The sequence below is a fragment of the Nicotiana tomentosiformis genome, chromosome 6, assembly GCF_000390325.3.
Source record: "Nicotiana tomentosiformis chromosome 6, ASM39032v3, whole genome shotgun sequence".
NCBI lineage: Eukaryota > Viridiplantae > Streptophyta > Magnoliopsida > Solanales > Solanaceae > Nicotiana > Nicotiana tomentosiformis.
The window spans coordinates 17,424,032-17,496,120 of record NC_090817.1 but is presented as its reverse complement, the minus strand read 5'-3'; the positions used below and the strand labels follow the sequence as shown (position 1 = coordinate 17,496,120).

At 36.8% G+C, this 72,089-nt stretch overlaps 4 protein-coding genes and 4 long non-coding RNA genes across 8 annotated transcripts; 5 read left to right on the top strand and 3 right to left on the bottom strand.

Moving 5' to 3' along the window:
- Positions 1 to 4,832: 4,832 nt before the first annotated feature.
- LOC138893627 (uncharacterized) lies at positions 4,833 to 5,246 on the bottom strand. The gene has a single exon (XM_070178271.1). It carries the CDS (start codon positions 5,244 to 5,246, stop codon positions 4,833 to 4,835), a length of 414 nt encoding a protein of 137 aa, XP_070034372.1.
- Positions 5,247 to 6,513: 1,267 nt separating this feature from the next.
- Positions 6,514 to 7,723, top strand: LOC104086869 (uncharacterized). Its single transcript, XR_684190.4, has 2 exons — positions 6,514 to 6,913; positions 7,349 to 7,723. It is a non-coding gene; the product is annotated as an uncharacterized lncRNA (long non-coding RNA).
- A 2,561-nt stretch (positions 7,724 to 10,284) lies between these two features.
- Positions 10,285 to 11,448, top strand: LOC138893626 (uncharacterized). Its single transcript, XM_070178270.1, has one exon. The coding sequence runs from the start codon at positions 10,285 to 10,287 to the stop codon at positions 11,446 to 11,448; it is 1,164 nt and encodes a 387-aa protein (XP_070034371.1).
- Positions 11,449 to 17,435: 5,987 nt separating this feature from the next.
- On the top strand, positions 17,436 to 18,754 carry LOC138893787 (uncharacterized). Its single transcript, XR_011409057.1, has 2 exons — positions 17,436 to 17,944; positions 18,380 to 18,754. It is a non-coding gene; the product is annotated as an uncharacterized lncRNA (long non-coding RNA).
- Positions 18,755 to 36,190: 17,436 nt separating this feature from the next.
- On the top strand, positions 36,191 to 39,293 carry LOC104100467 (uncharacterized). Its single transcript, XM_009607696.4, has 3 exons — positions 36,191 to 37,236; positions 37,799 to 38,332; positions 38,719 to 39,293. Exons 1-3 carry the CDS (start codon positions 36,460 to 36,462, stop codon positions 38,830 to 38,832), a joined length of 1,425 nt encoding a protein of 474 aa, XP_009605991.1. The 5' UTR covers positions 36,191 to 36,459; the 3' UTR covers positions 38,833 to 39,293.
- A 3,217-nt stretch (positions 39,294 to 42,510) lies between these two features.
- LOC104100468 (antimicrobial ginkbilobin-2-like protein) lies at positions 42,511 to 43,413 on the top strand. Its single transcript, XM_009607697.4, has one exon. The coding sequence runs from the start codon at positions 42,543 to 42,545 to the stop codon at positions 43,281 to 43,283; it is 741 nt and encodes a 246-aa protein (XP_009605992.1). The 5' UTR covers positions 42,511 to 42,542; the 3' UTR covers positions 43,284 to 43,413.
- Positions 43,414 to 52,214: 8,801 nt separating this feature from the next.
- LOC138893279 (uncharacterized) lies at positions 52,215 to 54,520 on the bottom strand. Its single transcript, XR_011408370.1, has 2 exons — positions 54,168 to 54,520; positions 52,215 to 54,055 (listed from the first exon to the last, which is right to left on the bottom strand). It is a non-coding gene; the product is annotated as an uncharacterized lncRNA (long non-coding RNA).
- A 708-nt stretch (positions 54,521 to 55,228) lies between these two features.
- On the bottom strand, positions 55,229 to 56,670 carry LOC138893278 (uncharacterized). Its single transcript, XR_011408369.1, has 2 exons — positions 55,341 to 56,670; positions 55,229 to 55,309 (listed from the first exon to the last, which is right to left on the bottom strand). It is a non-coding gene; the product is annotated as an uncharacterized lncRNA (long non-coding RNA).
- Between the last annotated feature and the right edge of the window lie 15,419 nt (positions 56,671 to 72,089).

Genomic DNA, 72,089 nt, shown 5'->3' with positions numbered 1-72,089 from the left:
GGCCATATTCTCTGATTTTTCTTTGATCATAGGTAAATGTAATTTGTTTTAGTACAAATAAACCTCTATTTGTATTTTCCAGAATCCAAAATATTTGCCATTGAACTTGTCAATCTTAACCTTCCCTTATTCCGATGCCATTTTTCACAAAAGAAATTTATGTAAATAGTGCATGGACCAATACCGTACTTTTCTACCAGAATTACATTGTATGTGCTTTGATACTAGTTGTTGGGAAGCGTGATAGGCTAATAGAAGAGAAAAAATATTTAAAAGAGAAAAGCAATAAAGTGCACAAGACAAGACTAGACAAGATTTACGTGGTTCAGAAATTTTTGCCTACTCCACGGCCACACAAAGAATAACTCTTTATTAATTGAAGGGAAAGAAGAAATTGAGGGGATGATCTACAAATGAAAATGCAGACCCCCTTTATAGGCATTTGAATACTCCTGTCATCGTAAGCGCTTACGTCGTAAGAATGTTGATGTAAGCGCTTACATCATAAGAAAAGAATTCAAAGATGAATTCTTCCGCCTATCATTTTTCTTCTCTATTTGACTTTTCTTTCTTTTGTTTTGTCAATTTTTCTTTCTTTCACATAGAACAACAGGTTTGCTCCTATCACAAAGAAGAACCATGTGAAGTTTGTCCATCAGTGACATGCAAGGATCCGCTACTCAGAGCATTCTCCTACGACATCAAGGAAAAAACACTAGGTGCGCCCCTTTTGAAGAATTGCGGTTTCGTCAAGTTTCTATTTTTTTGAGTGCCCCCTTTCTTAGCTTGCCGCTTTGTTAAACAACCAGTTGACGCGTCCACTTATCGGGTCGAGGCTTCGGCAAACAAGCACTTACACTACTAGAAAACTGCCTAAAACCGTCTAGAAATACTGACCGAAATCGGTCGAAAATTTAAAAAAATCGATCGATTTTCGACCGACTTTAATCGGTCGAAAATATGTTGGTCGATAAAAAATAGCGACCAAAGTCGGTCGGAATTTCTGACCGATTTCGCTTGGTAAATTAATTTTCATAAACGACCCAAAAAAAATAATCTGCTGAAAAAATATTTTCCGACCGAATTCGGTCGGTATTTTGAATTATGCAATTAAAAATGTAACGTCTGGGACTCGAACCAGGGTCTGTACTGTGGCATGATACTATTCTGCCACTAGACTATTGGTACATTTTGGTTTAAGACATTTTTTAAATTTATTTGTACTCCTTAATTTCATTTTCGCGCGAAAATAACCGACCGATTTTGATCGGTTTTATGAAAAATATAAAATTACCGACCGAAGTCGGTCGGTTTCTTAAAATGACTAACTGAAATAACCGACCGATTTCGGCCAGTATTTTTAATATTATTTTTAATTTATTTTATATGAAAACCGTCCGATTTCGGTCGGTTTCTTAAAAAATAAATTTCACGGGATTCTAAAATAGTTTCCCGCATTTGTGCGTCAAAAAAATCGATCGAAGTTGGTCAGTTTCACAAAAAAAATTAAGAATTAAAATATTTTGGAAAACCGACCGACTTCGGTTGTCTGGAGTCGGTTTTGGCCGAATTTCTAGTAGTGTTACCGCATCCACCTTTCTGATCGGTGAACAACCACTTGGAATTTCTTTTCTTTCAGGTCACGACTCTGGCTAAAGAGACTATGAGCACCCCTTCCTTACGGCACCGAGCAAGTACGTGGAGCATCCCTCACCTTTGCAACTTTAGCGAGAGAGACTTGAAGCACTCCTTCATAACGACGACGAGCAAGTACACAAAGACCCTTTTATTACAACTTTGTGAAAGAATCACATGATGCACCTTATTCTTCCAGCTTGGAGAAGACGCTCATGACAATTATTTGTCTCAACTTTGGCAAAGAAGTACATGAAACATCCCCTCTTTGCAGCTTGGCGAGAAAAGCACATGAATTATCCCCTTTCTTCAAATCTTGGCATCTTAAAGGGCGTTCTCTCATCAAGTCTAGAAATACATGGCGTTTTGTTATCCTCATAGCATTTTGGTGGAGAAGCACATTGAGTGCCTTATATCTCAATCATTTTTGCCGTGGAGCAATTTCTTTTTTGGCAGCTTTAGCTAGAGGCAACTAGTGGAGTTCTCATCCTTGTGCGTTGATTGGAGAAAGAAGCGCATGGAGCATTATATCCTTGTAGTTTGGCGAAGACGTACACGACGAGTTCTCCATTCCAGATTTGGTGAAGAAGTAGATGAAGTATCCTAACCTTGTGCGTTGGCGAAAGAAGTACATGAAGCATCCCCTGCTTGCAGCTTGACGAACACTTTGAGACTCCTTACGCAACCTTGGTGAACAAGAATAAGGAGAATCTCTGTTATGAATCAGCCCCAATCTAATGTCATACAACTAGCTATTGGGCTGAGAAGAGCTATTAGGTTGAGAACAAATAATTGGGCCAGGTTAATTTGGGATCCATGTGGATTAGTGGGCGTAATGGTTCTATTAAAAGGGACGGTAGTCTGAGATTTTGGAGATAGGCCTATTGTTGAAGAAGAAAATGTTTGTTCCTCTCATCCCCTTCTCTGAGTCTAAGCTTCTCATCTCCCTTCTTCTCTCTGTGTATCTTCTCTTATATACACAACTATCTTATATTCAGTATTTTTATTGTTAGCCTGCAATTTGAGAGTTGGTTGTTCGGCTACTAGTAATTGTAATAGACCTTTAGTTCTTATCAATATACTTTGAGATAGTAGTATTCGTTACAATCTCTTTGGCAAGAATAAGGATCATCTCTTTTACCAAGCTTTGGCGTGAAACAACCCCTTATTGCAACTTGACCTGGAAGTTCATGGAGCATCACATCGTTCAAAATTTGGCTTGAAACAACCGTCACTTGTGACTTGGCAAAGAAGTTCATGGAGCATCTTAACCTTTAAATTTAGTTTATGTCGATGCTTTGCATATTTTTGGCCAAAATATTGATGTCCTGAACTAGAGGCGTTCAAACTTCAAGATGCTTATTCATACAGAATCACAACTCAAATCTTTAGAACATATAAAATTTTAGAGCGAAATTTCTTCGCGATTGGCCGAAATTATTTCTTTGAATCTGATAGAAAAGTTTGTTGTGTCGACCTCACAGCATTGCGCGCTCTCACTAAAAAATTCACACCTTGAGTTAGGAGTGTCTAGATCGCAAGCCGTCTATGCCACTCGAAAGCAGCTTGAATACCTGCAACATATGCAAATTTCAAGATGGAAATCCTTATAGATTTGCCGCAGTAATATTTTGAAGTTTGTCGAGATATCTATCATGCTTAATTTTCAGCTTTGCACAGTCTTGCCGAAAAAGTTATATCTTGAGATAGGAGCCTGTACATCACACACGGTTTATATTGTCGAAAACTAGACATCCATAGCTTAAATATATTCAAATTTCATAGTAGAATTCATTCTAGATAGACTGGTGCAATTTTTCAAAGTTGGTCCAGACGTCTGCCCAGCTAGCTTTCCAGCTTTGCGCACCTTCGCTGCAAATATCATATCTCGAGATAGGAGTGTCCAAATCACAAGCCGTTTGCGATGTTGGAAAGAAGCCTCTGAGATACAAAGCATACATAAAAATCAGAGCTCCACCATTTTCGATTCAGTCACAGATTTATTTTTTGAATCAAGCGCTGAAATCGGGAGAATTGTTCGGGTAACGTATTTTTATGTTTTTTTGCAGCTTTCGCGGAGATGGTCATGGTGAGTTCTCTATCACAAATTAGTTGAAGAAGAATATGATCACCATCCACATCTTGGAGGTGAAAAGGTATACGATCCCATCAATCGAGACTTGGCTTGGACGACCTTTTCTTGCAATTTGTTGAAGAAGTTCTTGGAGCATCCCAACCTTCAAGCTCTGGCGAGGCACAACCCCTTCTTGCAACTTGGTAAAGAAGTGCATGGAACGTCCTTCTCACGACTTGATGAAAGGATACGTATAGTGCTCCATTTTTTTGAGCTGTGGAGGAAAGCATCACCAGCTTCTCTTTGCCATCATGATAAAGAGACTTTCCTTTATGTGACTGAACTCAGAATGAAGCTTTAAGTTGCCTACATATCCGGCGGGGAGGATCAAGTCATTACGTAATTCAGGAAAAAAATATATTTTTATGCAGTTTATACTGGTGAAACAAGGAGTAATGTGCAGTTTAAACTCGTGTATCAAGAAGCTTTGCAAGAAGACTTTGCTCGAATTTAAGAAGCTTTACAACTTGAAGACTTGATCGAATTTGAAGAGCTTTGAAACTTGAAGATTTGGCTCAAGTTTGATTAGCTTTGTGACTTGAAGAAATGGGTCGGATTTGATGAACTTTATGACATGAATATTTGGCTCGAATTTGATGAGTTTTATCACTTGAAGATTCGGCTCGAATTTGATGAGCTTTGCAACTTGAAGATTTGGCTCACTTTGTGACTTGAAGATTTTGGCTCGAATTTTGTGAGCTTGTGATTTGAAGATTTGGGTCAAATTTGATGAGCTTTATGGCATGAATATTTGGTTCTAATTTGATGAGCTTTGTGACGTGTAGTTTAGGCTCATGTATCAAGGAGCCTTATAACTTGCAGTTTAAGCTCGTGCGTTGAGGAGCATTATAACTTGTAGTTTACGCTCGTGCGTTGAGGAGCACAGTGACATGCATAGACTCTTCAATTTCATTCTCGTATGATAACTTACCCACATCCTCGCCTTCTTGTTCTTCTTCTTCGTCGTAAGGCCCAAAGACAGGTAGCTCTTGGTCTCCACTTGGGGCCATACTTAGTTCTATGTCATGAGCACGAGTTGCTAGTTCTTCGAATATTTTAAGCTTTATGCCTTGTAAGATATAGCGAAGACTCCAATGCATGCCTTGAATACATATTCGCTAAGACGATATTTGCATTTGAGGCTTAAGTTCCTCCAGCGGTTGATAAAGTCAATAACTGGTTCATCATTTCGTTGAAGAGTGTTTGTAAGTTCGATCATACTTAAGATGCGTCTTGTTCTATAGAAACGATTGAGAAACTCATGTTCTAACTGCTCCCAATTATCGATGGGACCAGATTCAAGATCTATGTACCAATCGAATGCATTACCTTTAAGAGATTGAACAAACTGTTTGACAAGATAATCACCGTACGTTCTAGCATTATTGCAAGTTTCAACAAAGTGCGCTACATATTGCTTCGGATTTCCCTGTTCGTCGAATTGTTGCAACTTAGGAGGTTGATAACCAACATGCATATTATCAATTGTTTACGTATACGGCTTTGCATATGTGAGAGATATTTTGGATGTCGATTCAGGATTATCTTTGATAGCCTCCATGATGTAGTCCTTCAATTTCTCAACGGGAATCAAACCTTCAGCGGAGACTTGGATCTCCTTAGTTGTTGTTGCTTTCTTTTGAGATGAGTCTCCTTTCTCTTATGACCTTTGAAAATTTAAAGGTTCTTGTGTGGATTCTCCTTCTACTATACTATCTAACTTATTTGTTAACTTGAAAAGTTTAGCATCTTGATCTTGCATGCGCTTTGACAAGGCTTCAACGGCTTTAGTCAAATTTTTAAGTTGTTCGTCTATGGTAGAAGCTTCAATAACTATTGCTTGCATGATCGCCGTAAAGGATGAATAATGATATGGATCATTATTGGGATAGAGCTTAGATATCACATTAATGTTGACTAGAGTAGATCCAATGCTCAAGTCATCATCACCCGCTTGCATGAACGGTTTCTTGGACTTAGTTGAACTAAGTTGGGCAAGAACCTGTTCGATCTCTTTGGCGACGTCGTTCACTTTTTGGGTCGTGCTTGTAAAGGATCTTGCTCCTTTTGAGGATGAAGATCCAAAAAAAAAGGGATTGATGTGGACGGCACTTGAAATGCTTGTTATCCTAAGGACCTTGCTTTTCTCCTTATAATCAGGCCAAAGCTTCCAAAGGTAACATCGAGTATGCTTTCCACATCAGCATAGAACTTGGAATTAGCAGCCTTGGTGGAAGTTGATCTGGAGTTGATTTCTAGTGAAACCATTTCGATATTCTTGAACTTTGGTAATTGAAAAGTTGAGATGAGAGGTAAAGATTATCCCACTGGGCGTGCCATAATTTATGGACAATAAATTGCGTAAAGAAAATAATCGAGACCGAAAAATATTGCAACAATCATAATGTTTGATTATAAATAATATAAGTGTGAGCACCTAATTTTTGACTATATTTGAGTTTTTCATCACTTTTTAGTATGTAAATATATTTTAAGTTTAATCTACATATTTTAACTCTTATTTACCCTTTTATATATATATATATATTACTTAAGAAAATTGAAAACAATAATAAAATAAAAAAAGAGTCACATTTTTTACTATAGGTTTTATCTTCATTTGCAAAAACAAAAAGTGAGCAAATGAGATTATGCCAACTCAGCACAAATGACAAAGTTTCATAACAAAGTTTTATTCCTTTTTATCCAAAATGCTCATGGCATCACATGGGGCAGACTCACATTTTGGCCATTTCAGTTTTTGGAAGAATATTCTATCCACACTTCTTCATTTGATCCCCATATATTCACCCCACATGAAAAAAGACGGAGGACCTTCACTCTAAAAAAACAGAGAGCAAACCCCTTAGACCCGAAGAAACCCTAGCCGTCGTTTCCATCAGAGAAAACACACGTTAATTCACCCTAATTTCTGCTCAAAAAACACATTCCAGATTTTCTCTAAGATCTGATACAACTCTCACGGATTTTTGTGAAAGAAAATAAGTTTGCTGGGATTTCATTGGTACTTTAAGCTGTCGAAGGTGCAGATTTGCTGGTTCTGTCTGTTCCGGGATCTGTTTGAGCTTCTTCCTCCATTTCTATTGCCTTATTTTTTTTTTTCAAGTTTGTTTCCAGCTTTAGGTAAACATCTATAAAACTGCATTTCTTTTAATAGAGTAACTGAAGCTTGTTCATCCTATTCCCTACTTCTGCTATGCTTCTATTTGATTATGATGGATTAGAAGGTAAACTCATGATTTAACTTGTGTATGTTTGGTTTGCTTGTGATAGATAGGTTTAGAATCATGCCTATTACTGTTAAATGTGAATTTTTCTTTTTGTTGATTCACCTATTTGATAAGCCGTATGCATATCCATAGTTTGTTAGGGATGTTTCAGCTACATTCTGTGAACCTATCCGATTCTGCATTTCCACTTTAATTCATGATGTTAAGTCCTTACTCATGAACTTCTTGTCCAAAGTTAGTTCGTCTTAGTTATCTAGTTGAGTCATGCTTATTCGCCAATCAGATTTGAAGTATGCTTGTGTGGTATTTTGAGGTTTATTCATTGCAGGAGATTAATCATTTGGCAATTGTGACCACCAGTTGGCCACAATTATGAATTGAAGCACACAAACCACTGCTAAGTGATTCAAAATGTCGTATTGATTGTTTCCTTATTCCCTGCTTTCTTCTGGATGAATGTTTGATAGACATCTAATGGCTAGTTATGGTCTGATTTGTATTTAAGGACCTAAATGAATCTTTGTATAGCTATTAGGCAGTACATTGGAATATGGATCCTAGTAAAGGTCAATTGAAGTTGTATTTGTTAATGAAAAATGGATTTTGTAATTTTAAGCATAAGAAGGTGTACTGCATAATTGGCAGTGTATTTGTTTGGTTGACTATTCATGCAAATCACGAATGTTAAACTGGTATTAGTTCATTTTTCCAGTCATTTGTTTATTTTGGTTTAGTTATAATATTTGCTATCTGACTGTCGCATGTTATCGTTGGTTTTTCTTTGGTTTTAAAATACAAAGCGCGTAGGGATTTCTAGAAAATACTCAACCCAGCTGGTCGATTCCTTAAGTAGTCATTCTTCAAACTTATAAGTCCCAAGCAGTGGTTTTATTAATTGAAGTTCGGGATTCATTGGTGTTCATGGCGAATGATCTCTGAATTTTCTCAAATCTTTACACATTTATCCACATTGACTTTCCCTAATTCATACCCTCACCATAATCTCAAATTTAAGAAATAATCATAAATGCGCTAGTTGCTTTAGGAACGATTGATAAATTATTGTGACTATGGGTACGGTTCCCGTGGCATAATCATCATACGTAATCCCCAATTCGAGTGCGCATTTCATGCGACTCAACCACAACTTCGAATAATAATAATAATAATAATAATAATAATAATAATAATAATAAATATGTTGTAAATCGCGGGTGCGTTTCACGTGGCGCGATTTGCAATGTATACCCAAAATGACAAGTGTACGACATCGTGACTTGTTCCAGAAATATTTCCATAAATACTAAAAGCGGTTTTAAAGGTTAAAAATGCACAATAGGTCTTTAAACATATATTAAATCAGATAATTAGGCCGATTATTGATAATTGAGCGACCGTGCTAAAACCACGGAACTCGGGAGTGCCTCACACCTTCTCCCGGGTTAACAGAATTCCTTACCCGGTCTTCTGTGTTCGCGGACCATAAATAGAGTCAAATTTCTTCGATTTGGGATTTAAAATAAACCGGTGACTTGGGACACCATAAATTATCCCAAGTGGCGACTCTGATTTTAATAAATAATCCCATTTCGAATATTGTCACTTTAATTGGAAAAACTACCTTATCCCCTACCCGCGTTCGGGAAAAAGGAGGTGTGACAGCTCTGGCGACTCTGCTGGGGACCGAACCCAGAATCTCTGGTTCAGGGTTCAGAATTCGAGCTTAGAATAGATGTTATGTTTGGCTTTCACGATTGTCTGATTTTTACGTGTTTGAGCCTAATGTGCTAAATGTCGCTTTTTTTTTTACCGCTTTGATATTGTGTGAATTGTATATAAACTGCTACGAAACCTTTCCTATCTCTGGGTCTTCTAAATCTTCTGGGAAGTGCACGCTGGCGTGACTTCTTTTCTGTTAGTGTCATACCCTAATTTAGAACGAGGATAGGATCAGTTACAAAGCCGGATGGCCTTTTGGTTACCGGTACGTTGCCCCCCCTCGGCTCGAGTTGTCCGCTCGGGTAAGCCAGGTCTAGAACCATACACCCATGGTTTTAAGCCTAGAATAACATAGCCTCATGCCGGATCCCTAGTAGGTACATTTGTTTGCATCACGTGCATTTGACTTTGGAGACTCAATAAAGGGGTTGGGTCTGTCTAGGACAGGTGTACCCAATTTAAAAGACCATTCTGATGCATTTTTACATGTTACTTGTGCATTTATCGGTTTCGGCTTGTATGTTGACCGGCTTTTAGAATAGGGAAAGAAAATCAAGCAAAATCAAGAAGTGAGGTAGGATAGAGAAACATCCGGAAAATACCAGTGTTCAAAATATCCTGAAACTTTGCCGAATTTAAAAAAAAAAAAAAAAAGGATGAGTCTTTGAAAAATATAAGTCCTATTTTTCCACGAGTCAAAACTCGCAGAACTACGCGGGTTTGATTCTCACCGGATGTGAGATACGTAGGCAAACCTCATCGGTTCCGGCCACAATTTTCAAAAAATCCAAAAATATTTTCTTTACCTCCTATTTAGGAAGTCTTTCTTTTAGACCACAATTTTTAAAAAATCTAAAAATATTTTCCTTTATTTCCTTGTTTAGAAAGTCTTTCTTTGAGACCCCATTTTTAAAAATCCAAAAATATTTCCTTTAATTCCTTCTTTTAGCAGTCTTTTTTTAAAAAAAACCCCAAACAAACAAAAGATTCAAAAATAATTTTAGACCAAAAATATATATATATATATATATTTGTAGAAGTCTTTCATTAGAAAAGGAAAACAAATGAAATTAAAATCCAAAAAATATTTTCTACCTTTTTTTTAGAAAGTCTTTCTCCCAAAAAATCCAAAAAAACAAAAACATCAAAAGCCAAAAAATATTTTTATTTCTTATATAGAAGTCCTATCGGAAAAATATTAGAAAAAATAATCAAATTCCAAATTTTTTTTTTTTTTATATATAAGTCTTTCTTTCGGAAATTAAAAAGAGAAAAAATCAAAATCCAAAAAGAGTTAGTTTATTTACCTTATTTCTGATCCTCCCGAACTACGCACGATCTGATTCATGTTCTCACATGATACGTAGGCAACCCACATCAGGTTCGATCGACCGACTAATAAATAAATGAAAAAATAAAATAAAAATGATGATGATAATAAGGACCGACCGAGTCCAATCTAACGTGTCTCTTGTATTGAATCATAGAAAAAGTTTGAGGTGGTCGGTTTGTGGTAAGTTGGCAACACAATATCCAAGGAAAAAAATGCCATTGACAACTGGCATCGAAGCTGTTACAAGTGCTCAAGAGACTCAGGGTCAGAGGGTTCTACAGGAGTCTACTGTGGTTGAGGAAAATAGAGTACTGAAACAGCAAATGACTGAAATGTGTCAAGCATGGGCCAATGGCCAAGGACCGTCTTTTTCTATTCATGGTTTCCCAGAGTTCACATCCATTTCGACTACTACCATTCCGGTCTCATTGCCCGATCAATCATATCCACCTGGGTTCAGTCTTTATCCCAACTGTATGACTACAACTGAAACTTCTGTTGTGCGCTTCCAAAGTGTGCCATTGACAACCAATCAGACAACCACTACTGTTATACCTGTCTTCACCATCCCACAACTGACGGTGGTGCAAAAGAAAACTCACGAGTCACAGTTTGCTACCCAACAAGAACAATACCATTCTCCTGAGTACCACTCGTACCTATTCGATCTTCCTGCAAAGATTGAGAATCCTGCCCGTAAGATGGCACAGGAAGAAATGACCCAAAGAATGAAAAGCTTAGAACAACAGTTGAAAAATATGCAAGGGTTGGCAGGTAAGAAGAGTGTTGCCTTCAAGGATCTATGTATGTTCCCCGATGTTCGTTTGCCACTTGGTTTCAAGATTCCCAAATTTGAAAAGTATGATGGACACGGCGACCCCATAGCTCACTTGAAAAGGTATTGCAATCAGCTAAGAGGTGCGGGAAGAAATGAAGAATTTCTAATGGCTTATTTTGGGGAAAGCTTGACAAGGGTGGCCTCTGAATGGTTTATTGATCAAGACACCTCTCACTGGCACGTCTGGGATGACATGGCTCGGGCCTTCGTCAGACAATTCCAGTACAATATCGACATCGCCCCAGACCGCAATTCCCTTTCTAACTTGAAGAAGAAATCGACTGAAAGCTTCAGGGAATATGCCATTAAATGGAGAGAGCAAGCAGCTAGAGTTAAGCCACCCATGGATGACCACGAGCTAATCATTGTCTTCCTTCTGGCTCAAGAGCTAGATTATTTTCAAAACATGATGTCCGCAGTTGGCAAATCCTTCTTGGAAGCAATCAAAATTGGGGAATTGGTTGAGAATGGCCTTAAAGACAGGCAAAATTATAAGTCAAGCAGTTCTCAAAGCTACAACTCAGGCTGTAAAGATTGAATTTGATAATTTTAGTGACACGAATGAGAAGGATGAAGAAACCATGATGACAATAAGGTCGAGAAGAGGTCCTAGGACAACATCTCGAAGGTATGAGCAGCCTCATCAGGTTTCTGATGATTCCCCTGAGCACTACTATCCACCTCAGAACCCACAATACTCTATTGCTCCATTTCAGTATGTTGTCCAGCCACCAAGACACCCCAGAAAGCGAGCACCAGCACCGCAATATCTCCACCAGTCTCCACAAAATTTTCAAATGCCCTATAACCCACAACGGAGCCAGGGGTATAGAGGGGAACAAAGGTTGAAAGATAATTTTACACCAATATGAGAGTCCTATGCAAGTGTGCTTGAGAAATTAAAGCATTATGACATGATTGCACCTATTCCTCCAAATCATGTGGACCCACGTGCAAGAAACCTTGACCTTTCTAAAAGGTGTGAATACCATTCCAATGATCAGGGGCACAATGTTGAAAGTTGTCGGGATTTGAAAAGAGAAATAGAAAGGATGATCTAGGAAAAACTGATAGTGATCCAAGATAATGACACCCAGAATATCACGCAGAATCCTTTATATGCACATGATGATGCACACTTTGTGGGGATGATGTGTGGTGACATGGAGTATGAGAATCCTCTCGGGAACTTGCCGACTGAAATTGGAGAAGGCCATGGTGATTCTGATGAGCAAATTTATGGCTAAATGTCAAGCTTAGCAATTGAAAAGTCATTCCCTCCTCACTAGGAAGGAATCTTGGTAGTTTGTTTTGATGTTTTTTCTATTATCTGGGTTATTCTAGGGTGTGATCCAGATTTTATTTGTTTTATTGAGTCAAACCCTTCTATCCCTCTATTTTGTTTGTGTGAGTCTTGTCTGTTCATTTTGTTGCTATTTTCATTAGCCGGGTTATTTTAGGGTCGTAACTCGGATTTTAGTTTGTTTGTCTTATTGTCAAATCCTTCTATCCGTTATTCAGTGAAATACAGTTTGTCTTTGTTTCATTCTATGCATAGTTCTTTCGCCGCTAGTTCTAGTGACATGACATACATGCGGAACTTTTGGCCAGATCTTAGAAAATTGATTTAATCTTGAATCGGATAACCGAAAAAAATAAATTTTTGAGGTTGAACAAAGAGTCAAAACACTTTGGAATTAAGCTCGAGCAAGTTTTACCTTCAAATCATGGTGAAGATCGGGTTTGGGAAAGAATCAATTGAAGTTTGTTGGAAAGTTTGACATTAAGGGATTGAAAGTGTCTTTCGACCACGACAAACCAAGAAGACAAACATGGTCATCAATGTTGTGACCGCAAACGATAATATGTTTGGCGTTCTCGAGGCTGGGAGGCCCTTTTTCTGCTACCTAAGCACTTTATACCCTTCTCTACCCCTTTTGAGCCTGTGTTATTTTCTTTGACCACCCTCTTTTGGAATCAAGTTTAGAGTTAAAAGTCCAAAAAATAAAGAAATAAAAAAATGAAAAAAAAATAAATGAAAAGAAAAGTCCATGCCTTAAGAGTACAAACTGGGGCAACTTTTACAAAGTTCAAATAATAAAAAAAAAAGAAGAAAGAACAGTCAAAGGTCCATGCCCCTAGAAAAAAAGCTGGGGCAACTTGTTTTGAAAAAAAGACAAAGAAAAAGAAAAAGAAAGAAAGATGAAAAAAAACAATATCAGGTCGGATATTTGAACTACGTTAGACCTGATTCCTTTAAAAAGAGATACGTAGGCAGCCTTACACGGTTCGGTCCAACCAAATAAGAATTAAAAAAAAAATACAAAAATCCCCTGTATTAGAAACTGGGCAAAAATTTTATTTCACTTTTGAAAGAGTCGATTCCAAGAGTTGTAAATTGTACAACCCATCATATTGAGTCTACTTAGAGCCTCCATGCCGACCCATCTTTTCAACCCTATCCAAAAACCTTTCAAATAAAGACCTCCCGATATGCCTTCAAGAATGCCAAGAAACGCATGCAAAGAGCAGCAGTTGTCACACTACATAGAACACTGTCGAGTTGCTCACACAAAGAAAAAAAAGAAGAAGAAAAAATAAGAGAGTCTTACTAGTGAAAACCCTCACGGGCACTGAAAGGCGATGGTAAGAAGAGATACATAAATGAGGGTGACTTGTTGGTGAAAACCCCTCGGGGCATCGCTAGTCGAAAGTGAGTCATGAAGTTGATGCAAAGGATTGGCACGAACAAGCCTGACTTCAGAGCCATAAGAATGGTAAAAGGGAAGATTTGGTCAGTTTGGTAGATCAGACCGTTAAGTCCAAAATGCATGTCATGATCATTAAGACTAGTTACCGCAAAATAAAAAGAAAAAAGAAAAAAGAAAAAAAAACTCTTCCTTCCGTCCTTCCGACATGGGCATTTCTTGTCAATACTTGTTTCTTTGCATCTTTGTGTCTTTCACTCTAAGTCAGTCCTTGTCAAAACAAGCAGAAAAAATTTCAAAATCTGCTACCAGCTTTTCAGTTGCACAAGGTAAATTTGGCCAGCACACTCGGGTTTTACATTCAGCATGCATTGTGGATTCATGCAAAGGCTTCCCCTCCAAAAGACTCTTGTCAACCTATTCGGGTAAAGCAAGCAAAGATAACCTCAAGGTTAATCAGAGATTCTCTGAAGTACCGAACAATGACTACGAAGTGTGCACATCGTGCAAAAGGCACTTACCAGTTGTGATTCTCTCTGAGAGACAAAATTGTTCCAAAAGCAAAACCCATTCAAGATATCTGAAAAGGTTATCCAAGAAAAGAAATCTCTTTTTTGAGATAAGGCTGATTGAGCCACAAAACACAAATGGCATTGGGAGCGAAACAATCAGGGTTGATACAGAAAGTAAAGGTCCCTTGTAAGGAACAACAGAGTCTCCCAGCAGTGCAGCCAACTACCAATGCAGTCAGTCTTCCAAAAGTTGGATGATCACAAAGTCAAGCAACCCAAGACTCAAGGCCGCAAACCGACCACCACTTTTAAAAACTGACAAAATTTTCTTTGTTTGAAACAGGAACAAAGCAGTGCAAGGAATTTAGGTTTTCAAAAAAAAAAAAAAAAGAAGAGAAGAGCCGACAAAGGTAAGTTTCTCAAATTTTTGTCTTTATCTGTCTTGCTAGTGTGCATAAATGTTGCCATTGCTTTTCACATTTTTCCTCCTAGGATAAAAAGTCCTAGTCCGATGGATTTTCTCCCAATAAAAATCTTAGTCTGATGAATTTTTCTCCTAAGATAGAAAACCTAGTCTGATGAATTTTCTCCTAGGATAGAAATCTTAGTCTGATGAATATTTCTCCTAATATAAAAAAATAACAAAAAAAGACCTAGTCTGATGAACTTTCTCCGAGGATCAAAATCTTAGTCTGATGAATCTTTCTCCTAAGATAGAAAACCTAGTCTGATGAATTTTCTCCTAGGATAAACGTCTTAGTCTGATGAATCTTTCTCCTAAGATAGAAAACCTAGTTTGATAAACTTTCTCCTAGGATAGAAGTCTTAGTCTGATGAATCTTTCTCCTAAGATACCAAAAAAAAAAAAAAATACCTAGTCTGATGAATTTTCTCCTAGGATAATAAGTTTAAAAAAGGGAAGTCTGAAGAAAAAAAAAAGGGTCAACTTTTAGTTTTCTTGAGTCATCAATCTTTAGTTTTCTTGAAATCAGGGGTCCCGCCTGGAGAATAGGGTCAGTTTTTAGTTTAGTCAAGCTTAGTTTATAGTTTTCTGCAAGCTCAATCTCAAATTTAGGAGATGCACTTCCTAGTTTGGGTTTTTCAGATTTTTATTTCTTTAGAAGACGCACATCTTAGTCAAGTCTTCAATTTTGTTCTCATCATTTCATCCTTCATCAATAGCATGGGTAATTTATAGTTTTGCTAATAACTCACAAATCTTCCTAGTGTAAACTGGGGCAGAAAAAGTTTCTTTTGTTGTTTCTGTTTTGTTGTAGTTGCAGGCACCCACCTGGAGAACAAGGGAATTAATTTCAAGTGTAAGTCATCAGGCGCCCACCTGGAGAACGAAGGAATTCATTTTAAGTTCAAGTCAGTCATCAGGCACCCACCTGGAAAACGAGGGAATTCATTTCAGTTTTAAGTCATCAGGCACCCACCTGGAAAATAAGGAAATTTATTTCAATTTTTAAGTCATTATCAGGCGCCCACCTGGAAAATGAGGGAATTCATTTTAAGTTCAAGTCAGTCATCAGGCGCCCACCTGGAGAACGAGGGAATTCATTTTAAGTTCAAGTCAGTCATCAGGCGCCCACCTGGAGAACGAGGGAATTCATTTCAAGTTTTTAAGTCATCAGGCGCCCACCTGGAGAATGAGGGAATTCATTTTAAGTTCAAGTCAGTCATCAGGCACCCACCTGGAAAACGAGGGAATTCATTTCAGTTTTAAGTCATCAGGCACCCACCTGGAAAATGAGGGAATTTATTTCAGTTTTTAAGTCATCAGGCACCCACCTGGAGAACGAGGGAATTCATTTTAAGTTCAAGTCAGTCATCAGGCGCCCACCTGGATAATGAGGGAATTTATTTCAGTTTTAAGTCATCAGGCACCCACCTGGATAATGAGGGAATTTGTTTTAATTTTCAAGTCATTATCAGGCGCCCACCTGGAGAACGAGAGAATTTATTTCAGTTTTAAGTCATCAGGCGCCCACCTGGAGAACGAGAGAATTCATTTAAGGTTTTAAATTAGTCATCAGGCGCCCACCTGGAGAACGAGGGAATTTATTTTGGTTTTAAGTCATCAGGCACCCACCTGGAGAATAAGGAATTTGTTTTAATTTTCAAGTCATTATCAGGCGCCTACCTGGAGAACGAGGGAATTTATTTCAGTTTTAAGTCATCAGGCGCCCACCTGGAGAACGAGGGATTTCATTTAAGGTTTTAAGTCAGTAATCAGGCGCCCACCTGGAGAACAAGGGAATTCATTTCAAGTTTTTAAGTCATCAGGCGCCCACCTGGAGAATGGAGGAATTTATTTCAAGTTTTTTAAGTCAGCAGGCGCCCACCTGGAGAATGAGGGAATTTATTTCGAGTTTTAAGTCATCAGGCGCCCACTTGGAGAACGAGAAAAGTCATTTAAGAATTCAATTTAAGTTAGAAGTAGCAAAAGCTCGCCTCAAGAATGGGAGCTCACAGTCCGAGATGACCAAAGGAAGAAGTCTCAATCCAAAAAAAAAGAAAAAAAAAAGGAAAAAGAAAAAAGAGAAGTGAATCCAAAATGCATAAGCCGATGAAAGACCTGAACTGCTCAAGACATGGCTGAATACACGAGCACTGCATGTCCGGTCTTGATCCGAAAAAGCTGTAGAAGAATGAATCAGCACCTGCAGTTAGCAAGCAGCAAGGTTCAAATCAAAAGTCTACATGAAGAACCATTCAAGCCTCAAAGATCAAGCTTCAGAAGACTTATAGATAGGAATCTTGTAACTCATAGCTGACAGGCTTAGTTAGTCATTTTCATTTTTTAATTTTGATGTAATAACAGGATCGCGGACCGGAACCTTGACGGAACGACACTTCACTCGACTCTCTCATCCTCTCCACACACTCCATCCCTTCATTCACCTCTTGAACTACACGCGACCTGATTCCCTTATAACCCGGGATATGTATGTTGTCCAAAGTTAGGACTCGGTTGCACCTTTTTTCTTTTATTTTCTTCCTATTTTGAATAACGTTATGGTAAAAAATTAGTCACACGGCTCACTTTGTCTTTGCCTTAAAACTCTTCATGTTTCCAAGCAAAGAGGGGCAGCTGTGAGCACCTAATTTTTGACTATATTTGAGTTTTTCATCACTTTTTAGTATGTAAATATATTTTAAGTTTAATCTACATATTTTAACTCTTATTTACCCTTTTATATATATATATATATTACTTAAGAAAATTGAAAACAATAATAAAATAAAAAAAGAGTCACATTTTTTACTATAGGTTTTATCTTCATTTGCAAAAAAAAAAAGTGAGCAAATGAGATTATGCCAACTCAGCACAAATGACAAAGTTTCATAACAAAGTTTTATTCCTTTTTATCCAAAATGCTCATGGCATCACATGGGGCAGACTCACATTTTGGCCATTTCAGTTTTTGGAAGAATATTCTATCCACACTTCTTCATTTGATCCCCATATATTCACCCCACATGAAAAAAGTCGGAGGACCTTCACTCTAAAAAAACAGAGAGCAAACCCCTTAGACCCGAAGAAACCCTAGCCGTCGTTTCCATCAGAGAAAACACACGTTAATTCACCCTAATTTCTGCTCAAAAAACACATTCCAGATTTTCTCTAAGATCTGATACAACTCTCACGGATTTTTGTGAAAGAAAATAAGTTTGCTGGGATTTCATTGGTACTTTAAGCTGTCGAAGGTGCAGATTTGCTGGTTCTGTCTGTTCCGGGATCTGTTTGAGCTTCTTCCTCCATTTCTATTGCCTTATTTTTTTTTTTCAAGTTTGTTTCCAGCTTTAGGTAAACATCTATAAAACTGCATTTCTTTTAATAGAGTAACTGAAGCTTGTTCATCCTATTCCCTACTTCTGCTATGCTTCTATTTGATTATGATGGATTAGAAGGTAAACTCATGATTTAACTTGTGTATGTTTGGTTTGCTTGTGATAGATAGGTTTAGAATCATGCCTATTACTGTTAAATGTGAATTTTTCTTTTTGTTGATTCACCTATTTGATAAGCCGTATGCATATCCATAGTTTGTTAGGGATGTTTCAGCTACATTCTGTGAACCTATCCGATTCTGCATTTCCACTTTAATTCATGATGTTAAGTCCTTACTCATGAACTTCTTGTCCAAAGTTAGTTCGTCTTAGTTATCTAGTTGAGTCATGCTTATTCGCCAATCAGATTTGAAGTATGCTTGTGTGGTATTTTGAGGTTTATTCATTGCAGGAGATTAATCATTTGGCAATTGTGACCACCAGTTGGCCACAATTATGAATTGAAGCACACAAACCACTGCTAAGTGATTCAAAATGTCGTATTGATTGTTTCCTTATTCCCTGCTTTCTTCTGGATGAATGTTTGATAGACATCTAATGGCTAGTTATGGTCTGATTTGTATTTAAGGACCTAAATGAATCTTTGTATAGCTATTAGGCAGTACATTGGAATATGGATCCTAGTAAAGGTCAATTGAAGTTGTATTTGTTAATGAAAAATGGATTTTGTAATTTTAAGCATAAGAAGGTGTACTGCATAATTGGCAGTGTATTTGTTTGGTTGACTATTCATGCAAATCACGAATGTTAAACTGGTATTAGTTCATTTTTCCAGTCATTTGTTTATTTTGGTTTAGTTATAATATTTGCTATCTGACTGTCGCATGTTATCGTTGGTTTTTCTTTGGTTTTAAAATACAAAGCGCGTAGGGATTTCTAGAAAATACTCAACCCAGCTGGTCGATTCCTTAAGTAGTCATTCTTCAAACTTATAAGTCCCAAGCAGTGGTTTTATTAATTGAAGTTCGGGATTCATTGGTGTTCATGGCGAATGATCTCTGAATTTTCTCAAATCTTTACACATTTATCCACATTGACTTTCCCTAATTCATACCCTCACCATAATCTCAAATTTAAGAAATAATCATAAATGCGCTAGTTGCTTTAGGAACGATTGATAAATTATTGTGACTATGGGTACGGTTCCCGTGGCATAATCATCATACGTAATCCCCAATTCGAGTGCGCATTTCATGCGACTCAACCACAACTTCGAATAATAATAATAATAATAATAATAATAATAATAATAATAATAATAATAATAATAATAAATATGTTGTAAATCGCGGGTGCGTTTCACGTGGCGCGATTTGTAATGTATACCCAAAATGACAAGTGTACGACATCGTGACTTGTTCGAGAAATAATTCCATAAATACTAAAAGCGGTTTTAAAGGTTAAAAATGCACAATAGGTCTTTAAACATATATTAAATCAGATAATTAGGCCGATTATTGATAATTGAGCGACCGTGCTAAAACCACGGAACTCGGGAGTGCCTCACACCTTCTCCCGGGTTAACAGAATTCCTTACCCGGTCTTCTGTGTTCGCGGACCATAAATAGAGTCAAATTTCCTCGATTTGGGATTTAAAATAAACCGGTGACTTGGGACACCATAAATTATCCCAAGTGGCGACTCTGATTTTAATAAATAATCCCATTTCGAATATTGTCACTATAATTGGAAAAACTACCTTATCCCCTACCCGCGTTCGGGAAAAAGGAGGTGTGACAATAAGTGTACAATCTCTATGAATCTTCTGATTCTTCTTCTAATAGTAAATAAATTCGAGGGTCTTTGAGCTTTGTAATATCTCATATTTAAAATAAAGACATATTGATACCCCAAAAGAAAAGAAAATAATAAAGGTATGGGAAAATGGGCCAAAGCCCGTAAGAATACAACCTAATTGTTGGCTGCAAACGTAAGAGAATTAAGGGGTTGAATTTTTGGCTCTACGCAACAACAACACGTGAAACAAACGAAGGGGGAAAAGAAAGTCGATGCAATGTTCGGAACCATATTAACAATGGAGAAACATCTAAAGCTACTGATTATCTCGGGTATTACTTGAGCTTCAAATCTTTTAGTTTTGTTTTATGTGTTGTGGGATTCCATGGGGTATTGAAAACTAAATACCAATAAGAAATATTATGGACATCAATTCACTGAGTTTCGGCAGAAGCAATCGAAGTCAATGGAAAAGAGGATTTATTTCTTTCTAGCGAAAGGATATATGGAGTGGAGAAGAACAAGCTAGGTAATTGAATTCCCTTTTCCTTAGTAATTTATCTGAGATTTTCTTTACTTAATACCTAGCCTATTATTAGTTATTGAATTGCTAACTAAGGGTAGAGACAAGAAAAAGGACTTAGATATGGTTGTTTCGTATATCCAGGAAAAGAATTTTTTCTTCTTTTTTTTAACATTATAGCCAATAAACTATATGAACACGTTTTTAAGAAGATACTAGACTAGTTTAGGTTACTTGAGAATTAAACCAGATATCCTGAGAGTTGGGTATACTGATTGATTCGCAGAAAGTAAGTCATATCTCGTGGAATGAAAACGGGGAAAGAATTAAGATCAACAAAATTTAACCAACTATATTGGTGCTCGTGGAGTTGATACATAGATTGGTTTTGTAACGATACAGGTAGTTGAAGAAGTCGAACGAAGTGCTCGCAGTGACAAGTTCGATATTTCGGCACGAGTACTGTGAGTAGTAATCTTAACGCAATTTGTGTTTTTATAACCTGTATGGTTTATACATTATTTTGAAAATAAAATGTGTTACCGAATGTTTGAAATTACATGTGGGACAAGTCCTTTACTTGATATGGTACCGAATAGTTTACTTGAGATGTTTAGAGTTATTTAAAATGTTCTCACTCTTACGAGACATGTTTTATTATTACTTGAGATATGATTACCGTCATCGAAATTGGATTACATGATTTGATAAGAATTGAAATGCCCTATATTATTTTAAAATTGCTTTCATGATAAGAATTGGTTGGTTTTGTTGTTGCTTTATGAGACATGTAATTTGTGGATAGTCTTAAAATAGGAGAAACTCTGTCCGATTTTTTGTAAAATACTGATGAGGTTTACTTGCGGGCATTTACCCCTAAGCGCCGGTCATGATCCTAAATTGGGTCGTGACAAGCTTGACCTTGAATCTATATTTTGTCGCCACGAACGATGATCTTGGATTCAACTCGCACGAACTTTGATTTGAACTCCTACTCCTTGAATCTTGATTTGTTCTTCGTTCTTGAGTTTGAACTTGATATCTTGAACTTGATTGCTTGAAGCTTGAAACTTATAGAGAAATTTGCGGCGTTTGATCCACGAGCTCTCTCTTGTTTCTTGTTATAACTTCTGGTCTCTTTTCTGAGTTATGAAGATCCCTATTTGTAGTTGTGGAAGGGAAAAGTTGTGATGAGAACAAACTCTTTCCGACCAATCAGATTGAACAGTGACAAGACCGTATTTGATTGGCCAGAACATGTCACTTGCACATGTGGCACAGTTTTATTGGCCATTTAATTTGCCTTGGCATTTTGACACATGATCCTATTCGCTCTTCCGTTTGATTTGGTGTGCCATGTCATTTGACACGTGGTACCAAATTGGACCTCTAAGAAAATGATATATTTGACATAATGAAGTGGGTTCATCATTCGCCTACCTAAATGGACTAACTCAAATGAAGTTCAACTTTTATTTAAATCCATATCTTAAACTTAAATAATTTAATATAGAGTTATGCCAATATTTTACAAATTTAAGAATCAAGTCCAAATTTTGTATGGACTAAATTCAATAAAATTCACGCGTCTACAATTGCGTAAGTGATACGTGTGAAACGAAAAGTAAAAAAAATCCAAATTACTGTTGAGAAATAAGTCAATTGAAGTAAGGGGTTTTATTTGCTTTTCTTTTAACGTCACACATGTAAAGCTAAAAACTACCAACTACATTTTTTTTTTAAAAAAAAAAAAATACCAACTACACTTGCTAGGTTATATTGCACAATTTCACTGTTCTGGCAATTCAGCACTTAATTGAAGCCACCTTACCATGATGACAGATGAGATGAAATTTTGTCTTATATTTATATATATACTAGTGTATTAGCCCGCTCTCGCGCGATTGAAAAAAAGAAATTTATCTTTTTGTATAATTAGTTGTGATATAAGAATAAAATATTCATGTATATGCATTAAAAAGTAATTTTATAACTATTAAATCAACATTATGTGTATTTCCGTCAGAATTAGAGCTTAAAAATACAAATTCACGCGGATCTTAGGTACTAATTAGCAAATAGTATATATATGTCATTTCTCGAAAACCAATGATTCCCGTGTACTTGAAATTGATCTTTCGATGCAATGTTGTTACTTGTTAATGTCCCAATGATCATATGATCTTCTATCGTCATTAATTATTCATGCATGTGGTACAGTACTCTTCACATCTTTTTATTTTCTGGCAATACTCTTTATCTCAAAGGAACAAAAACAATGTTATTAGAACTACATCAATATATACTTCAATAACTATTCAGCTACATATTTAAATAGTAAAAATATATACCTAATAAAATCGTGTTGTCATTCACCCTTGCACCATTATTATCTGATTTGATTTAATTTATTTACAATAGTTATTTAGAATCTTTTTAATATCATAAATCTTAATAATGTCATTGGCAACCATAAATCATGCTTAAAGGAAAATATTTGGCCTTTTTGCTTTTGTATATTTGTGGCTCCTTGAGAGTAAATAGAATTTCAAAACTAAATAGCCGATCTTTTAATTTACATAAATGATGAATAAAGATGCATAATCGACTATCTTACTTAAATGAGTGTGTGCGACTATAACTAATTTCCCCCCCTAGAAAATCATATTTCCAATAGAAGATGCTAACACGACCTAAGAAAAGGAAATAAAATTTGGTTTCTATCAGAAATAGAGAAATTAAAAGAAGTTGACCATTTTTGAAATATGATATTTTGCTGAAGTCTGAAAAGAGGTGTAAAATCTTGATAGAAAATTATATATTCCTTTAAAAATATTTGTAGTTGATTTCAAGTATTTTTTGTTGTTGTAAGAATTAGAGTTTGTTCATAATTAGACAATCCGCATGCATTTATATCTTTATGTGCATCACTCTTATCACTATTAACAATGTTACATTATTGCAATGTACTACGATACCTCGTTCATGAATACTTCTTGTCAATTTCGTCATGACAATGTTTTAATTCATGCAATACTGTAATCCTCAATCATTAGGTATAAAAAGGCGGATTAATTTTACAATATTGTTGGCCATACTGTGTTGGCTTCTTACTGCAATCAAGGAATTTGTTTGATGCAAGTTTTATTTGAATTCTTATCCCTAATGATTCTAATTCTGCCCTTCTCAAGTTTTCATCTTTCTTCGTCCCCCGGTAAATACCAAAAATTTTAATGAGTGGCGAAGGTTGTTGAGTCTTCCTAAAAAAAATATACACGAAGACCACATTTTCATATTTTATATCCAAGCAAGATAACAGAAACATCAAAGAGTGAATGACAAAAGTGGTCGAGTCCTTTGAAAAGGATGCAGTGAGAACCAACTGCCTTATACATACCCTGATTGCGATGGATCGTGTCCTTCACTTCTGCCGTCTAGAAAAACCAACCACCTGCAATGCATACATTGTTATGCTATATGAAGAAAAACTGTTTCTTGTATATGTTTTTGCTGCTGGGAACGTTATTCTTGTCGTAGAGAGTGCCACATAACCGTATCTATGTCCTTCAATTATATATATATATAGATTACCCTTTACTAAATTTCTACAGGCAGGTGAACAGAGAGAATATGCAGATTTTTCCATGCGATTAGAACAGCATATATTATTATAAATTCAACGTGTCTTTCTTGTATTTCACTCTTCCTTTCTATTTTCAAAAGGGTAAAGAGTAATTGCAGTCACACCTGTTCTCCAAATGACCGAGAAGTACGCTTTTTTTTTTCCTTCCCTTTTTAAATTAAAAATAAAGATATTTTTATTTTTAATAATTTTAAAGTTTTATTGTATACTTAATAATATTCGCTTAAATATAAATATTATAACATGTTTAAAACCATTAATCCTAAAAATAATTATGAATATATGTTAAAAGTTATTTATTTATTTATTTATTTATTTTAAGACCCTGTGTTCAACCGAATACCATACAAAATATATATTTAGAGGTTTTAATATATGAATCGTTATACAATAAATAATAATATAAAAATTATTATATAGAGAATAAATAGTACCGGGATTGTTATACAAAGATAAATAATGTATGGATTGTTATATCGTGAAAAAATAATATGAAGATTGCAATTTTAGGGACTACCTATTGTAAGGGTATTATTGTCTTCATATGATATTATCCACGTATTACTAATACACGTATTATTTATTCCATACAAAATACTACATAGATGTATTCACATATAACTTGTATTCGTGGTAGTCATAAAATGTTTGGTTTCGGCATTAAATGCCGCATAAATTATACTCCCCGAGTTTAATACCGGAAAACAAAAGTGTTTACCCAAAAAATGGATAGAGTTGAATTTATACGCAGTTCCGAAGATATGTGGTACAACTTAATACAGAATGCTAGGATAAATAAAAGGATGAATATAGGTTGGAGAAAACGTACTCCAGGCAAATCAATTATGAACAGTGAATTTAAAATTTTACAAAATAGAATCAATCTCAGAAACTCGAAAGATCACTATTTGCTTATAGAGGAAATAATATAGTTTATGATAGTTTAAGTCTCCAAAAAAGATGCCATACAAGAATGATAAACAAGCCATTTTATAGTGAAGGGGTTTGGCTACAAGTATAATAAAATAAACATTTAGTTGGAGACCCATGATAAATCAGCTTTTCCATAATTTCTGCCAAGATTCCCTCTAGTGAGATTACAAAGGCTTTTGTCAGCGAGCTCGATCTTGCTTAGAATCCTCAATTTTGGTTCGAGCTTGATTTCGGCTCGAACTCGTAATCTTGGTTCTAGCCCGATCCTGGTTCGAGCCCTCGGATGGATTCCAGGTCGATGTAGGTTGGTTTTTGGATTATCAGCACGATAGATCTACCCGCGTCGTGGTTCGATTCTTGTTCGAGTTTGATTATGATATCGATCTCAACACGGACCGGCCTCCCCGGGCTCTAGGTTAGTTCGTGCCCCCCCTTCGGGATCTTACTTCGATATACCACCCTTCGAATCGTACCGGACATGCCAAGCCTGAAATCTATTTCGACCGTATACAGATAGTCCCCTCGTTTCTCAGAAAGAAATATGGCGAGAAACAATATGATTTTCAACGGCTCGATCGGATTATATCTTGTCGATTCCATCAAGTTCGACTATGACGCACATGATAGCTATCCTGTCGGTTTAGTCTTTCACGGTATTTAATGCATGTCAGGCAGTGGTCGGCCACTGCTGATAATGAGCCGTCGTCGCTTTGAACTCTCACCTTTATCTTTTACCATTTTTGCATCTTCTATCTTCTAAAATTTCTCAATTTCTTCTTTACACTCTCCAGTCCTACCAAAAAAGCTGTGATTTCTTTCCGAAAAGACCCCTCAATTCTACCAAATCTCTATCACTTTCTTCTACTCCTTATTTTTGAATTCAAAAATGGCGAAAACATCACAAACCATTCCTCAGAAAGAGAAAGCTTCATCTTCACATTGTGTCGTCGATGAGACACCGGCAGAGCCACGGCTAGAGGAGTGTGTCCCCGAGGCGTGCGTCCTTACTTTAGATTTTAAAGTTGATAAAGGTTCATCGGTCCCTGGCCTGTGTGAGCCGGTATCGAGGTACATGTGTTCGATTACTAAGAAGCACCTCGATCTGTTAAAGAAGGACTGCAATTGGGGAAAAAAAGAAGTGATAATACCTACCCCTGACGAAGACATCACTTCTCACGTGAAAGGGTTTTTGAACGTATATACTTACCCTTTCACTTTGGGTCCCCTCGATTCCGTCGTTATCGACTTCTGTCGAAAGTATCAGGTAACCTTAAGCCAGGTCTATCCTTCTTTGTGGCGGATCATTATTCTGATCCGATATTTCATGAGCAAAATCGAGGGAATGTCGTTCACCCTCGATTATCTTATCCGGCTGTACCGTCCCTAACTTTTTCGGGGAGGGATAATAAAACTCCAGCGTCGGGCTACCAAAGCTTTGTTCTCGAGTATTGACGAGGACAGGGACCGGGGTTGGATGAGCAAGTTCGTTCGAGTAAGGACTTCGGACCTGATCCCGACTGAAAAGATGCCCTTTCCCGAGGAGTGGAATTTGAAACGTAAGTGTGATTTTGCTGTTGCTTCTATTTTGTTCATTCATTTGTTCTCTTATCGACACTCCTCTTTTTATGATGTAGCGATTCCCTGGATGCCCGGAGCGGTTCCCAACATCAAGAATTGGGTACGGGATCTTGTTTCGACTTCCACATACGCAGGACGCTCATGGCGTGATTTGTCTAAGGGTCGGTGGGAGGCCAAAAATCACGATAAGCTCATTTCTCGGACTCTGACGAGGCATTTCTCGATATTTTTTATAAGGTTTCCCATATGCAGGTTTGGGTAAGGACACGGTCATGAGACCTCTGTCTAATGAGGAGGATGTCTCGACCTTCGTTCCAAAGCCGGTGAAGGAAAATAAAAGGAAGAGAGCTTCGTTGCCCGAATACCCAAAACCGAAGAAGAGGACGACTCGTAAGCCGAACAAGAATGTTATTCCTTTGACCGTAGAATCCGTTTTGCGCCTAAGGGATGAAGAAGAAGAAGAAGAAGAAGAGGAAGAGGATAATGAGTCCACGCTGGCGGTCCAGACAAAGAGAGACACCGATGCTTCAACGCCGGCTGGATCGATGATGCCCTATGGGGCTCCGTCTCGAACTGAAAATATACCGGAGAGAAGTTCTGGTAGAGTCCCCGAACTATCGGATGTCGAAGACGCCTCTCATCGGAATCAACCGGCAGGGGTTACACTCGAAGAGCCCTTCGAACCCCGCCAAGCCAAGGGGAATGCTCCGAGCGAGTCACGTGGGGCAGCAACGATCGAGGACTCGCCTAGCTTTCCCGCTTTTTCCGCAGGGATGATTCGGGAAGCTCAAGCTCTGTGGGCCCTCAATCTAGGTAGGCCTCACGATGAAGAGGATCCGTTTCGTGACCTGTTTACTGGTATCGAGGATGTTGTCAGTGCCAGTGATGAATCGGATCTTTTTCAAGGTTTGCGGCAGGTTTGAACCCGGTGAGTCTTTTAAAAATCTTTTTGTTGGTATTGCCTTTATGTTCGTCTTTCATTAACTTCGCTTCTTGTTCCTTCGTAGGTTGCGGCGGTCCATCGAGAACAATGTTCTCATTCCCAGAATGAGCTGCATCGATACGCGGCTGACCTGAAACGTGCTACCGATGAGAGGAACTCTCTCAAACTTTCCTTAAGGCAAAGAAATAAGGAAATAAAAGATCTTCGGGCCGAGCTGGCCAAGGCTTATCGAGACTAGAATGATTTGTCTGAGCAGGTAATGATGCTTTTGAAAACCTATAGGTTCGATACCAAAATGATAGCTAACATTTCGGTCTCACAGCTGCAGAAAAAAATCAAGATGATAGGGAAGCTGCGTGAGGAGGTCGATGTGATAAGGATGGAATCCTTGCGGTGGAAAGAAGGTATGGACCGCTTTGCTGCAGAAAAAGAGACTACTCGAGCCTAGTTATCATCGTCTGAAACCCAACTTCAGAAAATGAAGGAAAAAGGCCTGGTTCAAGCAAGACAAATTGAGGAGCTCGAGGTTCAGTTGGCCTCAATACTCGCCAAGGACGAATTCGATGCTGAAACGGCAAAGACTTATGTGGATGCACTCGTGGCCGTCTATCGGGCTAATGCTGAAGCTGCCCAAGTTCAGGCAAGAGAGGCAGCTGAATCCGCCAATGGTCGGGCGCATTGGGTCGCCGAACTTGCTAAGTACCGATCGAGGAGAGAAACTCTCGAGGAGATTCATGCTCGTGGCTTCGATCTCACGGAAGAGATAAAAAGGGCAAAAGAACTCGAAGCTGATGCTGAAGCTCTTGTTTTCGATGATGATGACGACGACGATAGGAGCAAAAGCGAATCCGAGAATGGGGGGAACCTGATAAAGAAGAGACCGCTCCCGTTTAAATATATATATATATATATATATATATATATATTTGTTGTAGTCACCTATGTAGATAAATTTTGTGTATAGGCATATCTCTATGTATTAAACCACTTAATCAAACTTGAACCTCGTGGTCTCTGCAACCGAGCGAGCGTTTATTCAAACTTGGGGCAATGTAGCCCTTTAGACTTATTACTTGTCAACGATTCGATTTTGAAGAGAATATAGCCCGTGGGCGTGACGCTCGAGCGAGTGTTTACTTGTGCTCGAATTGATGCAGCCCGTAGGCTATTTGGTCGAATGAGTGTTTGCTCGAACTCGAAATAAAAAATAGACTGTAGGCTTGATCGAGTGAATGATTCGAACTCGAATTAATGCAGCCTGTAGGCTATTTGGTCGAGTGAGTGTTTGCTCGAACTCAAAATGAGAAACAGCCCGTAGGCTCGATCGAATGAATGATTTGAACTCGAATTAATGCAGCCCGTAGGCTATTTGGTCAAGTGAGTATTGTTCGAACTCGAAATGAAAAATAGTCTGTAGGTCTGGTCGAGTGAATGATTCGAACTCGAATTGATGCAGCCTGTAGGCTATTTGGTCGAGTGAGTATTTGCTCGAACTCGAAATGAGAAATAGCCCATAGGCCTGGTCGAGTGAATGATTAGAACTCGAATTGATGCAGTCTGTAGGCTATTTGGTCGAGTGAGTGTTTGCTCGAAACCGAAATGGAAAATAGCCCGTAGGCCTAGTCGAGTGAATGATTCAAACTCGAATTGATGCAGCCCGTAGGCTATTTGGTCGAGTGAGTGTTTGCTTGAACTCAAAATGAAAATTAGCCCGGAGGCTTGATCGAGTGAATGATTCGAACTCGAATTAATGCAGCCCATAGGCTTAATTGGCTGAGTGAGTGTTTGCTCGAACTCAAAATGAGAAAATATCCCGTAGGCTTAATGGTCGCATTATATCTTAATTCTTCGCATATTATTACACGTCTGGGTTCAGGCCAATTTATACGAGCATGGCTCGCTTCGACCATTTGGCTCTTTACAGTTTTCCTATCGGGACCCTATTGCTGTGAAGTAACTCTCTTACGGGGCCTCGGATATCATTATAAATGCTACATGACCAGTTGTTGCCTCCTTAAAAACCTTGCCGAAAAACCCATTTGGGATAAAATCGGTATAAGGAAAAAAGAGTGCAACACGTGCTTTCTGATGAGAGATCTGTCCCTTGTTCGGACTTCTGCAGGGGTCAGTTTTGAGATATAAATGAATATGGAAAGGTTGTATCTTAACAGTAGTACCGTTTTAGATGTGATACATTCCAGTTGCTTGATAACTGTTTGTCGTTTATAACGCCGATCCTGTACGACCCCTTTCCGATGTCCTCGAGTACCTGATATGGTCCTTCCCAATTCGGTCCTAGCTTCCCTTCATTCGGATTCCGGGTATTGATGGTAATTTTTCTCAACACTAAGTCCCCAGGCTTGAAATGGCGGAGCTTGGTTCTTCGATTATAATACCTTTCGATTCGCTGCTTTTGGGCGGCCATTCGGACGAGGGCAGTTTCTCGCCTTTCGTCCGATAGTTCGAGGCTTGTGTTCATAGCCTCATTATTTGATTCTTCCGTCGAGAATTGAAATCTAGCACTGGGTTCACCAACCTCGACTGGTATCAATGCTTTAGATCCATATACTAAGGAGAACGGGGTCGCCCCCGTACTAGATTTTGATGTTGTCCGATATGCCCAAAGAACTTCAGGTAGGATTTCTCTCCATATCCCTTTAGCATCATTCAATATCTTCTTTAAGTTGTGAATGACAGTTTTATTTGTTGATTCGGCCTGCCCGTTCCTACTGGGGTGGTACGGCGTCAACAGTATCCTTCTTATCTTGTGGTCTTCGAGGAATCTTGTTACTTTGCCGCCAATGAATTGCTTTCCATTGTCACATACTATTTCGGCGGGTATCCTGAACCGGCATATGATATGATCCCAAATAAAGTCTATAACTTCTTTCTCTCTTATTTTCTCGAATGCCTGTGCTTCAACCCATTTAGAAAAATAGTCAGTCATAAACAAAATGAATTTGGCTTTACCTGGGGTCGATGGCAGAGGGTCGACGATATCCATTCCCCATTTCATGAAAGGCCATGGGGATAGGACCGAGTGGAGTTGTTCTCCGGGCTGGTGGATCATTGGTGCGAACCTTTGACATTTATCACATTTACGAACGAATTCCTTCGTATCTTTGCCCATATCGATCCAATAATACCCTGCTCTGATTATTTTTTGGGCTAATGTGTCGGCTCCAGAGTGATTCCCGCAAGTACCCTCATGCACTTCCCGTAGGACATAATCGACATCCCCCGGACCCAAACATACCGCCAATGGTCTGTCGAACGTTCTTCGGTACAATGTTCCATCTGAAGCCAGAGCGAATCGAGCACCCTTGGTCCGTAGGGTTCTAGAGATTTTAGGGTCCAATGGGAGTTTTTCGTTTTTCAAATATTCGATATACTTGTTTCTCCAATCCCAGGTTAAGCTTGTAGAACTTATTTTGGCGTGTCCTTCTTCGATTATCGATCTCGAAAGTTAAACTACATTCCCCGAGCCCATATCATCTCCCTCGACCGATGACCCCAAATTTGCCAGTGCGTCGGCTTCATTATTCTGTTCCCGCGGCACATGTCGTAAAGTCCATTGTTTGAAATGGAGCAAAGTGATAAGCAGTTTATCTAAATACCTCTACATTCTACCTTCTCGAACTTCAAAAGTTTTGTTTACTTGACTTACCACCAGCAAGGAGTCGCAGTTGGCTTCAATGATTTCTGCTCCATAATTTCTAGCTAGCTCGAGACCTGCAATCATGGCTTCGTACTCGGCCTCGTTGTTAGTCAACCTGATAGTTTTAATATATTGTTAAATAATGCCACTCGTAGGTGGTTTCAAAACTATGCCCAGCCCGGACCCCTTTACGTTTGAAGCCCCGTCCGTAAAAAGGATCCATACCCCCGATGATGTACCTGATTTCAACAGTTCTTTTTCGGCTTCGGGTACGAGGGCTGGTGTGAAATCGGCCACGAAGTCTGCTAGGACTTGAGACTTGATGGCCGTGTGGGGTCGATATTCTATATCGTACCCACTGAGTTCGACGGCCCATTTGGCCAGTCGGCCTGATAACTCGGGTTTGTGCAAAATATTACGAAGCGGGTAAGTAGACAATACGCATATGGGGTGACATTGGAAGTATGGCCTTAATTTTCTTGAGGCGTTTATCAGTGCAAGCGCCAACCTTTCTAGGAGCGGATATCTAGTTTCCGCCTCTCCTAAGGTTTGACTTGTATAATAAATTGGGAATTGCGTACCTTGCTTTTCTCGAACTAGGACACCACTTACGGCGACTTCCGATACTGCCAAGTACAAACAAAGTTTCTCATCGGTTTTTGGAGTGTGAAGCAGTGGTGCGCTTGATAGATATCGTTTTAGTCCTTCTAATGCTTGTTGGCACTCCGGGGTCCAAGAAACGTCGTTCTTCTTTTTGAGTAGAGAAAAGAATTTATGACTTCGATCGGATGATCTCGATATGAATCGGCTTAGGGCGGCGATCCGACCCGTTAGTCTTTGCATGACCTTCACACTATCTACGACGGTGATGTCTTCGACAACCCTGATTTTATAGGGGTTAATCTCTATTTCCCGATGTGATACCATGAAGCCGAGAAACTTGCCCGAACCGACCCCGAAGGCACATTTTTTGGGGTTGAGCTTCATTTTGTATTCCCTCAGAATCTCGAACGTTTCCTGCAAATGAATTAAATGGTGCTCTGCGCGCAGGGATTTGACTAACATGTCATCAATATAAACCTCCATTGATTTTCCTATTTGTTCTTCGAATATTTTATTCACTAGGCGTTGGTAAGTGGCCCCTGCATTTTTTAGCCTAAAGGGCATCACATTATAACAATACGTTCCATATTTGGTGACAAATGAGGTTTTTCCTGGTCCTCCGGATTCATCTGTATTTGATTATACCCGGAATAGGCATCGAGAAAAGTGAGGTCTCATGGCCGGCCATAGCATCGATCATGCGATCGATGTTGGGCAACGGAAAAGAATCTTTGGAGCATGCTTTGTTCAAATCCTTATAGTCCACGCACATTCTAAGTTTTTCCCCTTTTTTAGGGACTACAACTACGTTGGCTAACCATTCGGGATATTTTACCTCCCGAATGGACCCTATTTTGAGAAGTTTGGTTACCTCGTCCTTTATGAAGGCGTTCTTTCTATCGGACTAGGGTCTTCTTTTTTGCTTCACCGGTCTGAACTTATGGTCCAAACTTAGCTGATGCATCGTTATGTCCGGCAGGATCCCTATTATATCTAAATGGGACCAGGCAAAATAATCGACATTATTGATAAGAAATTGAACGAGTTTCTTCCTGAGTTCAGGGCACAACCCCGTTCCCAAGTATACCTTTTGCTCGGGTCGGCGCTCTATTAATATGACTTGCTCTAGCTCCTCGATCGTCGATTTTGTGGCATCGTAGTCATCGGGAATTAAGAAAGATCGAGGGACCCTTTGGTTCCCCTCCTCTTCGACTTTTTGGTCTGATGGCCGACACGAGAGCGGATGTGCCAACGCTGAAGTTATATTCTGATAATCGAGGTGCTTCTATAGGCTTGGAATATTTGTCGAAGTCGATCTTACTCATAAGCCCCCGAGAATTTTGTCCCCGATCAATTCTTTGACTGTTTCGAACTGCGCTACGTGTTGAACCATTATTTACTTGATCGGTGACGTACGGTCGATATCGGTCTCTGTTTGACCTTTGCTCTTTGTCTATCTGCTTTTGATTGATAACTGCCCTGTTCTGATGAACAGGTCCGTACGGGGTCCCCGACTGATCATCCTCGACCCTAATTTTCGATTGATATCGGTTGTGCACATCTGCCCAAGTTACCGCCGGATACTCGATCAAATTTTGCTTCAGCCGATGTGATACTGTCGAACTTAGCTCGTTCAACCCTTGGGTGAAAGCTTGTACGACCCAGTCGTCGGTGACTGGGGGTAATTCCATGCGTTCCATTTGAAATCGGGATACGAATTCCCTCAGCATCTCTCCCTGCCTTTGCTTTACTTTGAAGAGGTCTGATTTTCTCGTTGCAACCTTTATGGCTCCAGCATGCGCTTTTACGAACGAATCTGCTAATATGGCAAAAGAATTGATGGAATTTGGTGGTAAATTGTGGTACCAAATCATAGCTTCTTTCGAGAGGGTCTCCCCGAACTTTTTCTATAACACGGATTCGATCTCATCATCTTCCAAATCGTTGCCTTTTATGGCACATGTGTAAGAGGTGACATGTTCGTTAGGATCGGTCGTACCGTTATATTTGGGAATTTCGGGCATACGGAACTTTTTGGGGATTGGCTTCGGTGCCGCACTCGATGGAAAAGGCTTTTGTATGAATATTTTTGAATCAAGCCCTTTTACCATTGGTGGAGCCCCCGGGATTTGATCGACCCTGGCATTATACGTTTACACCCTCTTGTCGTTGGCTTCGACTCGTTTTGTGAGTTCCTCGAGCAATTTAGTAATTCTGGGAGTAGTCCCCGATTCCTGCTCGTTAGATTTTACTATGGCAGGCTCTGTTCTGGGGGTGACCTCTCGAAGTAACCCTTGCCGGACCTCTCGAAATGGATAGGAAATCGGCCTGCTTTGTGTTTGAGTTTGGCTCTGTAGCCGAGCTATCGCTAATTACTGGGCTTGCAACATCTCGAAGATCATGCGTAAGCTGGCCCCGATCTCCTCTGGATTTTGGGTGTCTTGGGCTACGGATCGAGCACCGCCCTGAATGCTTCTTTCTGGTTCGGAACGCTGGTTTACTTCCAAAGCAATTTGTGAATTGACATCTAGTGGTATTTCGGCTCGATTCTCGGGTAGTGCCAAGTTGTTGGTTTCATCTTGAAGGCCAGCTTCGTAATCGGTCGGTGGTTATTCGTAGCCGAACCTGAATTGAAGGTGTTTTCGGAAATAAGTGACCACTGTTATCCTCGGCCCCACAGTGGACGCCAAACTGTTTACCCGAAAAATGGATAGAGTTGAATTTATACGCAGTTCCGAAGATATGTGGTACAACTTAATACATAATGCTAGGATAAATAAAAGGATGAATATAGATTGGAGAAAACGTAATCTAGGCGAATCAATTATGAACAGTGAATTTAGGATTTTACAAAATAGAATCAATCTTAGAAACTCGAAAGATCACTCTTTGCTTATAGAGAAAATAATATAGTTTATGATAGTCTAAGTCTCCAAAAAAGATGCCCTACAAGAATGATAAACAAGCCCTTTTATAATGAAGGGGTTTGGCTACAAGTATAATAAAATAAACATTCAGTGGGAGACCCATGATAAATCAGTTTTTCCATAATTTCTGCCAAGATTCCCTCTAGTGGGATTACAACGGCTTTTGTGTGTGAGTTCGATCTTGCTTAGAATCCTCGATTTTGGTTCGAGCTTGATTTCGGCTCGAACTCGTGATCTTGGTTCGAGCCCGATCCTGGTTCGAGCCCTCGGATGGATTCCATGTCGATGTAAGTTGGTTTTTGGATTATCAGCACGATAGATCTACCCGCGCCGTGGTTCGATTCTTGTTTGAGTTTGATTATGATATCGATCTCAACACGGACCGGCCTCCCCGGGCTCTAGGTTAGTTCGTGTCCCCCCTTCAGGATCTTACTTCGATATACCACCCTTCGAACCGTACCAGATATGCCAAGGCTGAAATTCATTTCGACCGCATACAAAACGTTATATTATTATTCTTATGTACTTGATATTATATTTTATACCATCATTGTATAAAATACTATGTACTAGGTTTAATACTTCATACCATGATTATTTTTGTTTATACGTGTAACCAAATTGCCCTTAACTTTTCTATTATTGTTGTTTATTTATGCACATGTCCTATTTGCAGCTGCTAACCGGGAACCTCTAGCCGTCCAAAGGGAGGGCCACCTCCCACCTCTCACCTCTCACCTAACTTTTGGACAACCGAAACCCCCTTCCACGTATTGTTACCTAATGTCATCATCATTGAATAGCATTCGATCAAAATATTTTTTTTGTGTTTGATATTTATATTGAAATTCGATTATGTGCAAATTTACGGCAAAGTAAATACTTTTAAAAAAAAAAAAATTCATATTCATAACTTAAATTTAACATTATTAATTAAGAAAAAAAATAATGTTTATCTGTGGTGGTCAAAATTCTTTTGACTTTTAGTCAGCTTTCAGCATTAGATTAATCGACTCATACGGCCACTTGCACACCTCTAATAGGGAAAAAACAAAAAGGTAGAAAAAGGGTGAGATAGCCACTTTTTAATATAGTATTTAATTTTTATTTAATATTTTTAATTTTGAGCAAAAATCGTCATTACTCTATTAAAATTAATACGAAAGTATATTTTTATTATTTTTTTATGAGTGTTGTGTAAATATTAAGGACATGATGTCCTTAACATTTACACTGCACATATGAAGTTAAGGACAAGATGTCCTAAAGTTTAACAACGGAAGGTGCAAATACATGACACTTTGTCCTTAATATTTACACAACATTCATGAAGTTAAGGACAACATGTCCTTAATATTTAGACATCATCCATGTCTAACACATGGGTATTTTCGTCCGGACGGATAAAAATTTATTAAGTACTAACTAAAGAATAAATATATTTTAAATAATGGCTAATGAGTAAAAAAATCTCTAATTAGTGATTAATTTCCCCGAAAAAAATATAATCCAATGCAATATTACGAATTTACACAAGTTCCGAAAAAGACTATTTTAGAGTGGCGTAATATATTCACCTTATCTTATTACAAGCATTGATTGATTCCATGTCTCCGACCAACAAAAATATATAGTATAAGAAAAGGGAAGTGCTATATTTAAAGTAACCTGTCATTCTTATCTCTCTAATCTCTTTTTTGTGCTCAAAATCGTTTCTTTATTTCTTGTAACTTCGTAATCTATTAACATGTGGAGATGCTACTGAGATTTCGAGACATAAAATTCTATATTCCTACTTTGCCTTGGGCGTAGATTGCGGTGGTCTAAAAAGGTACTCCATCTTCAAAACCTACTAACTTTTATTCATATTCCATTCCAATAACAGTAAATCCCTTCTAAAACCCCTTCATTCCTCACCAAAAAAAAATGAAAAACATTCAAGTACCAAGCAAAATCCCATCTTGCCATAGCATCAAAAATCTTATTCTAGTCTCTTGTTTTATTTGCATAATCTATTTTCTATATCCCATAATTCTTGCCCCAAATTATACTAATTCTCTTCATACCTCAGTTTCATCACAAGAACATGATTTATCATCACCAACCACACTTCAACATGTTGTTTTTGGTATTGCCTCAAATGAGAAATCATGGTCTAAGAGAAAAGAACTTGTTAAACTATGGTACAAATCAAATGAAATGAAGGGTTGTGTGTTTCTTGAAAAAATGCCTAATAGTAGTACAAATGATTCTCTTTTGCTCCCTCCAATTTGCATTTCTGAGGATATTTCAAGATTCCCATATACAAATAAAGGTGGGAATCCTTCGGCTATTAGAGTGGCACGTGTGGTCTCAGAGACAGTAGCACTTAACCATTCAAATGTTAGGTGGTTTGTTTTTGGAGATGATGACACAATTTTTTTCCCAGAAAATTTGGTGAAAACATTATCTAAATATGACCATGGACTTTGGTATTATATTGGGTCAAATTCAGAAAGTTTTATACAGAACAAGTTTTTCTCCTTTGAAATGGCTTTTGGTGGTGCTGGTTTTGTTATAAGTTATCCACTGGCAAAAGTTTTGGCTAAAGTATTTGATTCATGTATAGAGAGATATCCACACCTTTATGGAAGTGATGGTAGAATTCATGCTTGTTTGACAGAGCTTGGTGTTACTTTAACACATGAGCCCGGTTTCCATCAGGTAAATCTTCTCCTTTTTTTTTTTTTTTGCTATTCTAAATTGGAAAAAATAGATCTGGTAGCCGTCTCGCATACAAATAGGCCCTTGTGGTCCGATCCTTCCCGACATCGCGCATAGTAGGAGCTTAACCCTTTACTATATACTATACGAAATATCTTAATTTCCCTAGTTGCATAATGGAACTATCCATATCTTGCTGTTAGCTAATCGTGCGTATTTGCCCGTGATTTTGGTGAAGCCACAATGCGGTATTCGATGAATTTTAGGCATCAAAATACTTCAAGCGGCTAAATTTACCACTCTACTTTTGGTTATGGTTTTAAAAATTTTCTCCTATTATATTTCGATTAGGAGCTTAGTTAAGGTAATGGGCAAATACAAGACAATTTGCTAACAACAAGAATATGAATGACTCAAAAGTACAATAGAGGTAAAATTAAGATGCTTGGTATAGTGGAGAGTATTTTTGACTTTACTACATTGTAAATTTAGAATTTTGGTAGATGGAAGGTGAAGTTGACACCAATTTTCTTGTTCTGTTTGTGTGAAATTGAATGACTAGATGGATTTTCATGGAAATGTGTTTGGATTATTGGCTGCACATTCCATTAGACCTTTGGTATCTCTGCATCATATGGAGATAATTGATCCCATATTCCCTAATATGACAAGAATGAAGGCACTGGAGCATTTGTACCAGGCTGCAAGTTTCTATCCTCAACGAATTTTGCAGCAAACAGTATGTTATGATCGTCGATTTTCTTGGACAGTGTCAGTGTCTTGGGGATATGCTGTTCAAGTTTTTGCACATAATGTGTTTTTGCCGGATGCTCAGCGTGTACAAGAGAGCTACTTTCCCTGGAAAAAGAATGCTTATGGTACACTATATGAATATAATACAAGGAAATTTGAGTCTGATCCATGTAAAAAGCAGATTGTTTATTTCTTGGACAATGTATCTTCAAGCATGGATGAAATCAAGACCATTTACAAGAAGAAAACTACCTCCGAGAATTGCACATTCGGCAAGAATTCACCTCGAAAACTAGAAGAAATCAGAGTTTTTTCGCACAAGTTGGACCTTGACACAAATCAGGTATATTTTTCTCTAGCTTTTGAATTCAATTCAGGCCGAAATATTCTTAGCCTATAATCAGTGGTGGAGCCAGAAATTCTAACAAGTGAATTAAAAATATACAAGAATATTGCACATGTAATTCAAATTTGCAATCTAGAGCAATTCTTGAGCCTGCTTTATCACTGAACTAGAAGCTTCCCTTACGTCAAGTGGATTCAACAATTCACACACACACATATACACACACACATAACTTTTTTTGTTTTTACCTTATTTGTGTATGAGAATTTTTCGATAAAGTGGATTCAGTTGAACCCCTTGTACATGTAACTCCGCCCCTTTCCTGTAATTAGGACTCTTCTATGTTTAAATTATTTTAACATTTTGTTCAATGATACATGCAGTTGCTAGCACCAAGAAGACATTGCTGTGATGTATTGCCTTCTACATCTGGTAAAGTGATGGAAATAGGAATAAGAGAATGCAAAGAAGATGAACTTATTTACATGCACAAGTAGTGCTCTATCTTCCTCTACATTCAGCATTGCAGAAGGAATTCCGCTCACCGCGAAATTTGTATCTGAAAGAACCACTTAGTTGTGATTTTTTTCAATGGCAAATCGGTGACTGAAAGAAAGTTTGGAGCACAAGAAAGTTTTATACCGATCCAGCAACATGCCTCTGTATTTTTTGAAGGCTAATTTGCTTTTTGAGCGGAGAAGTTCAATTTCATTGCTTGTGACTAAATTTAGCTGCAGAAGATACAGAGGGAGTTCATAGTTAGTTCAATGGGGAAGTCTTCGTTTTCAGAATTGCTATTGTACATGTGTTTACTATGTTTAGATATATACTTAAAAGAATCTCAAATTTGACTGGAACTTGTTCAAGATTTTCTTAGTGTGTGTATAATCATGATTACATAAAGAGAGTGAAACATTATTATGGCATAGCCAAGTAAGGCTTATGATTAATTTTTTGAGCTCTGACTCTGTGCCAACAATTATACAAAGTCTGCAACCTGGATTTGTGCATGTGTTAAACGTAATAAGAATTTCGAATAGATTTTACAATATCAGAAACTTCTTGCTTTACTTCAAGACCGGTTGTGAGTGCAGGGTTGGTTTTATCATTCCGAATAGAAAATGAAAGTAATTGATAGCGAAAGATCAGATCCGCTACACTATTCAAGAATCTTCGAATCTATGCTTATTTTCAGCTCCATGATTTCGTTTATTGCTATGACTTTAAAAGGGCTAATACGGGCTTAGCTTGCCTTTTATCTTATCGTTTTGTCCTAGGGAGGAGGGAATTCCAGAAATAAGGGTAGAAACATATTCAAGGAATGTAAAGCTAACTCTAAAAATTGAATATTACTTCACCTCAAAGATTTTTTATTAAGAAGTAAAATATTACAGTAGGATTTTTGGGTGATTGAGTTTTTAGAGTACCTTTTATTCATTGTCCAGAAAAATAGCCACAGTTTCAAAAGTAATTGAAATTTAGTCACTTTTCATGTAAAGATAAATCTGAACGAAAATACTGTTCAAAATTTGAAAAATATTCCAACATAATATACTGGTCCAGCATAATATGCTGGAAGTTCATACACAGGTAGTCCAATCTCCATTATATTATGCTTGAACTTTCCGTGTTGGAGTTTCAGCATAATATGCTGGAAGTTCATACACAGGTGCACCAATTTCCAGTGTATTACGCTGAAACTTTCTGTGTTGCAGCAAAGTAGTAGCTATTTTTCAATGACTTTACAAACGCTGACTATTTTTCAATTATCAGCCCGAAAACTGGCTAGGTCGTGCCATTTTCACTGCACTTAATGATCACAAAATGGTTTTGCAAATCATGTGGGCCTATTGGGCCGAGAAAACGAACTGATCTTCTTAGCATGGGCTACTCGTTTCTACTCACAATGGACAGAATTGGGCTTGGACCGTGCTTGTCGCACTTATCAACTTCGCTACTTTCGTGTACTCATCAAACGGCATTCCTTTCGGAGGTTCCTTAGGGACCGATCACTTGCGTAGATTGTGTGAATTATTATGTACTCAAATAAAAAAAAATGAATTTGGATTAAATTTGATTGATCGAATACAAGGTGCTCATTATTGGTGTGTTTGGTTTTAAGAAAAAAAATATTTTCTAAAGAAACAAGTCATTTTCTGACGACCAAATATCAAAAAGTATTTTTCTTGTCTTATTTAAAAAGTGGAAGGATGACTTCGCTCGCTTAGCTTCTGTTTTTTTCCCGTTAGTCCATTGGACATAGTTTCTAAAGTTTAAAGAATATCGGATAGTGAAAAAATGTTTCTTCTAGAACATGTTTTCCGAAAAAGATATTTTTCATACCAAACACACCTATAAGCACACATGATTTTTGTTCCACGTGATTTTTTAGTATTTTCACACTTTATTTTTTGTTCCACATGATTTTTTATGGAGTACTAGTACTAGTTAAACTACTTATTTGAAAACTTTCTTGAAAGAGTCTTTTCTGCACTAAAAATTAATTTCGGCCAAGTGTAATTCAAACCATCTGTTTCCGTGTAATAAAACATATTACTGTATAGTTTACTTAGAAGCCGCCTATAAAAAGATGAGGAAGGACAACTTCAAAATGAGATAATAAAGAGAATATTAGATCATAAGCACCAAAACTATTCTAGAAGCCATCAATGTCAAAGTGGACCATTTTATTATATTCAACGTTTTACGCTCAAAGAAATTCAAACTCCATAGCGCACTAAGTCTTAGCGCACAGTTATTGGTCATCCCATCCGTTAAATATTCACGGCAAATGATGCAATATATAACTTAGGTAATGTGACCTTAGGTAATTCTTAACCATATATTCTCTTTTTCAATTTAGACAAGTTAGTTTGATTCGGCTCGAAATTTAAAATTAAAAAAAAAGTTTTGAAACTTATGGTCTTAACAGTTTAAGAGGTAAAAGTTTTGTGAGTCATGATATTTGTGTGGTTACAAAAGATTCTTATTAAGGGTAAAATAGGTAAAATGAAGAGTTTAAAGTTGAATTATTTCTAAATTTAAAAATTTGTAATTTATTTTGGAATATACTAAAAAGGAAAGTATCTCGTCTAATTTGAAACGGTACTGAGTATAACTTATGATGCAATCAAAACGGGAGTTACTTTATGAATAATTAACTATACTGTGAAAGAGCACTTAGGGGAATCTTTAGAGATAGATATAGTTAAATTTAAGCCAGTGAGTGCAAAATACTATCATGCGCACTATTTCTCCGTGATAGTGAATGTAAACTCAATATAAATGTAAATCTTTCTAAAACAAATTTAGCTATAGTGTATAAATGTGTATATAGTTCGAGTTAAAACCGGGGGTTGTCTTGATTTTTTCCCCATAAATGGTTATCCTATTCAGTGGCAGATTTACGCTTTGAGGTATGGGTGCCGGGCACCCATTGGCTTTGGCCAAATACATGGATAATACTTAAAAATTTAAATAATTGACCATGAGCACCCGATCACGTTTGACCACCGCAAATTTATACTAAAATCAATAAAACACCCACGACTTATAAATCCTGGATCCGCCATTGATCCTAATTCTTGAAGGAGAGGCATCATATTTACCATAATTGATTTTTCCTTTTACGAAAAGAAAAATATAATTCTTCTTTTCTTGGAGGAAAATGTTCCAGACTTTTATAAATTGAGGATCTTTCCTTTTCATTCAACAATATCCACAATGTAGCCATATTTGAGAGTCTTGTTTAGGGGGAGAATATCGGGACAAGTGTTAGTCTGTCACTTGTGTTTGACTCTTTGTGAGGTTGTTCTCTCGATATTTTGTACTATATTTTATATAGTGGATTGTTAATCTCCGCTTGTGGACGTAAGTTAATTGATTGAACCACATTAAATGTTTGTCAACTAGATGTACCTAGATATACCCTCTTTGAGAATACATAGTCATGCAAATTTTATATTTAATGATTTTTTCCAACTGCATACTGTTCAAAACTCCGCTTAGAAGAAAAGCAGGCCAAAGAGGAAATAGTCAACCTCTCCCACCCAAAACAAATAAACATACAACAGATGTAAAAAGTGAAAAAGCAAGAAAAAGTCAGCCAATGAATGGCCCATTTTCCCTAGTTGCAAATTGCAAGCTAGCTAGTATATAAAATGGTGTACTATATGAAGTTTTATACCATCTCATATTCCCTAAAAAAATGGCTTCCTCAAAAATAATCTCTTCTCTATTCTTCCTATTACATATTGCAATTCTTGCACAAACAGTGATTTCCACAGATCCACTCTTCCATTTTTGTTCAAAATCTGGAAACTTCACAGCCAACAGTTACTATGCAAAAAACTTGAAAAATCTCTTAGGTGATCTTTACTTAAAAACACCCCTAACAGGGTTCTCAACTAGCTCAATCGGGCAAACTCCCGATCAAACCTATGGACTTTCTCTATGTCGTGGCGATGTTTCAAGCACTAATTGTAAGTCCTGTGTAGTAGATGCAAGTGAAGAACTTGGTAAACGTTGTCCTTACGATAAAGAAGCGATCATATGGTACGATAATTGCCTTCTTAAATATTCGTACAATGATTTTCTAGGAAAAATTGATAATACGTACAAGTTTTACATGTGGAATGTTCGTGTTGTGAATAAGCCAGAATCTTTTAATGCAAAGACTAAAGAATTGTTGGGAAGTTTAGTTGAAACGGCTTATAAAAAGCAGAATTTATATGCAAGTGGAGATATGGAGCTAATTGGAGATCAGTATGAGAAATTGTATGGATTGGTTCAATGCACAAGGGATCTTTCTAGTGAAGACTGTAAAAAATGTCTCGAGGGTATTATTACTGAAATTCCAAGTTGTTGTGATGGAAAAGAAGGTGGAAGAGTTGTCGGGGGAAGCTGTAACTTTAGATATGAAATTTATCCTTTTGTTAATACTAATTAAGTAGAAGATGTCACAATATATAAATTAAGATATGGTCACAAATTGATATTGTAATATGCTACCTATGAAGGATCCAGTTAATACATATATATTCTTATAGTGTTAAATATATAAATTGTATTTTAATAAATTTAAACATTTTATGTTCAAATTTACACCATAAATAAAATAATTTAACTTACGTACTTTCAATCGTTTCGCATAGAGTAGGACGGCGGGAATAACATTTATATTACTCCTACAACTTATTATAATGACAGAACTTCAGCCACCATCGCACTGAGTCTGCGAACATTTATTGGTCAACTAATCCATTAAATTCTAAAGGCAAATGATCTCTCTCTAGTTTTAATTTTGATTCTTTTATCTGATCTAATTCTTAACAACTTATAAGTTATAACTTACTGTATGATGTAATCAAAATGGGAATTACTTTACGAATAATTGATGATATTGCGAAGAGCACTTGGGAGAAATTAATAGTTAGTCTTATAGAAATTATAATATTAACTATCTCTTTGCGACAATGAATGCAGATTTATTATAATGTATATCTTTCTCAAAATTTTCAATTGTATGTGTATATATTCTTTTGAATTAAATACGGTTGATAATGCACCTGCACTTGCTGTTGACAAACCATATCCGCTTGCTGTTGACAAATCAGTGAGAATATCATATGGACAGAATTTTCCTCGTTATATTTATCCATGCAATAAGATGACTTGCTTGAAGCACTACTCTAAAATTTATGTGAAGTGTGATATCTTTACAGCCAAATTTAACCTCAACAACAACAACAACAACAACAAAGTATAATTCCACTAGTGAAGTCTGAAGAGGGTAGTGAATTTTCCTCGTTATATTTATCCATGCAATAAGATGACTTGCTTGAAGCACTACTCTAAAATTTATGTGAAGTGTGATATCTTTACAGCCAAATTTAACCTCAACAACAACAACAACAAAGTATAATTCCACTAGTGAAGTCTGAAGAGGGTAGTGTGTACGCAGACCTTACCCCTACCCTACCCCGGGGTAGAGAGGCTATTGGGGTAGAGAGGCTGTTTCCAAATTACCCTCGACATCCTTCCCTCCAAGAACTCCCCACTTTGCTCTTGGGGTGACTCGAACTCACAACCTCTTGGTTGGAAGTGGAGGGTGCTTACCATCGGAGCAACCCACCTTGTCAAATTTAACCTGAAAAGTTGACTAATTACCGAAAAGCTATAAGAAGACAAATTATCCAAATTCAATTAATAGCATGTTTAACCAAGTTTTTTTTGGCTAAAAGTGATTTTTTTAAAAAAAATTGAGGTGTTTGGCCAAGTTTTTAGAAGGAAAAAACATACTTTCGAGAAGAAGCATAAGCAATTTTTGAGAAACTAAAAAAAGTAGCTTCTCTGAAAGCACTTTTTTTGAGAACCACTTTTGAGAAAAAAAATATACTTAGAAGCCGTTTTTAAAAGTTTGGTCAAATACTAATTGTCACACCTCCTTTTTCCCGAGGGATAGAGAGTTTTTCCAATTAAAGTGACAATAATTGAAATAGGATTATTTATTTAATTTCAGAGTCGTCACTTGGGATAATTATATGGTGTTTCAAGTCACCGATTTATTTTAGAATTCCAAATCGAGGAAATTAACTCTTATTTATGGTCTGCGAACACAGAAGACCGGGTAAAGAATTCTGTTAATCCGGGAGAAGGTGTGAGGCACTCCCGAGTTCCGTGATTTTGTCACGGTCACTCAACCATTAATAATTGGCCTAATTATCTGATTTATTACATATTTAAAATCTATTGTCCATTTTTAAACTTTCTAGCCGCTTTTAATTATTTATGGAGTTTGTTTGAACAAGTCGCGATGTTGCGCACTCGTTTGTTATTGTACATATTGTGAATCGCATCACGGGTACCGTACCCACGATCTACAACATCTTAATTTTATTATTATTTGTTTAAAATTGTGGTCAAGTCGCGTGAAACGCGCACTCGAGTTGGGATTTACATATCGTGACCATGCCACGAGAACCGTACCCATGGCCACAATGATTTATTAATCGGGCCTAAAGCAAACTTCGATATTCATGGATTATTTTTCCTAAACTACTTTGACACTGTTGTGAAAGCCATGATTTATGGAAATAATTGTTGGAATTAAAACTGATTCATTCATAATGACTAAAACTAGGCACAAATTAATTTCAAGTCAAAAGTTCCTAGTTTCTCAACTCACTGAATCATTATCGGAAAAGAGACATCCACCCTGTGGTTACGCTGATTCAAAAAAAAATCATTCAACAAGAACATAGTACAGAGGAGACTTGGGAACTGACCTAAAATGAAGAAATAATACTGGGATGAGCTATACAAATGCAGGGTAAGGATAAGAAGAGTTTAGTGACGCAAATCAACAACACAGCTTCAGCTTTAATCCCGGAATCAAGCAAAAATCGAGAAATTGTTGAGATGGAAGAACAAATACTAGAATAAGCTTTTGGAATCTTCAGAGTATGCTGATAATTTAAATCAATGCACAAGCTAAAAGAGAAATCTGAAAGCTTTCTAAGAAATCTAGTCTCTATTTCTGAGTGCCTTTTGAGAGTGAGTATGCTGATAATTTTTTCCTCTCTGAAATTTTGTCCTAAACTTTTTACCCGAAAATTTGTCTCTGATTTTTTTCTCCTCTTTTCTTCCTCAAAACCTCAGATATATATAGCCATGTCCTCCTTCCAAATCCGAAAATCCTCAACTCTTTGTGTGGACGATTGTTTTGGGACAAATGGAGGGCATGGATTGATTGTCAATTAATCCATAGCTCCCATTAATTTAAAAATTGCCCCAAAGAGGATCTAGACACGAAATATCTAAAAGGAATAATCTTGTTGTCGGAGTTAGTTAGGCTATGTGGCAAGAGGAGAGAGGAGGAAGAACGTGAGGCGAGTGAGTTTGATTTTTCCGGTGAGTTTCGGGTGTAGAAGCGGTGGCAGAAGGTGGAGGAGGGGAGGGGGCGCCGTTTGGTTAGGATATAGATAGGGTTAGAGTTTTCTAATATTAGGTTTATATATTTTGGTGGGGGTGAAGGGTTGAGATTGAATGGGGAGATAGGGGTGGGTCGGTCCGGTTTGGACGGGTTACGGGTTCAAGGGTGTGGAAGTGTTGGGTCATTGAAATTGTGTTTTGGCCCAGACCCTAAAAATAAACTTAATTCCTTTCATTTCTCTTTTTATTTCTTTTTCCTTGTTTTAAATATCATACTCACATTAATCAAAAACCTAAATTAAATCCTAATTTACATCTAATTTGTAGAATTGAATTTAATAATCTATTTCTATATTAAAATAATTAATTAACTTAAACTAATGAGAGAAAAATATTGATTTAAAAAGCTAAAATCTAAAGATGTAAAATGACCAATATTTTTGTGATTTTTTGTTTAATAATATAACTAACTCACGTAATTAAATCCTAAATGCAATTAAGGCCTAAAATAGATATTCAATAGAGAATTAAATATTATTTTGTATTTTTTATGATTTTTAAAAGAGTGCACAAAAAGTGCAACTGAATGCAATCAATTAACAAAAATTCCTACAAATTCTATAAAACCTAAAACAATTAAGAAAAAAAATCTATTTGTAAATTTTTGTAGTAATATTTTAGTCGGGCAAAAATCACGTGCTCACAATAATTACTGCTCGAAAGTATTTTTCAAATCATTAGCCAAACACAAACTGTTTATCACCAAAATTAATTTTTAAAATTAGTTGATTTTAGAAGATTAGCCAAATAGGCTATAAACCTGTTAACTCGGCTGGGTAAGCTCATGTCCGACTCGATTAAAATGGGGGAAGTGCACGGTTAACCACTAATTAGAGATGTCTTTACTCTTTAGCCACCTTTTAAAATGTATTTACTTTTTAGCCAGTTCTTAATAATTCTTTACCCGCTCGGACAAAAATACCCCTATGCTAATATTAAGGACATCATGTCCTTAACTTCATATGTTCAGTGTAAATGTTAAGGACACAACGTCCTTAACTTCATGTGTGTAGTGTAAATGTTAATGACATAATGTCCTTAACTTGTATTTGCACCTTCAGTTGTTAAACTTTAGGACCTCATGTCCTTAACTTCATATGTGTAGTGTAAATATTAAGGATATAGTGTCCTTAACTTCATGTGTGCAGTGTAAATGTTAAGGACATAGTGTCCTTAACTTTATGAGTGTTGTGTAAATATTAAGGATATGATGTCCTTAACTTCATAAATATTGTGTAAATATTAAGGACAAAGTGTCTTGTATTTGCATATTCCGTTGTTAAACTTTAGGACATCATGTCCTTAACTTCATATGTTCAGTGTAAATGTTAAGGACATGACGTCCTTAACTTCATGTGTGCAGTGCCACACCTCCTTTTCCCGAGGGGATATGGAGTTTTTTTAATTAAAGTGACATTATTCGAAATGAGATTATTTATTTATTCAGAATCGCCACTTGGAATAATTTATGGTGTCCCAAGTCACCGATTTATTTTAAATCCCAAATCGAGGAAATTGACTCTTATTTATGGTCTGCGAACACAGAAGATCGGGTAAGAAATTCTGTTAACCCGGGAGAAGGTGTGAGGCACTCCCGAGTTCTGTGATTTTAGCACGGTCGCTCAACTATTAATAATTGGCCTAATTATCTCATTCATTACATGCTTAAAACCTTTTATGCATCATTTTACCTTTTACCGCTTTTAATTATTTATGGAATTATTTTGAACAAGTCGCGATGTCGCGCATTCGTTGATTTTGTACATATTGCAAATCGCACCACGTGAAATGCACCCGCGATATACAACATGTTTATTATTATTATTTGAAGTTATGATCGGGTCACATGAAATGCACACCCGAATTGAGAATTATGTATCGTGACCATGCCACGGGAACCGTACTCATAGTCACAATGATTTATTTACGCGCCTAAAGTACACTGCGATATTCATCATTCTTCCTAAACTTTGAGATTATTGTAAAGCCAAGAATTATGAAAATTGTTGTGGATAAGATGTGTGTGGCTTAGTTGTTGAAATTATAAGAATCATTTACACTATGTAGTTTCCATTTACATCTTAATAGTTTAACGGTTAATTTAACAAATGAATACACTAATTTTGATAACTATGTAAACTCAAAGGAAAACAATGCACTTATTCAACAATCTTTTATAATAAAAAAAACGTAAAGCAAAAGCATTTGGCATTGGGCAGCTACAACACATGTAGAACCATATCGTGTGACGTTTCCACTTTTGACAATAATTGCTTAATGAATGCAGAAATTCTTTACTAGCATTTTCAATAATCAACTTGGACATTGCATCTGGATTTGGATTAAGAATATGCAGTATGCATCCAACAATTCTTTCAAGTTCTATGTGATTATCTTTGCAGTAAGTTAGCAAATCAGACTCGTGAAACTCTACTCTATCATCATATATTGGTTCCATTGTCATTGTCAACAGTACCCTTATTTCTTGTCAAATAATAGAAGGTTCTCAACTTAGACCCAGGTACCAACTAATAAAAGATAGAAAATACTTTATGGGAACTAAACGCAGTGGTGCAAAATCCATAACAACGAAGAAAGACAATATCAAAATGCTAGCAAACAGAAAGCTAACCTTTAAATGAACAGAAGCTTTGAAATTTGTTTAAATATTGAATTTCTCTGAATACATCGAGGAAGAGAGTACCGATATAACTCAAACACTACCCGAATCACCAACTAAACGAAAAGCTTGAACCGGGGACCTCGACGACAACCTCAATTCAACGGCGCAAAAAAACCTCAATTGAAATTCTATAGCTTTTAAAATCGGATTTCCGGCCAGATTCGTCACCTTCCGTCGCAGCAGTAACAAATAATGGGGAAGACGACGGAGGAGGAGGAGGAGCAGTAGCCGTCGCCGGTTTATGGCTGAGCTCGTCGGCGATGAGGCGAGACAGAAAACAAGAGTGGGCTTTTTGAGGGGAGGCGACTCTCTTTTCTATGTTTATGTGTGTGTGTATCTTTAATTTTGAGGGAAAGAATGATGAAGTTCTAAAGGGGAGGTGAAGCGCTGATGATGTCTCAAAACAGTAGGAGCAAGCAACAACTAGGTTAGGAGTTTTCCTCTCTACGATCTGTGTGTAGTGAGTGTCATTTTTAAAAAAAATCAATTATGTGGTAAGATGAGGCGTGGGCGCAGCGGCTAGGTTCTTGTGAATTAGCTTAGGATTTTTGGGTGTTAATTTGATTTTTATATAGTAGTGGAGAGTGAGTATCGGCCTTTGGATGAAAGTAGATCAATGGCTATAATTAAGCGAGAGGTTTGATGGGTGAGAAAAGGGTTTGGGCTAAAAGGGATTGGGAAGAATAGGCATTTATCTTGCTGGGCCACCAAAATACGAAAATGAGCTCCCAATTGGCCCAAATTCAATTCTTACTCATTGAACAAAAAATAAAAATAAAAATACTAATACTATCAAAATATACTAATTAATACAAAACATATTTTTTTGGTATTTTTAAATAATAATAAAAATAATATCTTTCTAAAATTACCTAATACCTAAATTAATTAGAGAAAATGAAACTATTTTTAAATTTTTCAATTTTTGTGCTTTAAAAAAAATAGAATTAAAATTAATAATAAAGTGAAATCCTAATGAAATAAACTCAAATAAATATTCTAAAAAATACTAGGACTATTAAAGGTAATTCTAATGTGTGGGTTAAAAATTACGTGCTTACAGCTGCCCCTATTTGCTTGAAAACACAAAGTATTTTTGAGCAAAGAAACAAGTAAGCGACGTAATTAATTTTTGACCCGACACTTATTCAAAAAGATTGTGACCGAGCCCTGGTATCTGAGCTGCCTACATATCCTTGGCTATAAAGGAATCAGGTCACGTGTAGTTCAGAAGTGATGGAGTGTGTGGGGAGGATGAGAGAGTCGAGTGAGATACCGTTCCGTCGAGATTCCGGTCCGCGATTCTGTTATTACATCAGAATCAAAAATGAAAAAGACTAACTAAGCTTGTCAGCTATGAGTTACAAGATTTCTATCTATAAGTCTTCTGAAACTTGATCTTGAGCCTTGAATGGTTCTTCATGCAGACTTTTGATTTGAACCTTGATGCTTGCTAGCTGCAGGTGCAGATTCATCTCTTCAGCTTTTTCGGATCAAGACGGGGCATGCAAAGCTTGCGACTTTAGTCATGTCTTGAGCAGACCATATCTTTTCATGTGCTTTTACATTTTGAATTCACTTCTTTTTTTCTTTTTTTCTGGATTGAGCCTTATTCTTTTGGTCATCTCGGACTGTCGACTTGCATTCTTGAAGCGAGCTTCTGTACTTCTAACTTGAATTGAATTCTGAAATGACTTCCCTCGTTCTTCAGGTGGGTGCCTGCAACTGACTTGAAATTTAAAATGAATTCCCTCGTTCTCCAGGTGGGCGCCTGCCAATGACTTGAAAATTGAAATAAACTGAAAGTTGACCCTATTCTTCAGGCGGGCACCCTGCTGCTTGCACTTGAAATAAACTTGAACTTGCGGTAGACTTGAGCTTGCAACCTTGTTCTTCAGGCGGCTCGTGCTACTTCTGATTTGAATTGAAAAACTGGAGATTGCCCATATGCTTCAGGCGGGATCCTGTTGTCTCTGACTTGAACTTGAAAACTAAAAGTGGACCCTGTTCTTCAGGAAGGCTCCTGATGCCTCTCTAACTTGAACTTGAAATAAATTCACTCATTCTCCAGGTGGGCGCCTGATGCTGACTTAAAACCTTAAATGAATTTCCTCGTTCTCCAGGTGGGCGCCTGATGCTGACTTAAAACCTGAAATGAATTCCCTCATTCTCCAGGTGGGCGCCTGATGCTGACTTAAAAACTTGAAATGAATTCCCTCATTTTCCAAGTGGGTTCCAGATATTGACTTAACACTGAAATGAATTCCCTAATTCTCCAGGTGGGCGCCTGCCGACTTAAAAACTTGAAATGAATTCCCTCGTTTTCTAGATGGGTGCCTGATGTTGACTTAACACTTGAAATAAATTCCCTCATTCTCCAGGTGGGCGCCTGATGCTGACTTAAAACCTAAAAGGAATTCCCTCGTTCTCCAGGTGGGCGCCTGATGCTGACTTAAAACTTAAAATAAATTCCCTCATTCTCCAGGTGGGCGCCTGCTGACTTAAAAACTTAAAATGAATTCCCTCGTTTTCTAGGTGGGTGCCTGATGTTGACTTACACTTGAAATAAATTTCCTCATTCTCCAGGTGGGCGCCTGATGCTACAACAAAATAGACAAAACAAAAGAAACTTTTCTGCCACAGTTTGCACTAGGAAGATTTGTGAGTTGTTAGCAGAACTATAAATCACCTATGTTATTGATGAATAATGCTATGATGAGAATAAAATTAAAGACTCGACTAGGATGCGCGTCTCATGTGAGTAAAACCAAGAAAATTTTGACTAGCAAATGCGTCTGCTAAAAAAACCCTGAATGTCCTAGACTAAGAAGTGCATCTCCTAGGGGTGAAACTTGAATGAACCAAATTAGGAAGTGTCTCTCCTAAAGAAATAAAAATCTGAAAAACCCAAACTAGGAAGTGTGTTTCCTAGATTTGAGATTGAGCTTGCGAAAACCTATAAACTATGCTTGACTAAACTAAAAACCGACCCTATTCTCCAGGCGGGACCCCTGATTTCAAGAAAACTAAAGATTGATAACTTAAGAAAACTGAAAATCGACCCTTTCTTTTTTAAAAAAAAATCCAGACTTCCCTTTTTAAAACTTATTATCCTAGAAGAAAATTCATCAGACTAGGTTTTAATCTTAGGAGAAAGATTCATCAGACTAAGATTTTGATCCTATGAGAAAATTCATTAGACTAGTTCTCTTTTTTTTTTTTGGTATCTTAGGAGAAAGATTCATCAGACTAAGATTTCTATCCTAGGAGAAAGTTCATCAGACTAGGTCTTCTATCTTAGGAGAAAGATTCATCAGACTAAGATTTTGATCCTAAGAGAAAATTCATCAGATTAGGTCCTCTTTTTTTGTTATCTTAGGAGAAAGATTCATCAGACTAAGATTTTGATCCTAGGAGAAAATTCATCAGACTAGGTCTCTTTTCTTTTTTTTGGTATCTTAGGAGAAAGATTCATCAGACTAAGATTTCTATCCTAGGAGAAAGTTAATCAGACTAGGTCTTCAATCTTAGGAGAAAGATTCATCAGACTAAGATTTCAATCCTAGGAGAAAATTCATCAGACTAGGTCTCTTTTTTATTATCTTAGGAGAAAGATTCATCAGACTAAGACGTTAATCCTAGGAGAAAATTCATCATACTAGGTTTTCTATCTTAGGAGAAAATTCATCAGACTAGGTTTTCTATCTTAGGAGAAAGATTCATCAGACTAAGATTTTGATCCTAGGAGAAAGTTTATCAGACTAGGTCTTCTATCTTAGGAGAAAGATTCATCAGCCTAAGATTTCGATCCTAGGAGAAAATTCATCAGACTAGGTCTTCTATCTTAGGAGAAAGATTCATCATACTAAGATTTCGATACTAGGAGAAAATTCATCAGACTAAATCTTTTTTTGTTATCTTAGGAGAAAGATTCATCAGACTAAGATTTCTATCCTAGGAGAAAATTTATCAGACTAGGTTTTCTATCTTAGGAGAAAAATTCATCAAACTAAAATTTTTATTGGGAGAAAATCCATCATACTAGGGCTTTTTATCCTAGGAGGAAAAATGTGAAGAGCAATGGAAATATTTTATGCACACTAGCAAGACAAATAAAGGCAAAGATTTGAGAAACTTCCCTTTGTCTGCTCTTCTCTTCTCTTTTTTTTTCTTTTGAACCACTTTCCTTGCATTGCTTTGTTCCTGTTTCAAACAAAGGAAATTTTGTCAGTTTTAAAAGTGGTGGTCGGTTTGTGGACTTGAGTCTTGTGCAACTTGGCTTTTGCTCAATCAGCTTGAGTCAGTTTCAAGAGACTTTTTGCTTTACATCAACCCTGATCGTTTCACACCCAGTACCATTTGTATTTGTGGCTCAATCAGCCTTATCCCAACTAGAGATCTTTGCTTAGGTGACCTTTTCTATGTCTTGAATGTCTTTCTGCTTTTTGAGCAATTTGTCTGTCAGAGAGAATCACAACTGGTAAGTGTCTTTTGCATGATGTGCACACTTCATAGTTCTTGTTCAGTACTACAGAGAGCCCGAGCCCCTAATTAACCTCGAGGTTATCTTTGATTGCTTTAGCCAAGTAGGCTGACAAGGGTATTTTGGGGGGAAGCCTTTGCATGAATCCTCAAGGCATGTTGACTGTAACACCTGACTATGCTGGCCAAATTTACTTTGTGCAACTGAAAAGCTGGTAGCAGATTTTGAAATCTTTTCTTGCTTGTTTTGACAAGGACTGACTCAAAGTGAAGGACACAATGATGCAAAGAAACAAATATTAACAAGAAATGCCCCTGTCGGAAGGACAGAAGGAAGAGTTTTTTTTTCTTTTTATTTTGCGGTAACTAGCCTTAATGATCATGACATGCATTTTGGACATAACAGTCTAATCTATCAAACTGACCAAATCTTCCCTTTTACCATTTTTATGACTTTGAAGTCGGGCTTGTTCGTGCTAATCCTTTGCATCAGCTTCACGACTCACTTTCGACTAATGGTGCCCCGATGGGTTTTCACCAACAAGTCTCTCTCATTTATTCATCTCTGCTTACCATCTTCTTACAGTGCCCGTGAGGGTTTTCACTAGTAAGACTCTCTCATTTTTTCTTCTTTATTTTTCTTTTTCTTTTGCTTTCTAGTATGAGCAAATTGACAGTGTTCTATGCATGTGACAATTGTTGTTCATTGCATGCGTCTCTTGGCATTCTTGAAGGTATATCGGGAGGTCTTTATTTGGAAGGTTTTTGGATAGGGTTGGAAAGAAGGGTCGGCGTTGAGGCTCTAAGTAGACTCAATATGATGGGTTGTACACTTTACAACTCTTGGAATCGACTCTTTCAAAAGTGAAATAAAATTTTTGCCCCAGTTTCTGATACTGGGGATTTTTGTATTTTTTTCTTTCTTTTTTTCTTCTCTTTCCTTTTTTTTTTTTTTTTGAATTCTTATTTGGTTGGACCGAAAAGTGTAAGGCTGCCTATGTATCCCTTTTTTAAAGGAATCAGGTCTAACGTAGTTCAAACATCTGACCTGGCTATTGTTTTTCACCTTTCTTTCTTTTTCTTTCGTTTTTTCTCATTTTTTCCTTTTTTTTTTTTTTTTGTTTTCAAAACAAACTGCCCCAGCTTCTATTTTCTAGGGGTATGGACCTTCGAATGTTATTTTTTCTTTTTCACTTGAACTTTCTAAGAGTTTCCCTAGTTTGTACTTTGGGAGCATGAACTTTTCTTTTTATTTTATTTTTGACTTTTGACTCTAAACTTGATTCCAAAAGAGGGTGATCAAAGAAAATAACACAGGCTCAAAAGGTGTAACAAAGGGTATAAAGTATTTGGATAGCAGAACAAGGGCCTCCTAGCCTCTAGAGTGCCAATCATGGTTTTCTTTCGCAACACAACATTGATGAACATGTCTGTCTTCTTGGTGTGTCTTGGTCGGAAGACACTTTTAACCCATTAATGTCAAACTTTCCAATAAACTTCAATAGATTCTTCCTCAAACCCGACCTTCACAATGATTTGAAGGTAAAGATCATTAACCTCCACGGGTCATTTTATTCGAGCTTAATTCCAAAGTGTTTCAACTCTTTATTTATCCTCAAAAGTTCCTTTTTCTCATTTATCCAATTCAAGCTTAAATTAGTTTTCTAAGATCTGGCCAAAAATTTCGCATGCATGTCATATCACTAAAACTAGCAGGACAAGAATTAAGCATGGAATGACACAAAAGGAAAAACTGTATTTCATTGAGTAAACAACAAGACAAACAACCTAAAATTCGAGTTACAACCCTAAAATAACTCGGCTAATGAAAATAGCAACAAAACGGACAGACAAGACTCACACAAACAAAATAGAGGGATAGAAGGGTTTGACTCAATAAAACAAATAAAATCTGGATCACACCCTGGAATAACCCAGATAATAAAAAAAACATCAAAACAAGCTACCAAGATTCCTTCCTAGTGAGGAGGGAATGACTTTTCAATTGTTAAGCTTGACATTTAGCCACAAATTTGCTCATCAGAATCACCATGGCCTTCTCCAATTTCAGTCGGCAAGTTCCCGAGAGGATTCTCATACTCCATGTCACCACACATCATCCCACAAAGTGTGCATCATCATGTGCATGTAAAGGATTCTGCGTGATATTCTGGGTGTCATTATCTTGGATCACAATCAGGTTTTCCTGAATCATCCTTTCTGTTTCTCTTTTCAAATCCCGACAACTTTCAACATTGTGCCCCTGGGCATTGGAATAGTATTCACACCTTTTAGAAGGGTCAAAGCTTCTTGCACGTGGGTCCACATGATTTGGAGGAATATGTGCAATTATGTCATAATGCTTTAATTTCTCAAACACACTTGCATATGACTCTCCTATTGGTGTAAAATTATCTTTTAACCTTTGTTCCCCTCTATACCCCTAGCTTGGATGTGGTTTATAGGGCTCTTGAAAATTTTGTGAAGGTTGGTGGAGATTTTGCGGTGCTGCTGCTCACCTTCTAGGGTGTCTTGGTGGCTGGACAACATACTGAAGTGGAGCAATAGAGTATTGTGGGTTCTGAGGTGGATAGTAGTGCTTAGGGGAATCATCGAAAACCTGATGAGGCTGCTCATACCTTCGAGATGTTCTCCTAGGACCTCTTCTCGACCTTATTATCATCATGGTTTTTTCATCCTTCTCATTCGTGTCACTAAAATTATCAGATTCAATCTGGACAGCCCGAGTTGCAGCTTTGAGAACTGCTTGACTTATAATTTTGCATGTCTTAAGGCCATTCTCAACCATTTCCCCAATTTTGATTGCTTCCGAGAAGGATTTGCCCACTGCGGACATCATGTTTTGAAAATAATCTAGCTCTTGAGCCTTAAGGAAGACAGTGATTAGCTCGTGGTCATCCATGGGTGGCTTAACTCTAGCCTTTTGCTCTCTCCATTCAATGGCATATTCCCTGAAACTTTCAGTTAGTTTCTTCTTCAAGTTTGAAAGGGAATTGCGGTCTGGGGCGATATCGATGTTATATTGGAACTGTTTGACAAAGGCCTAGGCCATGTCATCCCAGACATGCCAGTGAGAGGTTTCTTGATCCATAAACCATTCAGAGGCTACCCTTGTTAGGCTTTCCCCAAAATAAGCCATTACTAGTTCTTCTTTTCCCTCCACACCTCTTAGCTGATTGCAATACCTTTTCAGGTGGGTTATGGGGTCTCCGTGTCCATCATAATTTTCAAATTTGGGAGTCTTGAAACCAAGTGGAAAGCGAACATTGGGGAACATACATAGATCCTTGAAGGCAATACCTTTCTGACCTGCCAACCCTTGCATGTTTTTCAACTGTTGTTCTAAGCTTTTCATTCTTTGGGTCATTTCTTCTTGTGCCATCTTTTGGACAGGCTTCTCAATTTTTACAGGAAGATCAAATAGGTACGAGTGGTACTCAGGAGAATGGTATTGTCCTTGTTGGGTAGCAAATTGTGACTCATGAGTTTTCTTTTGTACCACTGTGAGTTGTGGGATAGTGAAGACGGGCATAACAGTAGTGGTTGTTTGATTGGTTGTCAATGGCACAGTTTGGGAGCGCACAATAGAAGTTCCAACTGTAGTCATACAGTTGGGATAAAGAATCAACCCAGGTGGATAAGATTGATCATACAATGAGACCGAAATGGTAGTAGTCGAAATGGATGTGAACTCTGGGAAACTATGAATAGAAAAAGGCGGTCCTTGGCCATTGGCCCATGCTTGACACATTTCAGTCATTTGCTGCTTCAGTACTCTATTTTTCTCAATCACAGTAGACTCTTGTTGAACCCTCTGACCCTGAGTCTTTTGAGCACTTGTAACAGCTTCGATGCCAGTTGTCAATGGCATTTTTCCCTTGGATCTTGTATTGCCAGCTTACCACAAACCGACCACCTCAAACTTTCTTTACAATTCAAAATAAGAGACACGTTAGAATGGACTCAGTTGGTCCTTATTACTATCATCATCATTTTTTTAACACTTTTTTTTATGGTCGATCGAACCTGATGTGGGTTGCCTACGTATCATGTGGGAACATGAATCAGATCTTGCGTAGTTCAGGAGGATTATGAATAGGTAAATAAGCTAACACTTTTTTTTTACTTTTGAAAACACTCAAACAATGAAAGCATTTAGAAAAAGAACATGTTCTTTTTTGCAATTAGTTTTTATTAAATTTTCGAAAGAAATGCTTTTAAAGAGGAAAGAAAATATTTTTGGATTTTAGGTTTTGGTTTTTTGATTTTTTATTTTTTTTGAAATTTTTTGAAAAAAAGGACTTCTAAAGAAGATAGAAAATATTTTTTTTTTGTATTTTTGATTTTTTGTTTTTTGAATTTTGGGAAAAAGACTTCTAAAAAAAGGTAGAAAATATTTTTTTGGATTTTGATTTCATTTGTTTTCTTTTCTAATGAAAGACTCCTACAAATAAAATATTTTTTAGTTTAAAAATTTTCTTATTTGTTTGGGATTTTCTAAAAAAAAGATTCCTAAAGAAGGAATTAAAGGAAAATATTTTTAGATTTTTAAAAAATGGGGGCCGGAACCGATGAGGTTTGCCTATGTATCTCACATCCGGTGAGAATCAGACCCGCGTAGTTCTGCCAGTTTTGACGGAACTGAGGAAACATGACCTTTGAAACGTTGGCTTATTTTCTTTTCTTCTTTTTAAAAAAAAAATATTTTGGCTCTTTTTTTCGTTTTTTATTTTATTTTCTTTCCATATTCTAGAAGCCGGTCAACATGCAATCCGAAACAAACAATTGTACAACTAGCACGTAAGATGCATCAGGATGGTCTTTTTAATTTTGTCCCCAAAGTCAAAATGCACGTGATGCAAACAAACGTACCTACTAGGGATCCGGCGTGAGGTTATGTTATTCTAGGTTTGAACCCTAGGTGTATTGTTCTGGACCTGGCTTACCCGAGCGGACAACTCAAGCCGGGGAGGAGGGGGGAGGGGGAGCAGCGTACCGGGAATACAGAAGCTTCACCGGCTTTGCAACTTGTCCGATCCTCGTTCTAAAATTAGGGTATGACTCTAACAGAAAAGAAGCCGCGCGAAGCGCACGCTTCCCAGAAGATTTAGAAGAATCAGAGAGAAGAAGGGTGTCGTAATAGTTTTATATACAGTTCACGGCAATATCAAAGCGGTAAAGAGCGGCAATTAGCACATTAGGCCCAAACATGTAATATAGACAATCACAAGAAAGCCAAGCATAACAGTTATTCTAAGCTCGAATTCTGAACCCTGAACCAGAGATTCTGGGTTCTCATCCCCAGCAGAGTCGCCAGAGCTGTCACACCTCCTTTTTCCGAGGGGATAGGGAGTTTTTCCAATTAAAGTGACATTAATCGAAATGAGATTATTTATTTATTCAGAGTCGCCACTTGAAATAATTTATGGTGTCCCAAGTCACCGATTTATTTTAAATCCCAAATCGAGGAAATTGACTCTTATTTATGGTCTGCGAACACAGAAGATCGGGTAAGAAATTCTGTTAACCCGGGAGAAGGTGTGAGGCACTCCCGAGTTCTGTGGTTTTAGCACGGTCGCTCAACTATTAATAATTGGCCTAATTATCTCATTCATTACATGCTTAAAACCTTTTATGCATCATTTTACCTTTTACCGCTTTTAATTATTTATGAAATTAGTTTGAACAAGTCGTGATGTCGCGCATTCGTTGATTTTGTACATATTGCAAATCGCACCGCGTGAAATGCACCCGCGCTATACAACATGTTTATTATTATTATTTGAAGTTATGATCGGGTCACATGAAATGCACACCCGAATTGAGGATTATGTATCGTGACCATGCCACGGGAACCGTACTCATAGTCACGATGATTTATTTACGCGCCTAAAGTACACTGCGATATTTATCATTCTTCCTAAACTTTGAGATTATTGTAAAGCCAAGAATTATGAAAATTGTTGTGGATAAGATGTGTGTGACTTAGTTGTTGAAATTATAAGAATCATTTACACTATGTAGTTTTCATTTGCATCTTAATAGTTTAACGGTTAATGTAACAAATAAAAAATACTAATACTATCAAAATATACTAATTAATACAAACATATTTTTTTGGTATTTTTAAATAATAATAAAAACAATATCTTTCTAAAAATACCTAATACCTAAATTAAATAGAGAAAATGAAACTATTTTTGTATTTTTCAATTTTTGTGCTTTAAAAAAAATAGAATTAAAATTAATAATAAAGTGAAATCCTAATGAAATAAACTCAAATAAATATTCTAAAAAATACTAGGATTATTAAAGGTAATTCTAATGTGTGGGTTAAAAATTACGTGCTTACATGCAGTGTAAATATTAAGGACATAATGTCCTTAACTTGTATTTGCACCTTCTGTTGTTAAACTTTAGGATCTCATGTCCTTAACTTCATATGTATAGTGTAAATGTTAAGGACATAGTGTCCTTAACTTTATGAGTGTTGTGTAAATATTAAGGGCATGGTATCTTTAACTTCATAAATACTGTGTAAATATTAAGGATAAAGTGTCTTGTATTTGCACCTTCCGTTGTTAAACTTTAGGACATCATGTCCTTAACTTCATATGTTCAGTGTAAATGTTAAGGACACGACGTCCTTAACTTCATGTGTGTAGTGTAAATGTTAAGGACATAATGTCCTTAACTTGTATTTGCACCTTCTGTTGTAAAACTTTAGGACCTCATGTCCTTAACTTCATATATGTAGTGTAAATGTTAAGGATATGGTGTCCTTAACTTCATGTGTGCAGTATAAATGTTAAGGACATAATGTCTTTAACTTTATGAGTGTTGTGTAAATATTAAGGACATGATGTCCTTAACTTCATAAATACTATGTAAATATTAAGGACAAAGTGTCTTGTATTTGTACATTCCGTTGTTAAACTTTAGGACATCATGTCCTTAACTTCAAATGTTCAGTGCAAATGTTAAGGACACGACGTCCTTAACTTCATGTATGCAGTGTAAATGTTAAGGACACAATGTCCTTAACTTGTATTTGCACCTTCTATTGTTAAACTTTAGGACCTCATGTCCTTAACTTCATATGTGTAGTGTAAATGTTAAGGACATGGTGTCCTTAATTTCATGTGTGCAGTGTAAATATTAAGGATATAGTGTCCTTAACTTTATGAGTGTTGTGTAAATATTAAGGACATGATGTCCTTAACTTCATAAATACTGTATAAATATTAAGGACAAAGTGTCTTGTATTTGCACATTTCGTTGTTAAACTTTAGGATATCATGTCATTAACTTCATATATTCAGTATAAATGTTAAGGACACGACGTCCTTAACTTCATGTGTGCAGTGTAAATATTATGGACATAATGTCCTTAACTTGTATTTGCGCCTTCTGTTGTTAAACTTTAGGATCTCATATCCTTAACTTCATAAGTATAGTGTAAATGTTAAGGACATAGTGTCCTTAACTTTATGAGTGTTGTGTAAATATTAAGGGCATGATGTCCTTAACTTCATATGTGTAGTGTAAATATTAAGGACACGGCGTCCTTAATTTTATGTGTGCAGTGTAAATGTTAAGGACACTATGTCCTTAATATTTACATAACACTCATGAAGAAAGGGTAACAACGTCTTTTCGTATTAATTTTAATAGAGTAATGGCTATTTGTGCTCAACATTAAAAATACTGGATAAAAACTAAATACCATATTAAAAAGTGGTTATCCCACGCCATTTCTTCGATTAAAATCTGGACTAGAACAACACTTAATTGGACCAATTGGGGTTAGGCTGGGTACTGGGGAGGGTGGTGGGCCATCGAAGGCTTTAGCCCCGATAGACCAACCTAGGTGCTAGCCCGGATCTCACCCATCGGGGCACCAGACCGGCTCAGTTGATACTAATTTTTTTAGTATTATAATACGAAAATCTTACAGAAATGTCCCAAAAAAGTCCTAACTTACTAATTTTTAGCCATTAATCATAGACTGACCAAAATTAGTCAAACACATAAAAATTAAAAACCCAAAGAAATAAGGTTGTTTCTCTTCAAGAATCACACATAAAGATTTCCTTCCATATTTTAAATCGTGATTAGCAACATTAGATACAAGACGGAAAGAAAATTTTATGGATAAGGTAACAAATATATATATATATATATATATATATATATATATATATATATATATATATATATTATGACTTTTTTCAATGGGTATGATTGAGATTCATAAAAAATAAATAGATGAGTCAATATACAAAATTTGAGGAAGATTGGAGGTGATTTTGACTGATTTGGTATCAAAATTCGTAGTTAAAATCGAGTTCAAAAAAAAAATTCTTCTGCGACACATGTATCAAACATGTATCATGCATGTATCTCACACGCATGTATACATGTGTATAAATGTGATACACATTTGATACATATGTGATACACCTATCATTGTTTCATGTTCATTTTCTATTTCGAATTTTCAATTCAAACTACCTCAAAACTCCACCAAATCATCCGAAAACTGAGATTCAAGCTCCTTAAGATGTACTCAATCTATTCTAATAACACCACTCAAAATAAAGCACATATTTGACTTTTTTGGCTACAAATAACTATTTAGCTAGTATTAGTAATATTTTATGAATTGATCAATTTTTGTAATAATTTACTTATAAATGGATATAGCTGATATTTTCCTTTATAATACTAGCATCCCAAATATAATAGTGTAGTAGCCTAATATTATTAGCTTAGCATAATCTAGCTCAAAGTTTTAAATCATAAATCAATAAGACAATAAACTAGGTAATAGGCATAAAGTTAGTTGTAAATGGTTGAAACTTTAAATATTCATTACTTTGCGCTCGTTTATTCGATATATATGATTTTTTTGTTTCGTGTATTTTTTTTAAAAGTAATTATTATCATATTCAATTTACATTTCACCCTAAATATAGTATTGCTTCTGTGTATTATCATTGGCTGCATTCCCTATCATATGCTATCTCCATCACAAATTTTCGCGAGAAAGAGGCACGGCATTAGCACTTCTCTGTAGGTTTTCATAATCTTAACAAATTTTATGATCTTGAAACCAAGTTTCACAACAATAATATCGGTCTCAAACTGATAATATATCAATAATGTTGGTTCACAATGGCTATCGCAGTGCAAATAATGGTTAAATTTCACAAATGGTCATATAACTATGACTTTTTTTTACCAAAATCATATAACTTTATTTTCTCACACAAAAATCATATAACTATGACTTTTTTTCACCAAAGTCATATAACCTTATTTTCTCACACAAAAATCATAAAACTTTCACTAACTCACACAAAAATCATAGTGGTCGACAAATAAATTTTTTGGTAGTATTTTCTTATTTTACATTTTTTTTATTTTCAAAGTAATAAATAATTACCCAATTAAAATAGAAAAAATAGCCGATAAACTATATATATATATATATATATATTGGCTAGCAAATGCAATTAGTTTTAGCCGGACGGTTAATTTTATAGTTTTAGCCGGACGGTTAGTTCTTGCGAGTGATTTTCTTTCTCGCTATGAATTGTTTAGGATAGTCTTGGGTTCCAATCCAGGTCAAGATTATGGTCACGTCTTTACTCCGATCACTCAGTGGGATTCATATCAATTTTACAATTTTTATAGCATAGCTCGTTTACGCTGTAAACTTGATGCTGAGTAAAAGAGACAACATTTCTCCAGCAATTATTTGTGTTGTTTCTGTAATTTTTTCACTATTTTGCATATCTACTTATACTGACTCTTCTATCTTGTGATCACCTAATTTTTTAACATTCTTTATATTGCTAAATGCCAATGAAGCCAATGAAGAATTGCTAAATGCCAAAAAATTCCATTTTATCTCTAGTAACTAACTCCCACTCACTCACTTTCTTGGCAAATTATAATACACACCACATGCATAATATTGTTATTCTTTGAAATTGGCATCCAAGGCAAATACATGCACAAAAGGCGCGCACACACATTGGCACTTCCATTCAGCTATATAATACACACGAGGAGAGCCGAAAAATAAGGAGAGGAAAAAGAGATTTGGAAAAGAAAGGAACAAAATTGGGGCTGCTGCCTTCTCGTATTCTTCGTGACTTATAACTATGCGTGTTTAACGGGTGGGCTGAGATGGGTTGGACACAAAAAAAATAGCCCGTCCGTTTAACGTTGCGGGCTGTTAGCGGGCTGTACTTTTTCGAATTTTTTGTCCGTTCGGGTTCAGGCTTAGCGGGCCGTGAATTTTTTTTTTTTTAAGTAAATTTTATTTTTCTTATTTAATATTATTGATACTTAAGTGTTTGAAAACTTTTAAGGCTTAGAATTAAACTTTGAAGTTTAAAGTTTTAAATTTGAAATTTGAATTTTATAATTTTAAAATTAAAATTTGAAAGTAAGTGGCTACAAAAAAATATTTAATAAGGCCAATAGGCAATATGTAAGGATGAAGTTCTAAAGACTTTCATTTGATATTTTTATTGAATAATATATAATACTTCAAATTAAGTTGCAAGTTCTTTTTTAATTTTGTTATTTTTGAACTTGCAAATTAAAAGTTTACAACAATTATAAATAAATAAATAAAAATAGTACATCACATGCTTTGCATCATTTTTGTAAGTTCATCCATGTCAACATGAGGTTCTTGGTTTCCGGCATTGGTTGAATCAGCACCATAAACCATTATATCTCCAATTTCTTGGTCCTCCGCTTCATCTACCTCGTCACGCCCTTGATTTCGTCGTTATGATCTTATCCAATCTCTGAAGTACACTAGAAATTCCAAAGCGTTGCTACCCAATGAATGACGGGCATCTCCTAGTTGGTGCCTAGCTTGGCTAAATGCGCTCTCTGATGCGACTATTGAAATCGGTACATTTAGAACGTCTCGAGCCATGGCCGAAAGAACAAGAAATTTATTTGAGTTGCTCCTCCACCAACCCAGTGGAAGAAATTTCTTTATGTGGGGCTCTGCTGACTTTTGCAAGTAGAATTGAAGATCATCAATATTCCTACTAGTGGTTTGTTGATGCTCCCCTAGTGTAGACCAAATCAAATAATCTTTAACACCATCATTATCATCCAAAGAACTGATCCCAGATGTTGAAACTGAACTTGAAGGAATATTTGCATCTATGGCCAAACATGTGTTTGCCAAATAAAACTCAACTTTATTTTGGCAAAATCTATGACCAAACGGATTCTTAGTTGCTTCAAGTTGAGTAGGCGTGCCATATTTTGTCCGGTAAAAAGGGAAGATTATGTAAAGTTATGAGGTCCATTTTGAATACCTACTGTTTTAATACAAATATTTTTGAGATGATAATATTAATTAATTTTGTTTAGTGTATTTGTCTTCTTTTTCTTGTAGATATTTTCTTGTTTTAACTTCTTTTGTTTCATCTATAAGTAGCTGCAACAAATCCCTGAAATAGAATAGTAAGAACTCGTTAAGTTATAAGTAATTCATACTAGTTTGTTAATAATTTAAAGGGCTAATGATTCCCCACAACTTCATTTCCATAACTCAAGTTCTCACAACAATCTCAAATTAGTTTTGGGACAATAATAACTCAAAAATCGCTAGTATACTTTAAGAACGTATTAATAAATCAATTATCGTGATTAAGTACACGTTCGTGTGACATAGTTATAATTTCCAAAGTTGTCCTATATGAGATTCTTGAGTTCATTTGTTATTTTACGAAACTCCTAAAGACTCGTAATTTGTATTTTCTTCTATTTATAGTTGAAAACTTCTCTCTTTAGTATGTAATCTTTGCCATAGATACTACTCCTCCCGTTTCTTTTTAACTTATACGTCATATACTGAAAAACAAATCCTCTTAACTTGTCCACTTTAGCTAGTCGGGTAGAATTAATTATTTTTTTCAACTTTACCCTTCTCATTAAGTAATTAATTTTTTAATTGCGTGCTTTACATTACAAATTTTGAGGGTAAAATCGAAACTGGAATTTTTAGGAAGGATTAGCCCTTCACCCTTCTCTGAATAGCATGGCATTGGAATAATTTTGGATGGGGAAAATCATGATGTTGATGATTTCACGAAATCTCTAGTGGGAAATCCTCCTAGAAATTGGAGTTTTTCTACTACTATGTTTTCCATTAGCAACATTCTTGTTTTGATATCGAAGTAAAACATGCCTGCGAGTGATTTTATTTCCCACAATGAATTGTTTAGGATAATCTTGGGATCCTATCCAGTCAAGAATATGGTTACGTCCTTACTTCGAGCACTTAGTGGGATTCATAATAGCTTTTCAATTTCTATAGCATAGCTCGTTTATGCTTTAATCTTGACGGAGTGAAAGAGACTACACATATCCAGCAATTATTTGTGTTACTTCTATAATTCTTTCACTTCTCTGCATATCTTCATATGTTGCATTCTATTTTATCTGTCATTTTCATTACAATTTTCTTAAGAGGGCTCATTATTTCCTTGGATGGGCAGCATTAGTGCTTCTTTGGGTTTTCATAATCTTGACGATTGCTATATTATCCTTAAACCAAATCTTACAACAATGATATTGGTTCAAAATTGATAAAACAACCAGAATTCTGGTTTATATTGGCCATTACAACGCCAATAATCATTTCATGATTAACAATGAGGCATGGTCCAGTGAAGATTACATCTCTATCGGGCCATGCTTTAGTTATCAAGTTCGGGGACCTTTCACCCTTCTTTGAATGACATGCTCTTGGCATAATTTCTTTTGCAATCATGTTCCTTCGATGTGTGCTTTTTTTGGCTGACGAACGAGGTTAAATAGAATTTTAGAAAAGAAATCGTGACTGGGCATCCAAAGGAGAAGCGATTATTATACATGACATGTGTGCTTGTCCATCCAAACGTCTCAAAATTAAGTGTTGAGACATCCAAAACATGGGGAGCTGATGTGGTTATTATTAGCAATTACACAGAAGGGAATAGTGATGTGGTTAATACATGCAAGAAGTCTGAAATATTTGCTTGTAGTCCTACATGAAATTCTTGAGTTCTTGAATTTCTTGAACACGTGCGTATCACGTGCATCTTGTTTCAATCAATATAAACTTTTTAGAAAACACTTAACCTATATTGTTAATCTGTTATAAAAGTGAGAAACTCTCAAAAACTCATAATTTGAATTTTCTTCTATTTATAGAAAACTTCTCTCTTTAGCACGTAACCTTTGCAATAGATACTACTCTTCCTGTTTCTTTTTAACTTGTCCACTTTAGCTAGTCGGGATAAAATTTATTAAATTTTCTAACTTTACCCTTCTCATTAAGTAATTATTTTTCTAATTGCATGCTTTACATGTGTATCTTGTGTCAATTAATATAAATAATTTAAAAATCACATAAATCTATACTATTATAAAGTATGAAGCTCCAACATAAAATGATGTTCGGTCTTTTTACCCTATAACATATATACTTCACAAGCAAAAATATGCATATATTGAATAACTAGTTTGTCTATGCTATTTTACTTGGAATTACCCTCTTCATTTATAGTAACCAACACAAGCAAATTTATTGATTCGGAGTGATTTGGGACACCTAGTAATTAAAACGGAAGCTTAAGTCTTAAGATTTTGACCGTAGTTGGAACTGTGTGAAGACGACTCCGAAAAGGAGTTCCGGCAGACCTGTTAGCTCCATTGTGTGATTTTGGACTTGGGAGTGTGTTCGGACGGTGAATTTGAGATATGTAGCTGATTTAGGTTTGAAATGGCGAAAGTTGAATTTTTGGAGATTTTGATCGGGAGTGGACTTTTTGATATCGGGTCGGAATGCAATTCTGAGAGTTTGAACAACTCTGTTATGTCATTTAGGACTTGCCTGCAAAATTTGACGTCATTCCGGGTTAGTTTGATAGGTTTCAGCGTGGGTTTTAGAAGTTGGAAGATTTGAAAGTTCATAAGTTTGATTCATGGTGTGATTCGTAGTTTTGACATTGTTTGATGTGATTTGAGACCCTGAGCGAGTCCGTGTTAGGTTATAGAACTTGTTGGTATGTTTAGACGGGGTCCTGGGGGCCTCGGGTGTGTTTCGGATGGGCTACAGGCCATTTCCTTCTATTTTTGGGCTGTTGTTTTCTGTCATCTGGTTTCCTTAATCGCGTTCGCGTAAGTACCTCCGCGCTCGCGTAGTGTTATTTTTGGAGGAGGAATTATTTGTTCCTCGCGTTAGCGAGCTCCCGTCCGCGATCGCGTAGGTCTGCCCTTCCCTTATTCGCGTTCGCGTAGTAGAAACTAGGAGCTGGGCGATGGTGACTACTTCCTCTTCGTGTTCGCGTCCTTCTTCCCGCATTCGTGAAGGTATGCCATCCCATTCTTCGCGTTCGCGTACAACTTCAAGCGTTCGTGTAGCCCAGTCGTTGGACCATCAAATTTTTCTCTTCGCGTTCGCTAGCGATCTGTTGCGTTAGCGAAACACATCTTGGCATCCTTCATTTTTTTCCTTCTTCGCGAACGCTATTCGTCTTCCGCGTTCGCGGTGCTTTAATACCTGGGTAGAATATAAGTTTTCTAAATCGAGGGTTAGGCCATTTTTCATCATATTTTGAATTGTAGAGCTCGGTTTTGAGCGATTCTTTGTGAGGTTTTCAAGCAAATTGATTGGGTAAGTATTCTTCACCTAGAATTTATTATATTCCATAATTTTATCCTTATTTTTATCATTTAATTTGTGTTTTGAGTTGAGGAAAATGGAGGTTTTTGAAGAAAAGTTTTAAAATAAAAAATCATGATTTGAGGAACGAATTGGTATCAGAATTTGATAATTTTAGTATGGTTGAACTCGTATCGGAATGGATGTTCGGGTTTTATGAAATTTGTCAGGTTCCGAGGTGCGGGCCCGGGGGTCGACTTTTGGATCAATTTTTAGATTTTGATAAAGATTGAGTCTTTATGACCCGGAATAGTTTCTTATGAGTTTTATTTGTGCTTTGAAGTTATTTTGATTAGATTTGAGCCGTCCAGAGGCCATTTCACCGAGAAGTTCATTTTAGAGTATCAGTTTGTCTTGTTTGAGGTAAGTATCTTGCCTAACTTCATGTGGGGGAACTACCCCTTATGATTTGAGTCTTCTATGCTTATTGTAGTCCGTGTACGCGAGGTGACGAGTACGTTCTCTAACTTATTTGTGGAAAAATTGGCCTTTTAGGGTCCTTAGGCCCTTGTATTCACTGAATATGCAGTTTTTCTTATTATGATTGCGCTTCTTAATTACTAATTTCATTTCTACATGCTTAATTAGAATTAAATTGCTTCATGATTCACTCGTCTTGCTTATTTGATTCATATGTGCCTTAACTGAAATTGTTACCTTTCTATTGCCATGTTATCCTTTCCCTAACTGCTTATCTTTAATTGAAATTATTGCTATCTCTTCTGTAATTGTTCAGCCTTAATTGAGGTTATGGTTACCTTTCCGATGTCTCTTCTTAGCTGAATTTGTTGTATCTCTTTCCTAATTGCCTAACCTTAAAAGAAGTTAGATATCCTATATTTTGGTTGACTTGTCCTTATTTGGAATTATTCGACTTGTGTTAGCTTCCTCGTTGTCGAACTGTATATTGTGGACCATTGTTACATAGTATTTCCTTTCTTGTTGAGATGTTCTTATTATGACTAGCATTTTTCCGATTGTGGCTACTCCTTGTGAATTAGTTACTCCATTTCTTTAAGTTCTGGAATCTCTGAGTTGACTTATTTGTCGTACGCTTGTATTATTGTCATTGTTGCTGTTGTACTTTTTATTGTGATGCACGAGGTTTCTGTTGTGCGGTTGTTGTTATTGCGATGCACGAGGTTTTTGCCGTGCGATTGTTGTCATTGTGATGCACGAGGTTTCTGCCATGCGAGTGTTATGGAGTTGCACGAAGTTTCTGTCGTGCTACTGTTACTATTGATATTTGCACATGTGGCGTGACAAGGCGGGATATGTATATATGGATTGCGCATGTGGCGAGACAAGGTGAAAACATTATTATACATGTATGGCAAGACAAGGCGGGCGTTTATTTTACTATTGCACACATGGCGAGACAAGGTGGGCTATATTAGGGATTGATTTGTGATGGCCTGGGGGCATTCTTGTTGTTGATATTTTTGTAGTGGTACACTTACCTGTGTGAGTTTTATCTTGTGGAAGTTGTGAGAAAACATTCTACGTGTTGTCCGTTCTTTTCCCTTATGCTCACTAGTTGGTATGAACTATGTTAGGACACTAGCACAAGTATACACATAGTTAAGCACTCTTATCGGATAAGAGATTTTCTTGATATTGTTGAGTATAGATGTACACCCTTGCTTACTTGCCTTCTATGTGAGAATGGATCTATTTGGCATGCGAGTCGTCAGTGCGGTTATGAGGTGTAATGAGGGCACATGATGCCAAGTGTTAAGGTTCAGGTATTGAGACCCGTGAGTTGTGATTTGTCCGAGTTCGGTACTTCGTGGAGTTTGTTGACTGAAACCTGATGTGAAAGTGGTCGTTGTTGCTGAGTTATTAATTGTCCTTGCTGTATCTGTGATTTCAGATTTAGGTTGTGTTTACGTTCACCCTTCTGTGTCATTATTGTGGTATTCCGCTGATACTTGTTGTTGTCCTTTCCTATTGCAATTATTGTATTGTTAGTCTTATCGCGTAGTCTTTATGTAGATATTATACTCTGTTGTTTCTATACTTATACTTTGTTCAGGTTATTTAGTCCAGTAGGTGTCTTGACTGTTTCTCGTCACTACTCCACCAAGGTTAGTCTTGATACTTACTGGGTACTGTCGTGGTATACTCATACTACAGTTCTGCACATTTTTGTGCAGATCCAGGTATTTCGAAGTCAGTTGATCATTAGCTAGCTGTGCAGACTGTTGCTGTGGAGATTCAAGGTAAACCTGCTGCTGCGTTCGCAGGCTTCAGAGTCACCTTCTGATTTGTATTCACACTGTTTATTATTTCAAACAGTTATATTTAGAAAATTATAGCAAACTCTGTAGAGCTTATGACTTGTACTACCGGTTTTGAAAATTGTAAATTTTATAGAGATTTCTATTTCAAATATTGTTAGATGTTATTTAATTATTATTGTTATTCAGTAAATTTTAGGCTCACCTAGTCCCTAAGACTAGGTGCCATCACGATACTCAACAGAGGGAAAATTGGGTCGTGACAAAAATCCTAGGCATCCTCTGATGCCGGGCCACTGAAAGTAGGTGGGTGGTACTTCTTGTACCTCTCGAGCCTGGGCTGCTCTGCCTCAGAAGCTGCTTCCCTAACCTCGGGCTGAACTAGAGCTACTAGCTGTATCGGTATGATCTCTGGATCCTGGTCTACATGAACCCGCTGCTCTGGGGTACCAACAATAGAGTATATGCTTCTCCCTCGACCTGAGATGTGGCAGGAGCAAGAGGTACCAATCTTGCCTTAGCCAAGGTGCTGAACATGCTCAAATACTGTGCTAGAGTCTCCTGGAGAGATGGTGTAGTAACAAGCGTCTCAGGTTCCTGCCCTCCAACTGGAGCTCCTGGTGGCTCTTCTGTGGTAGCTCGTGCAGGTGCTCTGGCTGCACCACGTAGACGTCCTCGGCCTCTACCCCGGCCCCGACCTCTCATGGCTCTAGCAGGGGGCGCGAGTGTCTGGTCATCTGATCCAGTCGTACGTTTCCTCACCATCTGTGAGAGAATAGAAAGACAGAAATTTAGAATTCGAAGTCAAAATCTCACACGATAAGGAATAAAAGAAGTGAAGATTTTCCTAACAGTTCCATATCCTCTCGAAGATAAGTACATACGTCTCTGTACCGATCCACGATACGTCTCTATTTTTTTTATGTTTTCTTGTTGTATAGAGTTTTAATGAAATTCATCAATAGATTTCAATCGTTTTAATTTAGAAATTTCCTTTCATATTGCATAATTGGTGTTCAAATTGAAATTGTCAATCAATAAATTTTGAAGGTGTTTGAATCTCCAACATTGACAGCCATTAAAAAGCTTTGAAGCTTTGAAATCGAATTTGGATTTTCAAAAACCATTATTTATTTGGATTGGGTGTTGTTGCAAACAATTGAGAATATTGTTTGGAGTTTACATCTCAATTTTGAGGGTGTTTTGGTGAGGATTAGACTTGATTTTGGTTGAATTATTGAAACTCGAACACATGACATACAATGTACTTACCAAATTGTAGTAAAGTTGTATTATAATTGTATGTAAATTGTATTTTGTTGTAGTTATGTATTTTTTTATTTGAATGTTGTATGAAAGTTGAAAAATAGTTGTATAACATATGAATCATTGCATAAAATTAGTATTTAAGTTATCAATACTATCTTTTTACATATAGTTGTTGATATGTATCAAAATTGTATTAAGAGAGTAAGTTTTGATTGGAATTTTAGAGAGCAAGAAGCACACACCACAAAATATATACAAATCAGATACAAAATATATACAAAAGACATATTGTATAAAATTTGTATTTAAGTTGTA

Bases quoted from the DNA above. Each gene is read 5' to 3' on its own strand.
- LOC138893627 (XM_070178271.1), bottom strand. From the start codon at position 5,246: ATGCATGTTGGTTATCAACCTCCTAAGTTGCAACAATTCGACGAACAG.
- LOC138893626 (XM_070178270.1), top strand. From the start codon at position 10,285: ATGCCATTGACAACTGGCATCGAAGCTGTTACAAGTGCTCAAGAGACT.
- LOC104100468 (XM_009607697.4), top strand. From the start codon at position 42,543: ATGGCTTCCTCAAAAATAATCTCTTCTCTATTCTTCCTATTACATATT.
- LOC104100467 (XM_009607696.4), top strand. From the start codon at position 36,460: ATGAAAAACATTCAAGTACCAAGCAAAATCCCATCTTGCCATAGCATC. The intron at 37,237-37,798 runs GTAAATCTTCTC...TTGAATGACTAG, and splicing joins ATGAGCCCGGTTTCCATCAG to ATGGATTTTCATGGAAATGT. The intron at 38,333-38,718 runs GTATATTTTTCT...TGATACATGCAG, and splicing joins TGGACCTTGACACAAATCAG to TTGCTAGCACCAAGAAGACA.